Here is a 72089-nt window from a genome sequence, read left to right as displayed (position 1 = left end):
CAGCCAGCGTTTCTCATAATGTACTCTGTGTAGAAGTTAAATAAGCAGGATGACAATATACAGCCTTGACGTACTCCTCTTCCTATGAGGAACCAGTCTGTTGTTTCATGTCCAGTTCTGTTACTTTTTGACCTGCATACATATTTCTCAAGAGGCAGGTCAGGTGGTCTGGTATTCCCATCTCTTGAAGAATTTTCCAGTTTATTGTGATACACACAGTCAGAGGCTTTGGCATAGTCAATAAAGCAGAAACAGATGTTTTTCTGGAACTCTCTTGCTTTTTCCACGATCCAGTGGATGTTGGCAATTTGATCTCTGGTTTCTCTGCCTTTTCTAAAACCAGCTTGAACATCAGGAAGTTCACGGTTCACATATTGCTGAAGCCTGGCTTGGAGAATTTGGAGTATTACTTTACTACTGTGTGAGATGAGTGCAGGTGTGTAGTAGTTTGAGCATTCTTTGGCATTGCCATTCTTTGGGATTGGAATGAAAATTGACCTTCTCCGGTCCTGTGGCCACTGTTGAGTTTTCCAAATTTGCTGGCATATTGAGTACAGCACTTTCACAGCATCATCTTTTAGGGTTTGAAATAGCTCAACTGGAATTCCATCACCACCTCCAGCTTTGTTTGGAGTGATGCTTCCTAAGGCCCACTTGACTTCACATTCCAGGATGTCTAATCTCTAGGTGAGTAATCACACCATCGTGATTATCTGGGTCATGAAGATCTTTTTTTTTTTTTTTTGTACAGTTCTTCTGTGTATTCTTGTCACTTCTTCTTATCTTCTGCTTCTGTTAGGTCCATACCATTTATGTCCTTTATTGAGCCTATCTTTGCATGAAATATTCCCTTGTATCTCTAATTTTCCTGAAGAGAACTCTAGTCTTTCCCATTCTATTATTTTCTTTGCATTGATCACTGAGGAAGGCTTTCCTATCTCTCCTTGTTATTCTTTTGAACTCTGGATTTAAATGGGTATATCTTTCCTTTTTTCCTTTGCTTTTGGCCTCTCTTGTTTTCACAGTTATGTGTAAGGCCTCCTCACACAGCCATTTTGTTTTTTTGCATTTCTTTTTCTTAGGGATGGTCTTGCTCCCTGTCTCCCACACAGTATCATGAACCTTCATCCATAGTTCATGAGGCACTCTGTCTATCAGATCTACTACCTTAAATCTGTTTCTCACTTCTACTGCATAATCATAAGTGATGTGAATTAGGTCATACCTGAATGCTTTAGTGGTTTTCCTCACTTTCTTCAATTTATGTCTGAATTTGGCAATAAGGGTTTCATGATCTGAGCCACAGTCAGCTCCCAGTCTTGTTTTTGCTGACTGTATACAGCTTTTCCATCTTTGGCTGCAAAGAATATAATCAATCTGGTTTTGGTGTTGACCATCTGGTGATGTCCATGTGTAGAGTCTTCTCTTGAGTTGTTGGAAGAAGGTGTTTGCTATGACCAGTGCATTCTTTTGACAAAACTCTATTAGCCTTTACCTTGCTTCATTCCATATTCCAAGGCCAAATTTGCCTGTTACTCCAGGTGTTTCTTGACTTCCTACTTTTGAATTCCAGTCCCCTATAATGAAAAGGACATCTTTTTTGGGTGTTAGTTCTAAAAGGTCTTGTAGGTCTTCAGAGGACTGTTCACGTTCACATTCTTCAACATTACTGATCGGGGCATAGACTTGGGTTACTGTGATATTGAATGGTTTGCCTTGGAAACGAAGAGAGATCATTCTATCGTTTTTGAGATTGCATCCAAGTACTGCATTTTGGACTCTTTTGTTGACTATAATGGGTACTCCATTTCTTCTATCACTTCTTGCCCACAGTGGTAGATATAATGGTTATCTGAATTAAATTCACCCATTCCAGTCCATTTTTGTTCACTGATTCCTAGAATGTTGACATTCACTCTTGCCATCTCCTGTTTGACCACTTCCAGTTTGCCTTGATTCATGGACCTAATATTCCAGGTTCCTATGCAATATTGCTCTTCACAGCATCAGATGTTGCTTATATCACCAGTCACATCCACAACTGGGTATTGTTTTTTCTTTGGCTCTGTCCCTTCATTCTTTCTAGAGTTATTTCTTCATTGATCTCCAGTAGCATATTGGGCACCTACCAACCTGAGGAGTTCATCTTTCAGTGTCCTATCTTTTTGCCTTTTCATAGTGTTCATGGATTTCTCAAGGCAAGAATGCTGAAGTGGTTTGCCATTCCTTTCTCCAGTGGACCAAATTTTGTCAGAACTCTCCATCATGACCTGGCTGTCTTGGGTGGCCCTACATGGCATGGGTTAGTTTCACTGAGTTAGACAAGGCTGTGGTCCATGTGATCAGATTGGCTATTTTTCTGTGATCATGGTTTCAGCCATTCTACCCTCTGATGCCCTCTCTCAGCGCCTACTGTCTTACTGGGGTTTCTCTTACCTTCATGTGTGGTATCTCTTCATGGCTGCTCCAGCAAAGGGCAGCTGCTCTTCCTTACTTTGTACGTGGGGTATCTCTTCACAGCCTCTGCTCCTGACCTTGTACGTGGGGTATCTTCTCATGGCTTCTACCCCTGACCTTGGACATAGGGTATCTTGTGCCAGTTGACACATATTAATCAAATAACAAAGATCAAACACAATGCAAATGTTAAAAGCAGCAAGGGAAAAACAACAAATAACACACAAGGGTTCCCCATAAGGATAACAGCTGATCTTTCAATAGAAACTCTTCAAGCCAGAAGGGAAGGACAGGACACACTTAAAGTGATGAAAGAGAAAAACCTACAACCTAGATTACTATACCCAGCAAGGATCTCATTCAAATATGAAGGAGAAATCAGAAGCTTTACAGACAAACAAAAGCTAAGAGAATTCAGCACCACCAAACCAGCTTTTCAACAAATGCTAAAGGATCTTCTCTAGAAAGGAAACACAGTAAAGGTTTATAAACTTGAACCCAAAGCAACAAAGTCAATGGCAATGGGATCATACTTATCAATAATTACCTTAAATGTAAATGGGTTGAATGCCCCAATCAAAAGACAAAGACTGGCTGAATGAATATAAAAAAAGACCCCTATATATGCTGTCTACAAGAGAACCACCTCAAACCAAGGACACATACAGACTGAAAGTGAAGGGCTGGAAAATGATATTTCATGCAAATTGAAACCAAAATAAAGCAGAAGTAGCAATACTCATATAAAATAGACTTTGAAATAAAGGCTGTGAAAAGAGACAAAGAAGGACACTACATAATGATTAAAGGCTCAATCCAAGAAGAAGATATGACAATTATAAATATATATGCACCCAACATAGGAGCACATCAATATGTAAGGCAAATGCTAATAAGTATGAAAGGCAAAATTAATAGTAACATAATAATAGTGGGAGACTTTAATACCCCACTCACAACTATGAATAGATCAACCAAACAGAAAATTAACAAGGAAACACAAACTTTAAATGATAAAATGGACCTATTAGACCTAATTGATATCTATAGAACATTTCACCCCAAAACAATGAATTTCACCTTTTTCTCATGTGCACATGGAATATTCTCCAGGATAGACCACATTCTGGGCCATAAATCTAGCCTTAGTAAATTCAAAAAAATTGAAATCATTTCAAGCATCTTTTCTGATTATGGTGTGGTAAGATTACATGTCAACTACAGGGGGAAAAAAAACTGTTAAAAATACAAACATATGGAGGCTACCAACACATTTATGAATAACCAACAAATCTTGAAATAAATCAAAAGGAAAATCAAATCATGCAGAGAAATGAATGAAAATGAAAACATGACAACCTAAAACCTATGGGATTCAGTAAAAGCAGTGCTACGGGAAAGGGTCATAGCATTACAAGCTTACCTCAAGTAACAAGAAAAAAATCAAATAAATAACCTAACTTTACACCAAAAGCAACTAGAAAAAGAAGAAATGAAAAACCCCAAGGTTAATAAAAGGAAAGAAATCATAAAAATTTGGGCAGAAATAATGAAAAAGAAACAAAGGAGACTATAGCAAAAATCAACAAAACTAAAAGCTGGTTTCTTTGAGAAGATAAATAAAGTAGACAAAGCATTAGCCATACTCATCAAGAAAAAAAAAGGCAAAGAATCAAACCAACAAAATTAGAAATGAAAATTGAGAAATCACAACAGACAACACAGAAATGCAAAGGATCATAAGAGACTATTATCAGCAACTATATGCCAATAAAATGGACAACTTGGGAGAAATGGATGAATTCTTACAAAAGTACAACTTTCCAAAACTGAATCAGAAAGAAATAGAAAGTCTTAATAGACCCATCACAGGCAACGAAATAGAAACTGTAATAAAAATCTCCCAACAAAAAAAAAAGCACAGGACTAGAAGGTGTCACAGGTGAATTCTACCAAAAATTTAGAGAAGAGCTAACACCTATCCTACTCAAGCTCTTCCAGAAAATTGCAGAGATAGGTAAACTGCTAAACTCATTCTATGAGACCACCATAACCCTAATACCAAAATCTGACAAAGATGCCACAAAAGAAGAAAACTATAGGCCAATATGACTGATAAACATAGATGCAAAAATCCTCAACCAAATTCTAGCAAACAGAATCCAACAACATATTAAAAAGATCATACCCCATGACCAAGTGGGCTTTATCCCAGGGATGTAAGGATTCTTCAGTATTCACAAATCAATCAATGTGTTACACCACATTAACAAATTGAAGCATAAAAGCCATATGATTATCTCAATAGAGCAAAAAAAGCCTTTGACAAAATCCAACATTCATTTATGATAAAAAAAAAAAAAAAAAAAAAACCCCTCCAGAAAGCAGGAATAGAAGGAACGTACCTCAATATAATAAAAGCCATATATGATAAACCCACAGCAAACATTATCCTCAAAGGTGAAAAATTGAAAGCATTTCCCCTAAGTCAGGGACAAGACAAGGGTGCCCACTCTCACCCCTATTATTCAACATAGTTTTGGAAATTTTAGCCACAGCAAACAGAGAAGAAAAAGAAACAAATGGAATCCAGATTGGAAAAGAAGAATTAAAACTCTCACTGTTTGCAGATGACATGATCCTCTACATAGAAAACCTTAAAGACACCACGAGAAAATTACTAGAGCTAATCAGTCAATATAGTAAATTTGAAGGATATAAAATTAACACACAGAAATCCCTTGCATTCCTATACACTAACAATGAGAAAACAGAAAGAGAAATTAAGGAAACAATCCCATTCATCATTGCAGTGAAAAGAAGAAAATAGGAATAAATCTACCTAAAGAAACAAAAGACCTATATATAGAAAACTATAAAACACTGATAAAAGACATCAAAGATGATGCAAATAGTTGGAGAAATATACCATGTTCATGTATCAGAAGAATCAATACAGTGAAAATGAGTATACTACCCAAAGCAATCTATAGATTCAATGCAATCCCTATCAAACTCCCAACAGCATTTTTCAGAGAACTAGAACAAATAATTTCATAATTTGTATGGAAATACAGTCCAGTTTCAGTTCAGTCACTCAGTCGTGTCTGACTCTTTGCAACCCCATGAGTCGCAGCATGCCAGGCCTCCCTGTCCATCACCAACCCCTGGAGTTTACTCAAACTCATGTCCATCGAGTCTGTGATGCTTACCAGCTGTCTCATTCTCTGTCGTCCCCTTCTCCTCCTGTTCCCAATCCCTCGCAGCATCAGAGTTTTTTCCAATGAGTCAACTCTTCCCATGAGGTGGCCAAAGTATTGGAGTTTCAGCTTTAGCATCAGTCGTTAGAATGAACACCCAGGACTGATCTCCTTTAAAATGGACTGGTTGGATCTCCTGCAGTCCAAAGGACTCTCAAGAATCTTCTCCAACACCAAAGTTCAAAAGCATCAATTCTTCAGTGCTCCGCTTTCTTCACAGTCCAACTCTCACATCCATACATGACCACTGGAAAAACCATAGCCTTGACTAGAAGGACCTTTGCGGCAAAGAAATGTCTCTGCTTTTGAATATGCTCTCTAGGTTGGTCATAACTTTCTTTCCAAGGAGTAGGCGTCTTTTAATTTCATGGCTGAAGTCACCATCTGCAGTGATTTTGGAGCCCCCAAAAATAAAGTCTGACACTGTTTCCACTGTTTCTCCATCTATTTCCCATGAAGTGATGGGACCAGATGCCATGATCTTAGTTTTCTGAATGTTGAGCTATAAGCCAACTTTTTCACTCTCCTCTTTCACTTTCATCAAGAGGTTTTTTAGTTCCTCTTCACTTTCTGCCTTAAGGGTGGTGTCCTCTGCATATCTGAGGTGGTTGATATTTCTCCCTGCAATCTTGACTCCAGTTTGTGCTTCTTCCAGCCCAGCATTTCTCATGATGTATTCTGCATATAAGTTAAATAAGTAGGTTGACAATATACAGCCTTGATGTACTCCTTTTCCTATTTGGAACCAGTCTGTTGTTCCATGTCCAGTTCTAACTGTTGCTTCCTGACCTGCATATAGGTTTCTCAAGAGACAAGTCAGGTGGTCTGGTATTTCCATCTCTTTTAGAATTTTCAATAGTTTATTGTGATCCACACAGTCAGAGGTTTTGTCATAGTCAATAAAGCAGAAATAGATGTTTTTCTGGAACTCTCTTGCTTTTTCCATGATCCAGTGGATGTTGGCAATTTGATCTCCGGTTCCTCTGCCTTTTCTAAAACCAGCTTGAACATCAGGAAGTTCACGGTTCACATATTGCTGAAGCCTGGCTTGGAGAATTTTGAGCATTACTTTGCTAGCATGTAAGATGAGTGCACTGTGTGGCAGTTTGAGCATTCTTTGGCATTGCCTTTCTTTGGGATTGGAATGAAAACTGATCTTTTCCAGTCCTGTGGCCACTGTTGAGTTTTCCAAATTTGCTGGCATATTGAGTGAAGCACTTCCACAGCATCATCTTTCAGAATTTGAAATAGCTCAGCTGGAATTCCATCACCTCCATTAGCTTTGTTCATAGTGATGCTTTCTAAGGCCCGCTTGACTTCACATTCCAGGATGTCTGGCTCTAGGTCAGTGATCACACCATCACGATTATCTGAGTCATGAAGATCTGTTTTGTACAATTCTTCTTTGTATTCTTGCCATCTCTTCTTAATATCTTCTGTTTCTGTTAGGTCCCTAACATTTCTGTCCTTTATCAAGCCCATCTTTGCATGAAATGTTCCCTTGGTATCTAAATTTTCTTGAAGAGATCTCTAGTCTTTCCCATTCTGTTGTTTTCCTCTATTTCTTTGCATTGATCACTGAAGAAGGCTTTCTTATCTCTTCTTGCTATTCTTTGGAACTCTTCATTCAGATGCTTATATCTTTCCTTTTCTCCTTTGCTTTTGGCTTCTCTTCTTTTCATAGCTATTTGTAAGGCCTTCCCAAACAGCCATTTTTCTTTTTTGCATTTCTTTTCCATGGGGATGGTCTTGATCCCTGTCTCTTGTACAATGTTACAGACCTCCATCCATAGTTCATCAGGCACTCTATCAGATCTAGTCCCTTAAATCTCTTTCTCACTTCCACTGTATAATCATAAGGGATTTGATTTAGGTCATATCTGAATGGTCTAGTGGTTTTCCCTACTTTCTTCAATTTAAGATTGAGTTTGGCAAAAGGAGTTCATGATCTGAGCCACAGTCAACTCCCAGTCTTGTTTTTGTTGACTGTATAGAGCTTCTCCATCTTTGGCTGCAAAGAATATAATCAATCTGGTTTTGCTGTTGACCATCTGGTGATGTCCATGTATAGAGTCTTCTCTTGAGTTGTTGGAAGAGGGTGTTTGCTATTACCAGTGTATTTTCTTGGCAAAACTCTATTAGCCTTTGCCCTGCTTCATTCTGTATTCCAAGGTCAAATTTGCCTGTTACTCCAGGTGTTTCTTGACTTCCTACTTTTGAATTCCAGTCCCCTATAATGAAAAGGACATCTTTTTTGGGTGTTAGTTCTAAAAGGCCTTGTAGGTCTTTCTAGAAATACAAAAATCCTCAAATAGACAAAGCAATCTTGAGAAAAAAGAATGAAACTGGAGGAATCAGCCTGCCTGACTTCAGATTATACTACAAAGCTATAGTCATTAAGACATTATGGTACTGGCACAAAGATCAATGGAACAAAATAGAAAGCCCAGAGATAAATCCACATACTTATGGACACCTTATCTTTGACAAAAGAGGCAAAAATATACAGTGAAGAAAAGACAATCTCTTTAACAAGTGGTGCTGGGAAAACTGGTCAACCACGTTTAAAAGAATGAAACTAGAACACCTTCTCACACTATACGCTACGCTACACTAAGTCACTTCAGTCGTGTCCAACTCTGTGTGACCTCATAGACTGTAGCCTACCAGGCTCCCCCATCCCTGGGATTCTCCAGGCAAGAACACTGGAGTGGGTTGCCATTTCCTTCTCCAATGCATGAAAGTGAAAAGTGAAAGTGAAGTCGCTCAGTCAGGTCCGACTCTTAGTGACTCCATGGACTGTAGCCTACCAGGCTCCTCTGTCCATGGGATTTTCCAGGCAAGAGTACTGGAGTGGGTAAACTCAAAATGGGTTAAAGATCTAAATGTAAGACCAGAAACTATAAAACTCCTAGAGGAAAACAGGCAAAACACTCTCTGACATAAATCACAGCAAGATCCTCTATGATCCACCTCCCAGAGTAATGGAAATAAAAGCAGTAATAAACAAATGGGATCTAATTAACTTTAAAATCTTTTGTATAACAAAAGAAACTATAAGCAAGGTGAAAAGACAGTTTTCAGAGTGGGAGAAATTAATAGCAAATGAAGCAACTGACCAATAATTAATCTCAAAAATATACATATATTTCATGCAGCTCAATACCAGAAAAATAAATGACCCAATCAAAAAAATGGGCCAAAGAACTAAACAGACTGTTTTCCAAAAAAGACATACAGATGACTAACAAACACATGAAAAAATGCTCAACATCACTCATTATCAGAGAAATGCAAATCAAAACCACACTGAGGCACCATCTCATGCGGGTCAGAATAGCAGCTATCAAAAGGTCTACAAACAATAAATGCTAGAGAGGTTGTGGAGAAAAGGGAACCCTCTTATATTGTTGGTGGAAATGTAAAGTAGTACAGCCACTATGGAGAACAGTATGGAGATTCCTTGAAAAAACTGAAAATAAATCTGCCATATGACCCAGCAATCTCACTGCTGGGCATACACACTGAGGAAACCAGAATTGAAAGAGACATGTGTACCCCAATGTTCATCGTAGGACTGTTTACAATAGCTAGGACATCAAAGCAACCTAGATGTTCATTGGGAAGACGAGTGGATAAGGAAATTGTGGTACATACACACAATGGAATATTACTCAGCTATTAAAAAGAACACATTTGAATCAGTTCTAATGAAGTGATTGAAACTGGAGCCTATTATACAGAATGAAGTAAGTCAGAAAGAAAAACACCAATGCAGTATATTAACACATATATATGGAATTTAGAAAGATGGTAATGATGACCCTATATGTGAGACAGCAAAAGAGACACAGATATAAAGAACAGACTTCTGGACTCTGTGGGAGAAGGCAAAGGTGGGATGATTTGAAAGAATAACACTGAAACATGTATATTACTATAAATGAAATAGGTCACTAGTCCAAGTTCAATGCATGAAACAGGGCACTCAAAGTCGTGCACTGGGACAACCCAGAGGGATGGGATGGGGAGGGTGTTGGGAGGGGGGACATATGTACACCCGTGGCTGATTCATGTCAAGGTATGGCAAAAACCACCACAATATTGTAAAGTAATTAGCCTCCTATTAAAATAAATAAGTAATTTTAAAAAACTCAAAAATAAGATAAAATGTAAATATGATCATGCCAGCCCTTCTGGCTATTGTCTGTTGGTCTTCACCGTTTTTCACACTTATTCTGAGACTGGAAATGCTCGGATGCCCTTGCCAGCAAGGTTCCAGATATTGTTCAGGTTCTATCAGTATGATGCAGTTTTTCAGGGATGAGTGAAGCAAAGGAAGAGTGGACACACATTTTATGGCAGAGGCAATAGATAAATCTGTTGGTTTCTGCTTGCAGGAGCTTTCGTGGTGATCGGCTAGACTTTCTTTTCCTGTCTCAGGGTCAGAGGGCAGATGTGACATTCACGCCAGCTTTCTAAACTTTACTGACCTCTACATTATGGTGCAATTTTATCTTTGTAGAACAGCTGGAGAAGAACAACTGAAAACTAGTGGTTTGGGAATTTTACCCTTTCAGATTTTCTAACAGGTTTATCGGTGTCCATTCCCCTCTATGAAATCTCTTCTGCTTGAAATACATAATCTGTTTTGTATTTTCCTGCTTAACTCTGGCTAATAGGCCTACTTCTTAGATTTCTCAGTGGCTTTCTCTGGCTATAGGAACGGAGGACAAAATCCTCTACATGGTGCTGGCCCAGCCTTGACTTGTGCCAGCCACCCAAGTTTGAGGATTTTATAGCTGCTTAAGTCTTCAGAAAGGCCATGAACTCAGTTTTAGTTTTCTGACATCTGGTAATGATCAGCATGCCTAACCCTTTCAAGTGCTGAAATAAATCACTGCTTTTTAACATCCTCATTTCCAGCTTACTCTTTACAAACGACTCTAATGATGCGGCCAGATTTTCTTCTTAATAGCCATCTGCTCAGAACATCTTAATGATTTCCTAATCTCTATGTACAAACTTGGTCTTCAAAGCCAAATAGCTGCTCTCCATTTTCTCCTACATATACTTTGGATATTGTTTTAGTACGCTTGCTGCTTTCATAAAACTCTTACAAACTGCGATACATCTAAGATATTTCTTTCCTTCTAAAACCTCCTCTAAACTTTGTCACAATCTTATTTGTTTCTCAAGAGACTTCTCAAAGGTGATTAAAACTTTTCTGATCAGATCGGTTTTCTTCTTCATTTAATTACTTTTAAAATTTGACTTATGAGTACTATAACCCTTGTACTGAGGTTCATAGGTGGACTCTTCTGGTTAAAGAAGCCAATAAAAGGGAAGCTATTATAGCGTGTCCTGAGAACATATTCTGATGCAATTAAAAAAAAAAAAACATAAAATCTAAAAAGCAAATATGTAGAATAACTTCACTAATCAGAAATATTCAAGACTGCCAAAGATGAAAATTAGTGGAGAAAATATACACCAATCATTGCAAATGTACCAGAACCCTCTCCATAATATATTGGGATCCATGTCTCTCATTTATAAATATCCTAATATCTTATCAAGGAAAATCATATGAACACAATAATTAGCTGAAAGTACAGCACAGTACCAGTCTCAAGTAAAATCCATTGGTATTTTCATGTACTTAGGGGAGGCTGGTGGGCTGCCGTCTATGGGGTTGCACAGAGTCAGACACAACTGGTGACTTAGCAGCACTTCATGTAATGTTTGTATAAGACTTTAACAGTTTTAAATTATTTAAATTATTAAAGTTTTCAAGTTATATGATATTGTTCTGGGCTTTCCAGGTAAAGAATCTGCTTGCCAATGCAAGAGACTTAAGAGATGCTGGTTCGATCCCTGGGTTAGGTAGATCCCCTGGAGGAGGATATGCCAACCCAGTCCAGTATTCTTGCCTGAAAAATCCCATAGACAGAGGAGTTTGTCAGGCTACAGTCCATAGGTTGGACAGAGACCGACTTAGCTGAAGAGACTTGGCATGCATGCATACATGCAAACTATATGTATAATATACAGATGAATATAGTATTAATATACTGTGCATAGTGTTATTATAGCACATATAGCATTATTATATACAATATACATATTATATAAGACAAATACCTGAATTCTAGAATATTTAAATGAGCTAAAGTGGCAACACTTTGGGAGATTAAGCCAAGTTCTCCTCATTCATATTTGGTCCACAAAGTCTTACAAATTGGTTGACTGATCAAATGTAACACCACTGAATAAAGTATTGTAAAATCTGACATTTTAAAAAATTCCCTTTATGCCTTTTCTATGATGTGAGGATGGTCCAAATGGCCCATTTCCTAATAAGACACACTTTGCTACCACAGGGGAATGTAGTCATTGTGACTCAAATGTATAAGTTGAAGCTCTATCAACAATCATCGTCTGCTCCTCATTGATAAAATGAAATATTTGAGGTCCAAATAGCTTCAAGCATAATAGATTTTAGGAGTAAAAAAAAAGTCTGTTTCTTTGACTACCAAGAAAATAATGAAGCTAAGCTCACTAAAATTTCAGTAATGGAACGAAATTCTAATTGTTCCACATAATCAAACCCATAAACCAAAGGAAATAATATTACAAAATTAATAAGTGAATAAACTATGTAATGAATAAGCAACATGTTCTTCAAATTTTCCTACAGTTTGACAATGACACTTTAATTGAACATTTTCAGTTTTGTAATTTACCAGTGAGGTGGCTACCCTATTATGCTCCGATTCTGGCTGAGTGTGAAAGGGAAGGAGGTTTGTGGGGGAGGCAGCCTTTATTTCCATAGAGACATTGGCAGAAATAGAAAGCGGGGGATAGGAAATTACTAGTTAGGTACTGTACATCCTGTTTGTGGAAAAGTTCTCTTTTTGAAATGTCAATGAGACTTCTCTTTTTTCCATAAATTTTCTAGAACACAGTTTTAATATATTCTGACATTCATTTTAACAAATGTCAAAAATATGACATATTTAAAATCCTTCTATGCATTAATCCCTGTAAATATTATGTTTATCTGCTTTGCTTAAATTATACTTCATGTTGGCTACCAGCACTGCTCTAGTTTGCATTATTTCCCTTGTTTGGGGCCACTAGAGTTATTTAAACAGATGTTGGCTTGTCTTTTTTTCTGATATTCTTCATTCTCTTAGGTGACAAACTCCATTTTATGCAGCATAAATTCCTTAATAAAACATCCTTTGTTTTACCACTTGTTATATTTCACAGTGCTCTAGGAAGACTGGGCTGATACAGTATACAGATGTACAAGATGTCTAACAGATTAAATGATAAAAAATAAAATATTTCCCTTTATGACTTATCTGATATACTTTAAAAAGCCAGCCATATTGATCTTGGGTGATTGCATAGAGTAAGCCTGTATTCTCAGTTAACTGAGAATAATTGTCTGAAAAGACTATACAGTGATTTAAAAAATCATGGCAGAAAATATATAGCTGTTTCATGCATAAGAGGATACATGCATTTAATTAAAATGTAAGATGTACTTTTGTACTTCTGTAGGAGGCAGTTAAAACATAAAACAATGCAAAATATCTATAAAATCTAACACATTGTTAAAATTATCAATCATTGCATTTTATTATGTTTTATCTCCCTGTAAACATGAAGTAAATTTTAAGGATGATCTTCAAAATAAATATTAGTCTCATGCTAAATACATAGAATTCTTAAACAACACACACACTAAATCAAGTGATATAGAATTCCTTTCAAGGAAAAAGCCATTTATTCTCTGTAAGTCCTCATTGGCACAATCAAAAATAATATAGCACAGACATTTTTTATAAACATTGGCTATTAGAAAAAAGTCTTATTTAGAAATGTGGAAACATACATTCCCAGAAGCGTTTTCCTGAATATTCAGATTAAAATGTCAAGTACTAAAATAAGAGGAGTAAAAGTTGTCATGTAACCAATTTCAGGGAGTAGACACTGAAACCGAACAGGACTCTGCTGGGTCTTCCGAAGGACGAATATCCCTCTCATGGCTCCCGTGTCTGTGTCTCCACTTCTTTTTTATAGAAAAGCTTTAGTCTCCTAGGCCTTCCCAAGTTCAAAAAGGCAAACTTAGCCAGAGAAGTGGGGAAATGCAGAAACAGGAAAACAGTCAAGCCAGACACAATAAAGGTTTAACCATAACACAAAGTCAAGGATGTTTAGTTCTGCCTTAAGAGCTGTAGATAACATCCTGAGCCATATCCTTGAGTTGTTCTGCAGATACTAAAACCCCCACCATATGGAAGAAGCTAACTGCATGCACTTAGATCCCAGACTGGTTAGAACCAGAAGGTTGAGAATGCTCACTTCTAAAATACCAGCCATCTATCTCAGTACCAGCCAATCAGAGAATGTGCATGAGATGAACCTGTCCCTCATACCGTCTTTAAAACCCCCTCTCTGAAAGCTATCCAGGAGTTCAGGTCTTTTGAGTATGAACTGCCTGTTCTCCCTGCTTGGCCCCACATTTTCCTTTGCCTATGTGCTTATTCCATGCAATAAGATCTATTTTCTTTTTGTTTATGTAACAAAAAGTAAACAGAACAGGAGAGAGTAGGGCAGAGAGATCCACTGGCAGTATGAGGCATTCTGCCTGCCCACCGCCTGGTCTGGTGACAACTGATGGTTCCCCATGGGTTCAGTGGTCATGAACAGCAGCTGAGCATGAGAAACCTGGCTGGACCCAACCGAAGAGCACCAAGCAGCAGGAGATGGTATGGTTGGCTGACAATGACAGGGCTGAGGAAGGGGGAGGAATGTCCACTGGAGTGAATTTCCACATTAAAGAGCTGTGCCGTGTGGAGCCTTCCTACAGTTCACCCTGCAATAACTCATATTTGGCCCTATGGGCTGCCATGTAGGTGACTGCTGTACACAGGGCAATGAGAGGTCAGTGCGGTCAGGAGCACATGAAACATTATATCAGCTACATGTGAAGTGTCACCTTTAGGTCTTCTGGCCTTCCTGCTTCTTCTCAACCACTGCAGAGAAGAATATCTTCCTTTTACATAATGGATTTCAATGTACATTTCTGTTTTGAGAAAGAGTGCCGTAAATACATTTTTTAGATATGTTAAAAATCACAGAATTTATTTTCTATGAGCAACCAAGTCCAAAATTATATAGTTTTATACAATTATAGGGGCTTCCCAAGTGACTCTAGTGGTACAGAACCCGCCTGCCAATGCAGGAGAAGTAAGAGACATGGGTTCAATCACTGGGTCAGGAATATCCCCTGGAGGAGGGCATGGCAAACCATTCCATTATTCTTGCCTGGAGAATCCCATGGACAGAGGAGCCTGGTGGGCTACAGTCCATAGGGTTGCACAGAGTTGGACATTACTGAAGCAACTTAGCATGCCTGCATGTTATAGTTAGAAATCATGGAGAGTTGGGAGAGATGTGTAAGAATTCAACAATTTATATGGAGAAAGGTATGGTTGCTGAGGAACAGACTCACCTCCAGGTTCTTTGCCCTGTCATAGCCACGCTATGTGTGTTGGTGTGTATATATATACATACATACAGACATACATATGCAGCATATATCTGCAATATTATATAAACATACAATCTACTTTAGATTATGATTCAGAAAAGGGATGAAAGTTTAATGAAACTACTAGTTTTGTTTTCTTTGCAATTTTTTTTCTTTAAATTAAGGTATTGCTTTAATTGGTGGTATCAGCTGCAAGGCTTCCCTGATAGGCAGTTGGTAAAGAATCTGCCTGCAATGCAGGATACCCTGGTTCTACTCCTGGGTCGGGAAGATCCACTGGAGAAGGGATAGGCTATCCACTCCAGTATTCTTGGGCTTCCCTTGTGGCTGATAAAGAATCTGACTGAGACACAGATGTATAGAACAGTCTTTTGGACTCTGTGGGAGAGGGAGGGGGGGATGATTTGGGAGAATGGCATTAAAACATGTATAATATCATATAAGAAACAAATTGCCAGTCCAGGTTCGATGCAGGATACAGGAAGCTTGGGGCTGGTGCACTGGGATGACCCAGAGGGATGGTATGGGGAGGGAGGTGGGGGGGGTTCAGGATGGGGAACACGTGTATACCCATGGCGGATGCCTGTTGATGTATGGCAAAACCAATACAATATTGTAAAGTAAAAAAAAAATAAAAAGAATCTGACTGCAATGTGGGAAAACTGGGATCAATCCCTGGGTTTCCCAGGTGGCTCTGGCAGTAAATATCCACCTGCCAATGCAAGTAGACATAAGAGACAAGGGTTTGATCAAGAAGATAGAGGAGGGCATGGCAACCCACTCTGGTATTCTTCCCTGGAGAATCCCATGGACAGAGGAGCCTAGTGGGCTACAGTCCATGGGGTCACACGGAATCAGACATGACTGAAGTGACTTAGCACACATGCATGCGTAGCAATCTTTGTTTTTTATACAATTTTAAATGTTACTTTTCATTTATAGTTATTACAAAGTATTGGCCATATTCTCCATGCAATACATCCTTGAGTTTATCTAACATCCAATAGTTTGTACCTCCTGCTGCCCAACTCCAAATTGCCTCTCCCCCACCTCCCTACTGGTAACCAGTAGTTTGCTTTCTATTTCTGTGAGTCTGCTTCTATTTTGTTTTATTCACTAATTTGTTGTATTTTTTAGATTGCACATATAAGTGATATCATAAAGTATTTATCTTTTTCTTTCTGACTTATTTTACTTAGCACACTGCTGCTGCTGCTGCTAAGTCATTTCAGTCATGTCCAACTCTGTGCGACCCCATAGACGGCAGCCCCCCAGGCTCCCCTGTCCCTGGAATTCTCCAGGCAAGAACACTGGGGTGGGTTGCCATTTCCTTCTCCAATGCATGAAAGTGAAAAGTCAAAGTGAAGTCGCTCAGTCGTGTCCGACTCTTAGCGACCCCATGGACTGTAGCCCACCAGGCTCCTCCATCCATGGGATTTTCCAGGCAAGAGTACTGGAGTGGGATGCCATTGCCTTCTCCATTACTTAGCTCAGGCCCTCCAAATCCATCCATGTTGTGACAAATTGCAAAATTTTGTTCTCTTTATGGCTGAGTTCCTTATCTATTCATCTGTTGAAGGACATTTAGGTTATACCAATGTTCATTAATAACTAATTATGAAAGATTTTTTTCTATGAAATCTGAGGATACAAATTTCCATCAACTGTTAATTTATCTGAAACACAAAATATTAGATATGTTGTATATTCCTTATTATTGGTAGTTATAAATATTTTAAACTTTCATATTACTGTGTTTTGAATCATACATTATTATGTTTTTTAAAGACATTGAAAGCTTAGGTTTGTTACTGTTATTGTTATTTATATGGAACCTTTGTTTGTAATCCAAGTTCATGGTTCTCTTGTACTACTTAGAATTTTCTCTATATTTTATTTCATGTAACCTTGAACAAATATTTTATGTGTGTTGGAAAAAATATATTATATGAAAAATATTTATATACTTATGTCTAGTGAATCAAGCTTATTAGGTTTATTAAATTGTATCTAAATTTTAATCATTTATTTTTTGTATGCTGGACTTACTAAACTAATTGTCTTGGAATCTTCTTTTTTTTAATTTTTATTATTATAAATTTTTTTACTTTACAATATTGTATTGGTTTTGCCTTACATCAAATGCATAATAGAAAATGTGCTGATTTATCCTTTTATTTATACAACTTCTTAGTTCACATATTTAAATTTATTTTTAAGGTATATGGAAATCAAGCTAATTATTTTATACTATATTTAAATATCATCACCAGATGGTCAACACCGAAATCAGATTGATTATATTCTTTGCAGCCAAAGATGGAGAAGCTCTATACAGTCAGCAAAAACAAGACCAGTAGCTGACTGTGGCTCAGACCATGAACTCCTTATTGCCAAATTCAGACTCAAATTGAAGAAAGTAGGGAAAACCAGTAGACCATTCAGGTATGACCTAAATCAAATCCCTTATGATTATACAGAGGAAGTGAGAAATAGATTTAAGGGCCTAGATCTGATAGGTAGAGTGCCTGATGAACTATGGAATGAGGTTCGTGACATTGTACAGGAGACAGGGATCAAGACCATCCCCGTGGAAAAGAAATGCAAAAAAGCAAAATGGCTGTCTGGGGAGGCCTTACAAATAGCTGTGAAAAGAAGAGAAGTGAAAAACAAAGGAGAAAAGGAAAGATATAAACATCTGAATGCAGAGTTCCAAAGAATAGCAAGAAGAGATAAGAAAGCCTTCTTCAGTGATCAATGCAAAGAAATAGACGAAAACAACAGAATGGGAAAGACTAGGGATCTCTTCAAGAAAATTAGAGATACCAAAGGAATATTTCATGCAAAGATGGGCTCGATAAAGGACAGAAATGGTATGGACCTAAGAGAAGCAGAAGATATTAAGAAGAGATGGCAAGAATACACAGAAAAACTGTACAAAAAAGATCTTCATGACCCAGATAATCACAATGGTGTGATCACTGACCTAGAGCCAGACATCCTGGAATGTGAAGTCAAGTGGGCCTTAGAAAACATCACTACGAACAAAGCTAGTGGAGGTGATGGAATTCCAGTTGAGCTATTCCAAATCCTGAAAGATGATGCTGTGAAAGTGCTTCACTCAATATGCCAGCAAATTTAGAAAACTCAGCAGTGGCCACAGGACTGGAAAAGGTCAGTTTTCATTCCAATCCCAAAGAAAGGCAATGCCAAAGAGTGCTCAAACTACTGCACAATTGCACTCATCTCACACCCTAGTAAAGTAATGCTCAAAATTCTCCAAGCCAGGCTTCAGCAATATGTGAACCGTGAACTTCCTGATGTTCAAGCTGGTTTTAGAAAAGGCAGAGGAACCAGAGATCAAACTGCCAACATCCACTGGATCATGGAAAAAGCAAGAGAGTTCCAGAAAAACATCTATTTCTGCTTTATTGACTATGCCAAAGCCTCTGACTGTGTGGATCACAAGAAACTGTGGGAAATTCTGAAAGAGATGGGAATACCAGACCACCTGATCTGCCTCTTGAGAAATTTGTATGCAGGTCAGGAAGCAACAGTTAGAACTGGACATGGAACAACAGACTGGTTCCAAATAGGAAAAGGAGTTCGTCAAGGCTGTATATTGTCACCCTGTTTATTTAACATATGCAGAGTACATCATGAGAAACGCTGGACTGGAAGAAGCACAAGCTGGAATCAAGATTTCTGGGGGAAATATCAATAACCTCAGATATGCAGATGACACCACCCTTATGGCAGAAAGTGAAGAAAAACTAAAAAGCCTCTTGATGAAAGTGAAAGAGGAGAGTGAAAAAGTTGGCTTAAAGCTCAACATTCAGAAAACGAAGATCTTGGCATCCGGTTCCATCACTTCATGGGAAATAGATGGGGAAACAGTGGAAACAGTGTCAGACTTTATTTTGGGGGGCTCCAAAATCACTGCAGATGGTGACTGCAGCCATGAAATTAAAAGACGCTTACTCCTTGGAAGGAAAGTTATGACCAACCTAGATAGCATATTCAAAAGCAGAGACATTACTTTGCCAACAAAGGTTCGTCTAGTGAAGGCTATGGTTTTTCCTGTGGTCATGTATGGATGTGAGAGTTGGACTGTGAAGAAGGCTTAGCACCGAAGAATTGGTGCTTTTGAACTGTGGTGTTGGAGAAGACTCTTGAGAGTCCCTTGGACTGCAAGGAAATCCAACCAGTCCATTCTGAAGGAGATCGGCCCTGGGATTTCTTTGGAAGGAATGATGCTAAAGCTGAAACTCCAGTACTTTGGCCACTTCATGCGAAAAGTTGACTCATTGGAAAAGACTGTGATGCTGGGAGGGATTGGGGGCAAGAGGAGAAGGGGACGACAGAGAATGAGATGGCTGGATGGCATCACTGACTCAATGGACGTGAGTCTCAGTGAACTCCAGGAGTTGGTGATGGACAGGGAAGCCTGGCATGCTGCAATCCATGGGGTCACAAAGAGTCAGACACCACTGAGCAACTGATCTGATCTGATCTGATCTAAGTATACACTAAAGCCAATAAAGTAAACTAAAATATATAATAAAGTTGAGACAATGGTCAAATTTAAGAATTGCACTTTCGTCCCTCAGCCTGAAACAAATTGCTCATTTCAATATGCATATTTATATGCAAAGATATAATACATTTTGTTTCTCCTTAGTATGTTGCTGTTATTGCTGGTCAATCACCATCATGTCCAACTCTTTGTGACCCCATGGACAGGCTCCTCTGTCCTCCACTATCTCCCTGAGTTTGCTCAAATTCATGTATATTGAGTTGATAGTGTTATCTAGCTGTCTCATCCTCTGCCACTCCCTTGTACTTTTGCCTTCAAACTTTCCTAGCATCAAGGTCTTTTCGAATGAATCTGCTCTTTGCATCGTGTGGCCAAAGTATTGAAGCTTTAACTTCAACATCAGTCCTTCCAGTGAATGTTCAGGGTCGCTTTCCTTTAGGATTAACTGTTTTGATCTCCTCAGAAATCTCAAGAGTCTTCTAGTTATGCTCACTCAGTCGTGTCCGATTCTTCTTGACTCCTATGGACTTGAGTCTGTCAGGCTCCTCTCTCCATTGGATTTTTCCAGACATGAATACTGGAGTGGGTTGCCATTTCCTCTCCCAGAGGGTCTTCCCAACCCAGAGATTGAACCCACGTCTCCTGCGTCTTCTGCATTGGCAGACAAATTCTTTATTACTGAGCCACCTGGGAAGCCCCCAAGTCTTCTCCAACACCACATTCGAAAGCACCTATTCTTCCACACTCAGCTTGCTTTATGGTCCAACTCTCATATCAGTAGATGACTACTGGAAAAACCATAGCTTTGACTATATGGACCTTTGTCAGCAAAGTGATGTGTGCTTTTTAATACACTGTCTAGGTTTGTCATAGCTATCCTTCTGAAGAGTAAGTATCTTTCAATTTCATGGCTTTGGTCACCATCCACAGTGGTTTTGGAGTCCAAGAAAATAAAGTCTGCTACTGTTTTCATTTTTTCCCCTTCTATTGGCTGTGAAGTGCTTGGACAAGATGCTATGATTTTAGTTTTTGAATGTTGAGTTTTCAGCCAGCTTTTTTCACTCTCTTGTTTCATCCTCATCAGGAGGCTCTTTAGTTCCTCTTTGCTTTCTGCCACAAAGGTATATCTGCATATCTGAGATTGTGGGTATTTCTCAAAGTAATCTTGATCCCAGCTTGTGATTCATCCAGCCCAGCTTTTCGCATGATGTTTTCTGCATATAAGTTAAATAAGCAGAGTGACAATATACAACCTGGTCATACTCCTTTCCCAATTTTGGAACCAGTCAGTTGTTCCATGTAAGGTTCTAACTGTTACTTCTTGTCCTGCAAACAGGTTTCTCATGAAGTGATCTGGTATTCCCATTTATTTAAGAATTTTCCAGTTTGTTGTGATCCACATAGTCAAAAGCTTTAGCGTAGTCAAGGAAGAAGAAGTAGATGCTTTTCTGGAATTTTCTTGCTTTCTCTATGATCCAACAGATGTTGGCAATTTGATCTCTTGTTCCTCTGCCTTTTCTAAACCCACCTTCTACATCCAGAAGTTCTTGATTCAAGTACTCCTGAAGCCTACCTTGAAGGATTTTGAGCCTTACCTTGTTAGCATGTGAAATGAGTACAGTTGTGTGGTACTTTGAACATTCTTTGACATTGTCTTTCTTTGGCATTGGAATGAACCTGATCTTTTCCAGTTCTGTGGTCACTGATGATTTTTACAAATTTGCTGGTATATTGAGTGTAGCACTTTATCAGGATCATCACTTAGGATTTTAAGTAACTCAGCTGAAATTTCATCACTTCCACTTGCTTTATTCATATTAATGCTTTCTAGGGCCCACTTGACTACACACTCTGGGATGTCTGGCTCTAGATGAGTGACCACACCATTGTGGTTATCTGGGTCATTAAGACTTTTCCTGAATCACAGCCTTGTCTTGGCAAAGGGGCTTGCATAACTCATGTGAAGATGACTCAAGATGGACAGGTCATAGTGAAGAGTTCTGGCAAAGTGTGATCCACTGGAGGAGGAAATGACAATCTACTCCAATATTATTGCCTGTAAAACCCCATGAGCAATATGAAAAAGCAAAAAGATGACACCTAAATATAAGCTCTCCAGTTGGAGGGTGTCCAGTATGCTACTGGAGAGTATTGAAGGTCAATTACAAATAGCCCCAGCAAGAATGAAGGCTGGGTTGAAGCAGAAATGAGTTAGTTGTGGATATGTCTGGTGGTGAAAGTCCAATGCTGTGAAGAACAATATTGCACTGGGATATGGAATGTTAGGTTCTCAATATAAATTACTGAATTTCCAGAGAAGAATTCAGATTTGCAAAAAAAGATTCCTGTGCTTCAATGCTTTCTTACACTATTTTAGATAATACTGTTATTGTAGATTTTACATGCTATGCCTTGATATGTTTTAGACCACAGCCCATCTCTCCCACTGATTTTTGTCACTTTTGTGTGTACTGTCGTGTTAATCTCTAACCCATTATTTTCTGTATTTTTATTCTTAAGAAATTTATTTTATTTTTATGTGTACTATCTATTACACTGGGGTATAAGATTACTTCTAAAATGAATATTATATAGCAAAATAAAAAAAGTTAATAGTGAGAGAGAAACAAATAAATGTAAGAATGGAACCTACAACTTGAAATAGATCTGGAATATCACTGATGAATGTTAACAACTTATTAACGGTAATACTAATATCAATAGCAAACATCTTTTCAGAGCTTACTGTACCTGTTCTATTCTAAGTGCTTTATATATATAAATCAAGATTTTTTTAAATATAAATTTATTTATTTTAATTGGAGGTTAATTACTTTACAATATTGTATTGGTTTTGCCATACATCAACATGAGTCAGATTCTTAATACTTACAAAATCTAAGGGTGGTAACATTTTCCCACCTTTCAAACATAAAATCTAAGAGGTAAAATCAACACATCCAAGATCTTAGATACATTAAATCTCTAAATCACAAAGGGAGAGATGGTTGGATGGCAGTACCAACTCAATGGACTTGAGTTTGAGCAAGCTCTGGGAATTGGTGATGGACAGGGAAGCCTGGCATGCTGCAGTCCATGGAGAGGCAAAGAGTCAGACACGACTGAGCGACTGAACTGAAACCACATTTCACAATTCAATATAGATAGCTTGTTATTCTATATATCCAGGTTATGATTCCTTATATAAATAAAAGCTCTCAAGAACCAATTAACATAAATATGCAAATATATGAAAATATGCATAAAGAAATTAAAAGTGCTTTACAAACAGCATTTTACCTTTACAAACCTTCCTGTTTCAATTTCAAACAGTGGCTTTATATACAGGGCTTTCCAGCTGGCACTGCTGGTAAAGAACCCACTGAACAGTTTCTTTAGTAGAACAACTATGTACAATTAAAGTTTATATTTTTCAATAAGTAAAGAGAAAATCTGATTAATGAGAGACCTGGTTTTATTTTTCCACCATGAAAGGGCATATCATGAATAAATACATAAGTGTTGCTAAAATGGATAAACAATAACAACAAGGAGTTGAAAATCATTTATATACATTTTAAAAGCTAAGGTATCTGATGCAAAAGGCAACATATTTGCAAAAATTCAATATTCTAGTATACATTTGGCCATTAACAAGCTGTGTAGCTTCCTATGGATGAAGTATACTATATGAAACTCAAATGTCCTCATTTGTAACAAAGAAGGATTAGCATGTAATGTCCTTAATAGATTTCAGTGACTTTCTGGAATAACAATCCTGAGACCAACCTGCTTGCACAAAATAAGAGTCTTGTAGGTGTCTTGGGAGGAGAGCAAGTTACATTACAAATGCAGGGGTAGCTTCATCCTTAAGTCATCCGTTTTACAAGTACAGTGGGAAAGTGAACAGTAGATTTCACTCATTCGTTGTATTGCCTTTCTCCTTATGTATTTTCTTTCTCAGAATTTTAAAATAGTTTTAGGTGTATGGCTATATGAACCCCAGTTTGGCCAGTTGTAAGTATTCTATCCAGACCTCATGGAGCTGGTAACTGAGCTAGCAGAGTACATGCATTACTGGAAACTCAAGTACGGCTATTCACTGCTTGAAAACCAATACTCAAGAGGCAACTCTTGGTAGAGGGGAAAATTGCTTTATTCCAGAGGCCAGCAACTGAGACAGAGAGTGGGTTCATGTTCAAAGGCCAGTTTCCACAGTGCTGATCAAGAAGAAAGAGCTTTAAAGAGGAGTTTCAGGAGTCTGCAAGCAGAGGGAAGGGACTCCGTGCAGAAACAGCAAAGTCAGTTATGACAGTCATCTTGAAATTGGTCATTGTGGGGCTGATCAACACCATCTTGTTTGTCTTAAGTACAGTTAACCTTCAGTTCCAGCATCGGTTTTGGAGCCAGTTCTCAGAACTGTGGTGGCTCATGTCAGGGTCTCAAATAGAAAAAAGGTCTTAATGATTTGTATAAACATGATGGTGTAGTCACTCTCCTAGAGCCAGTTCTCAGAATTTAAAATTAGAAGCAATGAAATTAAAAGATGCTTGCTCATTGGAAGAAAGGCTATGACAAACCTAGGCAGTGTATTAAAAAGCAGAGACATCATTTTACCAACAAAGGACAATATAGTCAAAGCTACGGTTTTTCAAGTAGTCAGGTAGAGATGTAAGAGCTGGACCATAAAGAAGGCTGAGTGACAAAGAATTGATGTTTTCTAATCGTGGTGTTGGAGAAGACTCTTGAGAGTCCCTTGGAGAGCAAAAAATCAAACCAGTCAGTCCTAAAGGAAATCAACCCTGAATATTCATTGGAAGTACTGGTGCTGAAGCTGAAGCTCCTATACTTTGGCCACCTGATGTGAAAAGCTGACTCACTGGAAAATATCCTGATGCTGGGAAAGACTGAAGGCAGGAGGAGAAGGGGGAGACAGAGGATGAGATGGTTGGATGGCATTGCTAACTCAATGGACCTGAATTTGAGCAAACTGCAGGAGATAGTGAAGGACAGGGAAGCCTGGTGTGCTGCAGTTCATGAGGTCAGAATGAGTTGGACGTGATTTAGCAAATGAACCACAACAAATGTCAGAGCTACAGTCTGATTATCATGTAGTTAGCTTCTTCCATATGGTGGGGATTTCAGTATTGTCAAGACAGCTCACAGGACATGAGCTCATAATATTATCTTGAGGAGGAACTAAAGATCTCAGACTTTGTTTAGTGATTAAACTATTATTATTTTGTTTTGCTTGACTATTTCCCTTTGTTCCTGCATTTTCTCAGTTCTCTGATTAAACTCATCCTTTGACTAATGCTTTTCTATGGGGAAGAGGCATGTGGAAGACATGAGAGTATCTGTACTGGGAAGGCCCCATAGGATCTTGCTCAGTTTCAAAACAGGATTGTTGGATTTCTCCCTGTTCCTTCCTCTCCACCTTGTCATTTGATATGACCTCTAATAGTAAGCCACCTGATATTCTAAATATGGTTATCTTCCACTTTTCAAAAGTTTCTTCACACCATTGCACTTTTATGAAAATCCTGTGTTAGTTCCTGTTTTTCTAACTGAAAGAGTTCCAAAGAGGATTTTTGATTTAAAAAAAAAAAAAAATGGTGGAAAGCAAAACTACAGCATTTGTTTTGTGGCCAGCTGAGCTGTTACAGAGGCAGCACATTCCCGGCTGTGACAGTCGCAATCCCAAGTACCTTTCCTAAGGACTACATTCAGCATCTCAACATCTAGCCACCTTAGCCTCAAACTCTGTGTGTGTGAGCACCTGAGCTTTCTCTCCATTTATTTTGTTGCTCTGTTACCAACAGTTCAGTTCAGTTCAGTTCAGTTCATTCGCTCAGTCATGCCCAACTCTTTGTGACCCCATGGACATGGACCAACCCTTCTCCTAAGGTAATCTCTGCTTTGCTTTGCTTTATACCATTTTGGTTTATAAAAGGTTTCCTAGAAATGCTCTACTTTCAGATGGGATGGGGGCTGTACAAAGTGACACAAGAAGAAAATGTCTACTTCTGGAAGCAAATACGTGAAAGCCTGGTTTCTGGCAACTGTGATCGCCTCTAAGATGATGCCTGTTTCTGTCTCACCAAATAACAAATACACTTTCATTGGCAGGCTTTTTATTCCCAGAAAACATTCTTCTAGGTTATTTGTTATTTTTGAACCACATTATTGCCTAGAAAATTCCTCTTTCTCCTGGCTCTTTTCCCTTCCTAGGAAGAGAAATTTCTACACATCAATAGAGATACTTCATCACAGTTTTTCAGGTGATCTCAATCTAAACAACTTTCCTTTCTCTTTCATCTCCCTCATTTCCATTCAAGTTATCTTTAATTTTGGCCCAAAAGATGTATAGATATAGAAAGATCTAGATACGTGTTTTTAGACAATTTGAACTGAAGTCAAATCTGAATTTTCAAGTTGCAATTACAGATAGACATCAAGTATATTTTATCTGAAAAAGAAAGAAAGAGAATGACAGAAAGGAATGAAGGAAGAAAGGCAGACAGGCAGAGAGGCAGGCAGGAAGAAAGAAAGAAAGAAAGAAGAGCTATCTGGCTTTTGGACCTAATTTTGAGTGTCCCAATATGCAAAGAATGACTTTATGTTCTTCCCTTACATCTGTGTTAATTTCAACTATTGTCTGGAATTATTAGGAGGCAAACCATGGTTGCAGGTACTTTGAAAGGTAAATCTTGCTTTGGTAACTTTCTTAATATAATGTAGCATTTTATTTTTCTCTCTGTGTGCTTATTCAGGGAGTCTGTTTAGTCACTGGCTCCAAGCTGTAAGCATTAGCAATTAGCATCCTTTTTCCAGAACGAACAGGAAGTATGGTTATCTTTCTCCTGAATGCATTTTCTCTCTAGTAAGCACTTCTTTAATTGGATTTTTATTTGAAATACTTAGGTTTATTCTCATTTGAACTGATCTTTTCTCCTTTAATTGTTCCCATTAGTATTACACATCAGTTGACATCCTCTTGCCTTCATATTCTTTCTGTCACTTTCATTTCCTTTACTGCTAACATTATTACCTGAGTGTGTGCTTTACAAGCCCGCTGAGCAGATACAATGCCAACAGCCTGAGCTACTTTTCTTCAGCACACCCTCAGCTATCTGATCATTTCTACTTTAGTGCTTAGGGTTCTTCAGAGAAGATGACAATAAAAAAATAGAGCATTGAAGTGAGCTTATAACATAATCATCACTGTCCCTGGGCATTGGTTTAATAACATAAGACTTCAGAAATACTATATCTCATTGGACTTGGAGATATTACTAAGAACACAATTTTTTTTTAATTATTGTTGCTGCTATTAGTATCATTGAGATGCTGGACTTGGAACTGCAAAAACAAATGATGTGTGCAACTTGTACATTTAGAAATCTTTCTACTGGAAAATAAACATTAATTAACATCAAATATATATCCGAGTCTCATAACAAATGAAGTATTACACAGAAAGTACTGTTGAGTTGTATGACAGGGAATACACTTTCAGTTTAGAATCGAAGAAGAGGAAACTGTTTCGGAAAGAAAGTAAAAATGACCTCTGATGATTACAGTAAAGAATGATGCCTGTACAGCCAAAGATCCTGCATGTAGTGTCAGATTCTCAGAGAGAAAGATGCTACAGTGGTCACACAAACAGCTAATGTGGTTCTTGGGGTTAACACATCAACCAGGAAGCCACATTCGGTGAAGAGTATAGAGGATAAAAAATAGAAAAAGCAAAAGATTAAAGACTTGGTTTGGTTGTGAATTTTGAAAAATTATTTCAGTGCATAACATGAAAAGTTTCCAAGCGCTAAGAGATGCCAGAAGAAGTTTGCTATAGTGTGTGAAACAAGAATAATGGGATCCAGGGATGAAGATTAGCAACTCCTGAGGAATCCAGAGTAGATGGTTCCTTAGCTGCTCTGGGAATAGAGTCTCATCAATATACAGCTGGCATGAGAACACAAAGAATTGAAATGATAAGGCTTTGTGAAAAATCTTGCCATTATTAAAACTTTATTGGTGAATAAAATATGTACAGTGAATTTTGGTTCTCAATATATGTTTAAGCATTTTTAACACATAGTTTTATAATCTCCATGAAGTTCTGTATTAAAGATTCCATCTAGTTTTTCTACAGCATGGTTATGTTACAGAATGATGTATTAACTAGGTTTTACTTTTCGGCATGTTTGTGCTGAGATTGAAAGACTATTAACTTTTCCTTACCCACTAAGGACAATTCACCATAAGATATACATTCCCATACTTTCTTGTCATCTAGGGTAATGCTCCCACTTCGAGAAAACATTTACTATGAAATAACACTTTAGTCACAAAAGAACCTCCCTAGGCTATCTTGAAACGCTTATTCCCAGTGTTATCTGAAACATGTGAGCACACACACACACACTTCTGACGTACACCATTTTAAGACACGCTCCCATTCTGTGGCAGAAACAAGTTGTCACAGTATTTCTCTTTATTTTATTCACAAAGTTCCTAGTATCTATGGTACACTCATTGACACTTATTTGTTTAACAAACACATTTCTGCTTTTGAGATAATAAAATATCCCAGAAATCAGTCAAGGTAGGCAAATATCGATTTCATTGTGGCAAGAACTTGCGGTGGTTTTACTTTTCCTCACTGGTTGTGTTCTTCACTTTCCTGCCCATTGCTCACTTAGAAAAAAGTGATAATACCATAAATAATAGTATTAGTAATAGTACTAATAAGCATAAATACGACAGTACAGTGCACTGGAGATGTAATGATTTCTTCAATAAATCAGTTCAGTCGCTTAGTTGTGTCTGACTCTTTGCGACCCCATGGACTGCAGCATGCCAGTCTTCCCTGTCCATCACCAACTCCTGGAGTTTACTCAAAGTCATGTCCATCGAGTCAATGATGCCATCCAATCATCTCATCCTCTGTCATCCCTTTCTTCTCCCACCTTCAATCTTTCCCAGCATCAGGGTCTTTTCTAGTAAGTCAGTTCTTCGAATCAGGTGGCCAAAGTATTGGAGTTTCAGCTTCAGCATCAGTCCTCCCAGTGAATATTCAGGACTGATTTCCTTTAGAATTGATTGGTTGGATCTCCTTGCAGTTCAAGGGACTCTCAAGAGTCTTCTCCAACACCACAGTTCAAAAGCATCAATTCTTTGGCGCTCAGCTTTCTTTACAGTCCAACTCTCACATCCATACATGACTACTGGAAAAACCATAGCTTTGATTAGGTGGACCTTTGTTGGCAAAGTCAACAATAAATGGCACAAGTCAAAGAGGAAATCCATATAAATAAAAATGAAGCATGCACTTACTCTTCCCTCATTAGTGTTAAATGAGTCAGAGATCTAAATGTGATAGGTGAAACAATAAGACTTCCAGAGAAAATAAATACAAAAAGATATCCTTATGACATTGGGCTTCCCTGGTGGCTCTGATGGTAAAGTGTCTGCCTGCAATGCAGGAAACCCAGGTTCGATCCCCGTGTCAGGAAGATCCCTTGGAGAAGGAAATGGCAACCCACTCCAGTACTCTTGCCTGGAAAATTCCATGGATAGAGGAGCCTGGTAAGCTACAGTCCTTGGGGTCACAAAGAGTCAGACATGACTGAGAGACTTCCCTTTCTTTCTTTCATGACATTGGATTGCATTTTCTTTGTAAAAAAAGGACATAGGATAAGAGATTCTGGAACTAATTTTCAGCTCACATTGCCCTGTGTCTGCAGTAGAGAAGAATATTTTAAAAACTATCTATATGAACCCTCTATCTTTCAGAGAGTCCCCTGAGCTAGTAATTCATAATCTAAACTGAGGCTAAGGTGTCCTTCAGATTCATCTTCCTCTGGCATAAGCAGTCTAGGCTTTGTACCGCTAAGTTAGCTATTAAATAGAGTGGTATTGAATACTAGTTAGCTATTGAATACAGGCCATGCCTGAAAAAGTGTCCAAGATTTTACCTAGCTTCAGCCATCAAGGCAGGGAAGCGCCTTGTGATCCTGTGCATTAGAGTCTGGTTTTTCTCTTATTACCCTTTTTCAGCCTCATGCTTCCTTCTGTCTTATGATGCTTACTTTCCAGAGAATAGGGCTTTTTTCTCCTGCATGACTACATCATTCACCTGGCCATACGTATATGGTGAAACAGGGAACTTCTCTCTAAACTTCAAAGTGAAAAATAGATTATTAGATGTCAGAGAAATTCTATAAATCACTGCATGTTCAAAGACAAATACTTTAAGAGACATTCCTATTTAATAGAATGAAGTTCCTTCACAATATAATAGCAATCACACATATTCACAAATATTTTTAGCCCACTGCTGTTGGATATGATGAAATAAATGTTTGCTTGCTCCATTTCTTTCATCTGGCAAGTTTTTATCCTTAAAAAAATACAGAATTTATGCTATTATTCTATATGTGTGTGTGTGCTCAGTCACTAAGTTTTGTCCAACTCTTTGCAACCCCATGGACTATAGCCTACCAGGTTCCTTTGTCCATGAAATTTTCCAAGCAAGGCTACTGGAGTGGGTTGCCATTTCCTCCTCCAGGGGATCATCCTGACCTAGGGATTAAATCTTCATCTCCTGCATTGGCAGGGAGATTCTTTACTATTATACCACCTGCAAAGCCCATATTTATATGTATTTAATAGCTAATATTGATATTGTCAAGATATTAACAATTAATATTGATGTTTTAATATATATTTAACAATTATATTATTAATGTTACTCTTAAGGTTTTGAAATTACTGTTTCTTGTAAATGTAATGCATCTACTCTAAGAAACACACACATACACTCCTCTTTAATTCTACTAAAAAACCCCAAAACTCTGGCCTCAATATTAAATGTAGTTGGAATCTTCAGTAGAAGTTAAAAAATACTTTACACTTCAGTATTATAAGGTTTGTGATAATAAAATAGCATTGCAGTTTCTACACTGGAAGGTTATATGGTGACTGTCACAGTTATCACAATATTTCTCAAAGAGTGATTTGACACAGTGCTGAAAAGGCAGAGTGCTAAAACACTGGGCAAAAATTCATGTCTCAAAAGCCACAGGAGATCCAGACCAGTAGCATATGGTTGGTATCTGGAATATTAATAAAGTTCCTTTTGTGGAGAAAGGAATATATCAGCATTTTATAAGTGTAGGCTCCAATAGACATCAAGATTTCAAAGAATCAATTTCATTTACATACAAAATCTTTTGACTGAATAGATTGTAAAATTTCCTGAGTGCCATTAAACTGTCAAGAGGTCTCATTATTTTTTACTTATATAATGGAAGAAATTTTATTTAATTCAATATTCAATTTAATATTTGATTTAACATTCAATTATGCCTTTGGGAACACAAAAGAAGTATTATTTAAAAAGAAATTATTGGTTTAAAATTATAGTTATTTTTATATGGCTTATTGTTTCAAAAAAGCTATTCAGACACAATTTTATAAATTATAAGTAATTGATATGTTTAAGACATTATTTCAAGTTTATGAAAAGTGCAGGTACAGGAAACTTTATATGAATTCTTTAGTAGGTGTGTTAGTTAGCTCAGGCTGCTACAAAAAATACAATAGACTAGGATTCTTGGGTTAGGAAGATACCTTGTAGTAGGAAATGGCAACCCACTCTAATGGGTTCTTGCCTGAAAAATTCCATGAACAGGGGAGCCTGTTGTGCTAGAGTCTATGAGGTCACACAGAGTTGGACATGACTTAGTGCTCTCTCTCTCTCTCTGTCTCTCACACACACACCCACACACACAGGAGGCTTACACAACAGAATTTTCTTACTGTTCTGCAGGCTGGGAAGTTGAGGTCCAGATGCTAGTATGGTTGAGTTTGTTGATTGTTCTCTACTTGGCTTGCAGATTGTTTTGCCCAAAGTTTTATTTTCATTTTAGGTTTGAAGGATTTGTTAAGAATAGAAACCACTCATTACACACACAATAAAAATTTCAATTATTTGACTTAATTCAATATACAGTCGTTAAAAGAAAAGAAACAACAGAGAAAAGCAACAGCATACACATCAGCAAATTGGGCTGAAAACTTACATCCAGACTTGAACAGCTCTTGGAAGTCCTCACAAGAATTCGGAGTCCTGACAAGAATTGGGAAAGGATCCCGGACAGTGCATCAATCCCACAGGTGAGACTTAAAATTGCAGCTTTGGGGGTTCCTGCTTATAAACCCAGGTTGCATACTGCTATCATCAGCAGTTTGCAGGCAAAAATGCAGCTCTGGTTTAACTTTTACAATGATGTTTGTTTCACCTTTTATAAGTCTTCTTAGATCTCTGGGGCAGGGGATCTGGCCAGGCCTTCAGGGGCTTAAGAGATTCCAAGACCCACTCCCTTTCTTATCTGAAGTGTGTCTTGACTTGCTGGTAACAATTGGTGTGCTTGCAGGCAGGCACATAGTCCAGGAAGGTCAAAAATTAGAGGTCTTCTCTCCTGTTTCTGAAACCTGAATAAGACATCCTCCAATTTAATTTCTCTAGCACAGATATCGGAGAAAGCAATGGCAACCCACTCCAGTACTCTTGCCTGGAAAATCCCATGGACGGAGGAGCCTGGTAGGCTGCAGGCCACGGGGTTGTGAAGATTCAGACATGACTGAGCGACTTCACTTTCACTTTTCACTTCCATGCATTGGAGAAGAAAATGGCAACCCACTCCAATGTTCTTGCCTGGAGAATCCCAGGGAAGGGGGAGCCTGGTGGGCTGCCGTCTATGGGGTCGCACAAAGTTGGAGACGACTGAAGCGACTTAGGAGCAACAGCAGCAGCAGCAGCAGCACAGATACAACCACACAAAGCAGACAGAGAACAAACTCCTTCCTCTTTTCCTGTAAGAGCATGAAATCTAATTATCTCCCTGAGGTCCACCTTCTAATACTACCATATTGAAAGTGAAAGTGAAAGTGAAAATCGCTCAGTCATGTATGACTCTTTGCAAACCCATGGATTATACAGTCCATGAAATTCTCCAGGCCAGAATACCAGAGTGGGTAGCCTTTCCCTTCTCTAGGGGATCTTCCCAACCCAGGGACTGAACCCAGGTCTCCTGTGTAGCAGGCAGATTTTTTATCAGCTGAGTCACCAGGGAAGCTTAGATACAGATAGACACATTTAAGCTTGTTTTTATTTCTTCTTTTTCTTCACATGATATGTAGCCTACTATATATCTTTTGCATTTAATTATCCTTATCTTTATACTTATGATTTCTGCAAATAATTGCCTCAATCTATTTTATGGCTGTGAAGTATTCTATTCTGTGATGTACTGTGACTCAAGTGTGGTAACACTTTAAATTTTTCACCATCAGTGATTGAAAGTCACTATTTCCCCAGGCCTCATCAACAGAGTGAATTATTAAGCTTTTAATTTTGTTGTCAATAGGAGGCCAATAAACAATATGTCAGAGAAGGTTTAATTTGCATTTCTCTTATTTTGCTTGAAGTTGGGACAACTTAATACTTTTATATGAATTGTTCATTCATAATTGGTGCAATTTTTCAAAGGATTTTTAGTATTTTTCTCAATTCTGCATGGTTATAGAGTTTCCTAACACCATTTACAAGGCTAGAACCAGTGAGAAAACATTTGAAAAGAACCAGAATCTCCTCCAACATATCCACTAAGTTCAATGGAAGTGATCAAAAACACTTTACAGTTAAAAACAGACTTTTCCTACAGCTGGCAGAAAATTGGCAGTGGGGAGAGCCAGATAAATCAGGTCAACATCAACAAAAATAAGACATTGATATAGTGAACTTGGGGTTTCCCATGTGGCTCTAGTAATAGAGAACTCACCTACTAATGAAGGAGACATAATCCATGCAGGTTCAATCCCTGGGTCTGAAAGTTCCCCTGGAGGAGGGCATAGCAACTCACTTCAGTATTCTTGCTTGGAGAATCCCACAGACAGAGGAGCTTGGTGGGCCACAGTCCATGGCATCAAAAAGAGTTCAACTGAAGCAACTTAGCGTGCACATAGTGAACATGAAAATACGATACAGTGAGAACACTATACTAATTTTATCTACTCTTGTCAAAAATGTGTAACTTCCATTGATGAGAAAGCATGAGACAAACCCAAACTGAGGCATGTTTAGCAAAATAGCTGATCAGTACTCTTCAAAGTTATCAAAATTGTGAAAGCCAAGAAAGACTTTGGAACCATAATGTATGGAACTGCAGGAGACAAGGGGAAATAAAGACCAAACTCAATGTAGTTGTCTGAATGAGAACTTGGAAATATAGAAGGACATCACTGGAGAATCTGGTGAGATTTGAATAAGATCTTCAGCTGATGATAATGTACCAATGTGAATTTCCTAGTTCTGATCATTGTATCATAGGCTACATATTAACATGCGTAAAGGCTGAGGAAAAGATAAATGTATTACTTTTATAACTTTTATTTTCTGTATCTACTAATCAGTTATTATCCAAAGGCTATTTATCTCTGTGCATTACTTTTATATCTTGCTCTGTTATTAAGTTTTCATTGTTTCTTTTTATGAAGAGATCATTGGTTGTTTAGAGTTTTCCTAGTGATGTCATGAATATCATATCATCCGCAAGTAGATTTTACTTTTCTTCAGATACAGGTAACCACTTTCTCCCCTTCTGTTTGCCATGAAGTGATGGGACCAGATGCCAAGATCTTAGTTTTTTGAATGTTGAGTTTTAAGCCAGCTTTTTCACTCTCCACTTTCACTTTCATCAAGAGTCTCTTTAGTTCCTCTTTGTTTTCTGCCATTAGAGGTATCATCTGCATATCTGAAGCTGTTCATGTTTCTCCTGGCAATCTTGATTCCAGCTTGAGATTCATTCAACCAACGTTTGGCATGATGTACTCTGTGTATAAGTTAAATAAACAGGGTGACAATATACAACTTGAATATAATCCTTTCCCAATTTGAACCAGTTGAAAACAATATGTAACTTTAAATGTCAGAAGACAATAAAGGCTAAAACTCAACGAAGCCAAGCACATAGTTGAATATGTATCCAAGAAAACTGGAATATAGAAATGATTATAATAGTAGACACTAATAAAAATAGAAGACAAAGAATAAGCAGAAATCATTAACCAGAGCCATTAAGATTTTTTTAGTTCTAGTAAATTTTAAAAATTCTATCAAGAATAATCAAGCAAAGATGCAGAATGAACATACTGAAAGGTTGTTGTTGAACTATGAAAGATGCCGGGATTCTAGGGCTCTGGAGGAAAAGAATTCAATCTGGGGCCAGAGACGAGGCTTGATTGCTCAGAGCTTTTGTGTAATAGAGTTTTATTAAAGTATAAAAGAGATAGAGAAAGCTTCTGCCATAGACGTCAGAAGAGGGCAGAAAGAGTGCCCCCTGGCTAGTATTAGCAATGGAGTTATATACTTTTTAATTACTTAGTACAGTGAATCAAAAGAATGTCTGGAGGTTGTAAATACCTTACTAGACCCACTCCCATAATTTACATTTTAAGATAACAGGATTAGCCAGAAGGTTTTTTCCAGAAACTGTCCTCAAGCAGGATACATTATTGTTATATAATCCTAAGGAATGTAAGGGGAGGGGGGGGAACACCTTTGTCCTTTCCTCCTCCTTGAGAATTCCAGACGCCTCTCTCCTTGGGGACCCCCAGACTTATTATCAACCTGCCTAGGAATTGACTTTCTCAATATGAACAAAATGTGAATTAAGAGTGGAATACCATTAAATTAAAAAAACTAAAATCATGGCATCTTGTCCCATCACTTCATGAAAATAGAAGGGGAAAAAGTGGAAACAGGGACACTTAATTTCTTGGGCTCCAAAATCACTGAGGATGGTGACTGCAGCCATGAAATTAAATGACACTTGTTCCTTGGAAGGAAAGCTATGACAAACCTAGTAAATAAGTAAGTGTTAGTCGCTCAGTTGTGCCCAATTCTTTGCAAACCCCATGACACACCTAGACAACATAGTAAAAAACAAAGACATTACTTTGCTAACAAAGGTCTGTGTACTCAAAAATGTAGCTTTTCCAATAGTCATCTATGGATATGAGAGTTGGACCATAAAGAAAGCTGAGCCCCACAGAATTGATGCTTTTGAACTATGGTGCTGGAGAAGACTCTTGAGAGTCCCTTGGACAACCAGGAGATCAAACCAGTCAATCCTAAAGGAAATCAACCCTGAATATTCATTGGAGGGACTAATGTTAAAGCTGAAGCTCCAATGATTTGGCCATCTGATGGGATGAGCCAACTCATTGGAAAAGACCCTGATCCTGGGGAAATTGAAGGCAAATGGAGAAGTGTGTGGTGGAGGATGAGATGGACAGATAGCATTACTGATTCAATGGACATGAATTTGAGAGAGAAATTGTGGGAGAATTCCTCATGAAATTGTGGGAGATAGTGAAGGAGAGGGAAGCCTGGTGTGCTGCAGTTCATGGGGTCACAGAGTCAGACTTGACTAAGTACTGAACAACAAGGCAATAAAATAATGAAAAAATACAAAAGCAATAAGGGGATGCTAGAAAATACTTTGTCACAATAAATTTTAAAATGTATGCAAATAACTAGGCAAATATAATTTTTAAATGACTCCAAGAAAAACCTATAATACATAAAAATCATTTAATCATGCAAAAGGTGAACAATAAATTAAAATTTTTATAGAAGTTAGCACTGGCATCTTTTCAAGTAAACCATCTTTGTAATTTCGTAGAAAACTTCCCAGATACCAGAAAATTTTCCGTCCATTTTATTAGGTTAGTTTTACCTTGATCTTCAAAAGAGAAAGATAAAACAAAAAATTAAAAATACAGTACAGTTTACTTAGGGATATAGGTAAAAAATTGTCAAGCAAATATTAATATAGTGTATCTAGAAATTTATTTAAAATATATTAATAAAATTTAAAATTTATTAAAATATACTGTTAATTAAAGAAATTATTACAAGGCTGCAAGGTTGGATCAGCAATACAGAACATCTTAATAGAGTGTGCTAGACAGTTTTGTTTTTCCTGTCTATTCATCTCCTCAACTTGGAAGATAATTATTCCTTCTTGTTCCATCCTTAGTCATATGGTTTGCCCTATATAATGAAATATAAGTTCACTGACAGGCAGAAACTTCAAGATGACCATTGGGGTTCCTCGTGATTATTTTTCTTTCCTTCATAAAACCAATGATGTTTAAGACAAAAGCTGCTCAACCAGCATAGATCTTGGATTGAAGTCAGTGTGTGCTAGGAGTGCAGCCAATCTGCTGATGAGCAATTAGCATGAAAAAGAATAGGTTTACATTGTTTTAAGGTACTGAGTCTTGGACGTGATTTGTTATTGCAGCTTAATCTAACATATCTTGATTGATTTCGTAATGATATCATTAACAACTTAAACGTGAAAATTTAAATGAGCCACCACCAGTAATTGTTCTGTAAAAGCTAACAATAAAATTCAATGCCTATTAATGATTAAGAAAATAAGAATAAAAGGTAACATTATTACCCCAATTAGGAGAGCCTACCAAAAGCAATAGAAATTAATGAAATAATGGTAAAATGTTAGAAATATTACATTTAACATCAGGAATGAGAAAAGAATGCTTATTATGATGTCATGGTTCAATCACTCAGTCATGTCTGGCTCTTTGTGACCCAATAGACTGCAGCATGCCAGGCTCCCCTGTCCTTTACTATCTCCCAGAGTTTGCCCAAACTAATGTCCTTTGAGTCAATGATGCCATCCAATCATCTCATCTTCTGTCACCCCCTTCTCCTGCTGCTCTAAATCTTTCCCAGCATTGGGATATTTTGCAATGTACTTCACATCAGGCAGCCAAAGTATTGGAGCTTTAGCTTCAGCACCAGTCCTTCCAGTGAATATTGACTGGCTTGATCTCCTGCTGTCCAAGGGACTCTCAAGAGTATTCACCAACACCACAATTCAAAAGCATCGATTCTTCGATGCCCAGCCTTCATCATGGTCCAACTCACATCCATACATGACTACTGGAAAAACCACAGCTTTAACTATACAGACTGCATCAACAAAGGGATGTCTCTCCATTTTAATATGCCATCTGGGTTTGTCTTAGCTTTTCTTCCAAGGAGCAAGTGCCTTTTAATTTCATGGCTGCAGTCACCATCTGCAGTGATTTTGGAGCCCAAGAAATTGTCTGTCACTCTTTCCATTTTCCCTCATCTGTTTCCCAAGAAGTAATGGGACAAGATGTTATGATCTTAGTTTATTGAATGTTGAGTTTTAAGCCAACTTTTCCACTGTCTTTTTTCACCTTCATCAACAGACTCTTTAGTTCCTCTTCACTTTCTGCCATAAGGATGGTGTCATCTGCATTTCTGAGGCTATTGACATTTCTCCTGGGAATCTTAATTATAGCTTGAGCTTCATCTAACCAGGCATTTCCTATGATGTACTCTGCATATAAGTTAAATAAGCAGGATGACAATATACAGCCTTGAAAAATTCCTTTCCCAATTTTGAACCAGTTTCTTGTTCCACATCTGGTTCTAACTGTTGCTTCTTGATCTGTATACACGTTTCTCAGGAGGTTGGTAAGGTGATCTGGTACTCCCATCTCTTTAAGAATTTTCCAGTTTGTTGTGATCCACATGGTCAAAGGCTTTAACATGGTCAATGAAACAGAAGTAGATGTGGCAGATTCATGTTGATGTATTGAAAAACCAATACAATGTTGTAAAGTAATTAGCCTCTAATTAAAATAAATAAATTTAATTTTAAAAAAAAAAGAAGTAGATGTTTGTCTGGAATTGCCTTTCTGTTTCTATGATCCAATGGATGTTTGGAATTTGATCTCTTGTTCCTCTGCCTTTTCTAAATCCAGCTTGTCTATCTGGAAGTTCAAGGTTCACACACTGTTGAAGCCTAGCTTGAAGGATTTTGAGCATTACCTTGCTAATACGTGAAATGAGTGCAGTTGTGTTGTAGTTTGAACATTATTTTGCATTTCCCTTCTTTGGGATTGGAATGAAAACTGACCTTTTCCAATCCTGTAGCCACAGCTGAGTATTCCAAATTTGCTGTCATATTGAGCATAGCACAACAGTTATTATCAAGATGGCAGAGTAGAAGGACATGCGCTCATCTTCTGTGAGAACACCAAAATCACAACCAGCTGCTGAACAACCATCGAAAGAAGAATGTTGGAACTCACAAAAAAAAAGATACCCCAAGCCCAAGGGCGAATGAGAAGCCACAACAAGACGGCAGGAAGGGAACAATCACGTTTAAAATCAAACCTCATACCTGCCAGAGACTCTGGGAGGGCACAAACAAAACCTTGTGTGCCCCAGGACCAGGAAAGGAGCAGTGACCCCCAGAAGAGAATGAGACAGACCTGCCTTTGACTGTTTGAGGGTCTCTTGTGGAGATATGGGTCAGAAGTGGCTTAGAACGGGGACAGGGACTCTGGCAGCAGCAGTCCTGGGAGGCGTGGTGGGTGGCATACGTCCTCTTGGAGGAGGCTGCCGTTAGCCCTGCTATAGTGCTACTGGGTGGTGATCTGCAAACTGGAGAACATATCTACCAGAGAAGTTCTTATACTGTTGCCAAAGTTTTAGGCCCCATAACAGACTTCCCAAGCTGGGGATACATCAAAGGGACTGAGAACGCCCAGGAATCTGACGTTGAAACTCAGCATTGTTTGATTACAGAATGTCCACAGGACCGGGGAAGCAGAGACTCTTGGAGGGGACAAACAAAACCTTGTATGCACCAGGAGCCAGGAGAAAGGAAAGTGACTCCACAAGAGGCTGAGCCAGACTTGTCCATGAGTGTTTGGGAGTGTGTGGCAGAGGTATGGGTTAATGAGGACCTGCCCCGGTGTCAGGGTCACTGACAGCAGCAGTCCTGGGACGTGCAGCCTGCTGGCATAAGTCCTTTTGGAGTCCCACAATGTGGCTTTGGGTCAAACTACAGGGAGGGAACAAAGCCCCACCCATCAGCAGAAAATTGGATTAAATATGTACTGAGCAAGGCCTTACCAACCAGAGCAAGGTCCAGTTTTCCCCACAGCCATTCCCTCCCATCAGAAATTTTGCACAAGTCTCTTACCTTCATCCATCACAGGGTGGATAGAATGAAAACCACAATTACAGAAAACTAACCAAAATGATCACAGCTTTGTGTAATGTAATGAAGCTATGAGCCATATTGCGTAGGGCCACCCAAGATAGATGGCTTATAGTGGAGAGTTCTGACAAAATGTGGTTCACTGGAGAAGGGAATGGCATACCACTCCAGCATTCTTATCTTGAGAACCCCATGAACAGTATGAAAAGGTAAAAAGATATGACACTGAAAGATGAAACCCCCCAAGTCAGTAGGTATCCAATATGCTACCAGAAAAGAATGGAGAAATAGCTCCAGAAGGAATGAAGAGGCTGAGCCAAAGTGGAAAAGACATCCAGTTGTGAATGTGTCTGGTGGTGAAAGTAAGTCCAATGCTGTAAAGAAAAATATTGCATAGGAACCTGGAATGTTAGGTCCATGAATAAAGGTAAATTGGAACTGGTCAAAAAAGAGATAGCAAGAGCGAACATTGACAATTTAGGAAATCAGTGAACTAAAATGGACAAAAATGGGCAAATTTAATTGAGATGACTATTATATCTACTAGTGTGGGCAAGAATCCCTTAGAAGAAATGGAGTAGCCCTCATGGTCAACAAAAGAATCCAAAATGCAGTACTTGGGTGCAGAATCAAAAAAGACAGTTCAGTTCAGTCGCTCAGTCGTGCCCGACTCTTTGCAACCCCATGAATCGCAGCACGCCAGGCCTCCCTGTCCATCACCAACTCCCAGAGTCCACCCAAACCCATGTCCATTGAGTCGGTGATGCCATCCAACCATCTCATCCTCTGTCAGCCCCTTCTCCTCCTGTTCTCAATCTTTCCCAGCTTCAGAGTCTTTTCCAATGATTCAGCTCTTCTTATCAGGTGACCAAAGTATTAGAGTTTCAGCTTCAACATGAACACCCAGGACTCATCTCCTTTAGGATGGACTGGTTGGATCTCCTTGCAGTCCAAGGGACTCTCAAATAATCTCCATTTGTTTCCAAGGCAAACCATTCAACATCACAGTAATCCAAGTCTCTGCTTATTATGTAAATACCCAAATAATGTATATGTGTTGTGCATCCTAAGTCATTTCAATTGAGGGCAACTCTTCATGCCCCTGTGGACTGTAACCCACCAGGCTCCTCTGTCGATCAGATTCTCCAGGTAAGAATACTGGAATGGTTTGTCATTTCCTCCTGCAGAGGATTTTCCCGACCCAGGAATGGAACTCATATGCCTTATGTCTTCTGCATTGGCAGGCAGGTTCTTAACCATTAGTGCCACCTGGAAAGCCTTCAGTTCAGTTCAGTTCAGTTGCTCAATTGTGTCTGACTCTTTGCGACCCCATGAATCGCAGCACGCCAGGCCTCCCTGTCCATCACCAACTCCCGGAGTTCACTCAAACTCACGTCCATTGAGTCGGTGATGCCATCCAGCCATCTCATCCTCTGTCATCCCCTTCTCCTCCTGCCCCCAATCCCTCCCAGCATCAGAATCTTTTCCAATGAGTCAACTCTTCTCATGAGGTGGCCAAAGTACTGGAGTTTCAGCTTTAACATCATTCCAAAGAAATCCCAGGGCTGATCTCCTTCAGAATGGACTGATTGGATCTCCTTGCAGTCCAAGGGACTCTCAAGAGTCTTCTCCAACACCACAGTTCAAAAGCATCAATTCTTCGGGGCTCAGATTTCTTCACAGTCCAACTCTCACATCCATACATGACTACTGGAAAAACCATAGCCTTGACTAGACGAAACTTTGTTGGCAAAGTAATGTCTATGCTTTTGAATATGCTATCTAGGTCAGTCATAATTTTCCTTCCAAGGAGTAAGCGTCTTTTAATTTCATGGCTGCAGTCACCATCTGCAGTGATTTTGGAGCCCCCCCAAAAAATAAAGTCTGACACTGTTTCCCCTGTTTCCCCATCTATTTCCCATGGAGTGATGGGACCGGATGCCATGATCTTCGTTTTCTGAATGTTGAGCTTTAAGCCAGCTTTTTCACTCTCCTCTTTCACTTTCATCAAGAGGCTTTTTAGTTTTTCTTCACTTTCTGCCATAAGGGTGGTGTCATCTGCATATCTGAGGTTATTGATATTTCTCCCGGCAATCTTGATTCCAGCTTGTGCTTCTTCTAGCCCAGCGTTTCTCACGATGTACTCTGCATATAATGTTAATTGTATATAAATTATAAATTGTATATGAATTACCTATTGTTTTGGAGTTCCTAGTCCTCACAGAAAGTCAAAGAAACAAACAAACAAAAATATTGTAAAAGGAGAAAAAGCTAGTTACAGTGATATATTTCTTTACATGTGCTAAAACTATTAAATAATATACAAAGTATCAGAATTAATGTTTAAAAATGAGACAAACTATGTAAAAACAGACTATTTCTAGAGATGAGCAACAAAGAAATAAATCTTTAAATAAAGTATGCAATGTATTGAAACATGTGAAATGTCATGTATGAAACGAGATGCCAGTCCAGGTTCAATGCACGATGCTGGATGCTTGGGGCTGGTGCACTGGGACGACCCAGAAAGATGGTATGGGGAGGGAGGAGGGAGGATGGTTCAGGATGGGGAACACATGAGAAATAAAGGAATAAAAAATTTAAAAAAATAAAAAAATTAAAAAAAATAAAGTATGCAATGTAAACAGCAAAATATTGTGAAATCACTTACAAATAACATTCAAGAGATGGTATATGTCTGATTCATGTTGTTGTACTACAGAAACCAACACAACATTGTAAAACAATTTCGTCCAATTAAAAATAAATTTTAAAAAGTTAAAATACAAAAAAATAAAACAGCAGCATTATATTTATGTATAGACTGTCTTTAGGTTGAAATTATCTTAGATTTTTTAAAGTAGAATTTAAGTAGTTCTCTCACTTCTACCCCAAGCTAAGGTGCACACACACATACTTTGTAACCTAACTAGAGGGCTTTTGTTAAAGTATCCTACAATAGAAATTGTATTCCTACCACTAAGAATTTAAACTTTGCCTTAAATACTTAAGAAGTTTTGGGAAAACAGTATGAATTAAATAGTCTTATTGGTGACTTGGTTTTATATAAAATAATTTGTGTAATGAAGTACACTTACCATTTGAAATTATATTTTAAAATATTTAATAGTATGGGTATATTTCTATTTGAATATATTTAATTCTTAAACACTCCTTATCCAAGATGCTCAAAGGATTCAGGTTTCTAGGAATGGTTTTGAGCTTCTTGATGATATAGAATATTTAATAATATTTTGTTCAGCATAGAGTCATTGAGATTTTTTGGAAAGAAAAAATCTGTCAAACACTCATGCTATCCAGATAGATGTATCTGTTCCCCTTACAATTGTATATTCCTTTGTTTTGCTTGTTCCTTGTACATCTGCCACCTGATTTTTTTTTTTTTTTAGAAAGTTAATTTTCTCTTTCCTGAAAGAGATATCAGGAATAACTCAAATGGCCATTTCATTTTATAGAAACTTTACTGGAAATATCCTCCCAGTAGTGGGAAGATGGGTCAGCAAAGGGTGGTTTCCTTGGGATGAGTAATTTGCCCCATTTTGTGATAATTTTCCGGCTCCATCTTTTGTACTTAGTCATATAAAGGTAATTTAAAAGGTAGACAGGAAATTCCATAGCAAAATGCAGTAAAATTAATTCCATTATCTAATATTAGTTGCTGGCTCCGTAGGAAGCATCTTTGTCAATAGTTTGGGTGAAAATAGCAATGACATCTTAACTAAATTTACAGAGAGCTAGATGCCATATAGAGATCCCTGGTGGCTCAAACAGTAATCTGCCTGCAATGCAGGAAACCTGGGTTTGATCCCTGGGTCAGGAAGATCCCCTAGCGAAGGAAATGTCTACCCACTCCAGTATTCTTGCTTGGAGAATTCCATGGACAGAGGAGACTGGAGGGTTACAGTCTATGGGGTCACAAACAGTTAGACATGACTGAGCAACTAACACTTTCACTTACTTTCAGATACTATATGAGTTGGCAATTATATTGAAAACAGAACCAAGATTCCAAAAGGCTATGGTGGGCAAGAGAAATGGTTTATAATCCTAATTATCCAATGTCCTCCTCTTCATGTCAAATACTACCTGACTGTCCTGAAATGAAATTCATAGATAATCCATCCACACACATAATTATGTGTGTATATGTTCTTAGTATCCTAGTGATTATTGTTGTTGTTCAGACTCTCAGTCATGTCCAACTCTTTGCAACACCATGGACTGCACCATGCCAGGCTCCATGTCTTTCGCCATCTCCCGGAGTTTGCTCAAACTTATGTTCATTGAGTCAATGATGCCATCAACCATCTTATCCTCTGTCACTCCTTTCTCCTCCTGTCCTCAGTATTTTCAAGCATCAGGTTTTTTCCAGTGAGTCGGCTGTTCACATTAGGTGGGCAAAGTATTGGAGGTTCAGCTTCAGCATCAATCCTTACAATGAATATTCAGGATTGATTTCCTTTAGGATGGACTGGTTTGATTTTCTTGCTGTCCAAGGGACTCTCAAGAGTCTTCTCCAGCACCACAATTTGAGAGTATCAATTCTTCAGTGCTCAGCTTCTTTAAGGTCCAATTCTCACATCTGTACATGGCTACTGGGAAAAACCATAGCTTTGACTTTATAGACCTATTCCAATGATAATATTTTTCAAAAGAGAGAAAGTAATGCATAATCAGATAATGTGTGGCCTAGTAAGCTCTTGGATTGACCAAGTTGGAGATGACGACAGGAGAGGACTACAGTAAGTTGAACTAATGATGTGAAGTGCTTATACTTTTTTCTTAGAATCATTTCATATAACAACTGAAAACATATAATTGGTACTTGTCACTCCAGTGTTACTAATGGTGTTTCTGTCAAGTGACCCAATTTTCCAAAATGGTAAACAACTCTCTGTAAAGTTTCTTACAAAATAAAGTATCTACTTCTCTTAAAAAAGAAAAATAAGAAACGGCTTAAGATATTTTTAAAGATAACGGTAGAAGTAAACTGAAAATCAGTTGTAAAGCCCTAACCCAAACAGAGAGAAATACTCTATTTTCCAAACTGTCACTAAGTAGGTCATTTGCTTCAAAGGGCTTCATAAATAAAATGCAATTTTGATTGAAATTATTTGTGTGGGATTTGATAAAACTGATCTAAATTTTATAAAATTATAGGGCTCAGACTCTACAAAATATTCATGGAGAATAGCATATTGGAGAGACGTGCTTAATGGGTATGAATACTTATTATAATGCTGTAATAATTCAGAGTAAATGCTATTGACATAAGGATAAAAAAGACATAAACTGAACAGAGGAGTGAACATAGAAATATTTCTACATATGCATGAATACATCATTTGTTACAGTAATGGCACTGCAGTTCAGTGCAGTCCAGTGAAAAGTTTTCTTGAAACAGTTTTCTTTTGTTTCTCATTGCTGATTATCCTTATCAAAAATAAACAAAATGGATTCATATTTCACACCATAAACAAAATTGAATATCAGGCAGATTGAACATTTACATAGCAAAAAAAAGAAAAACATTCAGGTGCATAATTGATGACCAATAATTTATTTGAATAAATATACATACAACTATAAAAAATCAGATTAATGAATGATTCCATAAAACACTTGTGTTTATCATAAAACATAAAGGAAATGACTGATAAATTCCAAAAAGTTAAAGCAAAGATTTCTGTTCATCAAAGGACACTGTTAAAAAGTATCAAAACATGAAGCACAAGGTATTTGCAGAGAAGAGAGAAGATATTTGCATCAAATACACATTTACATGTTAATATTTAGAATATATAAAACAGAAATCAATAAGAAAATGACAGACAACTCAGTTTTTGAAAAACTGAAATGTCATGAATAGGTTTTTGATGAAAAGGCAATAGGAATCACCAGTAAACATGAACAGGAGGGAAGACAGCTCTATAAGTGGTATTTTATTCTTTTAAGCTGGAGGTAGAAACATGGATATTTGACTTACTAATCCGTATATTTCATTTATCTTGCATATAACCACCTACATGTATAAAGCTTGTTGAAGCCTGAGTTATAATGAAAAATATAATAGAACTGTAATATAATAGAAATATAAATGTGTAGGCTGGAACTCTTTTTAAAAGACAGTATAAACTAATAATAATATTAAAAAACAATGATAGCTAAATTTACTGAGTACTTTTTACCTAGTCAACATTGATCTGATAATTTTAAATATGCATACATGCTCAGCTATGTCTGACTCTTTGCAACCACATGGACTGTGGCCCACCAGGATCCTCTGTCTGGGGGATTTTCCAGACAAAAATACTGGAGTGGGTAGCCATTTCCTCCTCCAGTGGATCTTCCCCACCCAGGGATTGAATCTACTTCTTCCGCATCCCCTGTATTGGCAGGCAGCTTCTTAACCACTTTAGCCACCTGGAAAGCCCTAATTTTGCATTTATTTTAACATAATTACTACATATATGTTGAATAAGACATTATCCCTGTCTAATAAAATGAAATTTAAATAGACTGTATCAAGCCATGAACATAATTTAACAATTAAGAAATATACCTTGCTCCAACTTTTTGGACTCAAGATAGAGAAATGCAAATAAAAATGGATAGTAGTAGAAATTACCTTGGTGGATTTCAAATAACATGTGGATTTCCACATGTAATTATTCAGTGCAAATCAAATATCCATCCATGGGCACATTCATGACCTGAGTGCATAATTACGGTGATTCTTCTTCATAATCATTACTCCCCTCCAACCAGTTGTTTGGTGTTCATTTATTAATAAGAAAATGAATTCTTCAAATTCTGCAAAGTGGAAAAACTAACCACAATTATTCATCAGTCCATTCATTATTGAATGTTTACAAAGGACCAGAATCTATTCAAAAAGATAACAAACTCTCCCAGAGCTTACATTTTATTATACTGAGCAATTATTCATTTTTCACATGTTGAGTCTGTGCGTGTATTAAGTCACTTCAGTTGTGTCTGACTCTGTGAGACCCTGTGGACAGTAGCCTGCCAGGCTCCTCAGTCCATGGGATTCTCCAGGCAAGAATACTGGGGTGGTTTGCCATGCCCTCCTCCAGAGTATCTTCCCCACCCAGGGATCAAATGGGTGTGGGCTTCCCTTGTAGCTCAGTCAGTAAAGAATCTGCCTACAGTGAAGGACACCCGGATTCGATCCCTGGGTTGGGACGATCCCTTGGAGAAGGAAATGGCAACTCACTCCAGTATCCTTGCCTGGAAAATCTAATGGACAGAGGAGCCTGGTGGACTGCAGTCCATGGGGTCGTAAAGAGTCAGGCACGACTGAGCGACTAACACTATGTCTCGGCAGGCAGGTTCCTTCCCACTGGTGCCACCTGGGAAGCCCGTTTTACGTGTTACCAAGATATTATTCTCCAGCCAATATTTCTTTCCACAGTGAATTTTGTTGTGGCCAATTTTAGACATTGTATGATCATTCCATTGGAGAAGGCAATGGCACCCCACTCCAGTACTCTTGCCTGGAGAGTCCCATGGACAGAGGAGCCTGGTGGGCTGCAGTCCATTGGGTCGAGAAGAGTCGGACACGACTGGGCTACTTCACTTTCACTTTTCACTTTCACGCATTGGAGAAGGAAATGGCAACCCACTCCAGTGTTCTTGCCTGGAGAATCCCAGGGACGGGGGAGCCTGGTGGGCTGCCGTCTATGGGGTCGCACAGAGTCGGACGCGACTGAAGCGACTTAGCAGCAGCAGCAGCATGATCATTCCAAGAACTGCAGGGACAAACTAATTAGGTCAAAAGATTTGCATTTCCACAGTTCGTCTGCCTCACCAGAGCTTCAGGTTTCACAGTGGTTGTTCACCTCCATGGATCTGGGAAACCACTGTTCTCGGAGTTCTTTCCTGGGTCATCTCATGTCTGGCAGTAGTTCAGCCCATCACTTCCTTGACCCTTCTGTAGAAACATCTGCCTATGTCACACAGCCATGTTTTTTGTTTACATCACATTTCAGTCGAGATTGTTGATCATTTTTTGGTTCTCACTTAACTTTTTCCTCTGCCAAATGCTGTTAAGTATGTAATATTGACAATAAAATGCTGCTAGATAGGGAACCCATCCATCAACCAGCAAGGTGAATGAGGTGAGTGCCAAAGTCTGTTGCTATACATGGAGGATTCATACTTCCCACCTAAAAACTCCACTTGCAGTCCCTCTGAGTTACCGTCCCAGTTTCTGACACTGTGCAAACCAGACATGCTGAACAGTTTATGTGCACTCTGTGTTTTTCACAACAGATGGCTGTCTTGTTGTTTCTACATATGAGAAGTAAGTGGAAGTAGCACATTGAATGTTCTATAAATAAACAGCACATTAAGCATGCTTTTGCCAAGTACTGTACAGAGACTTTCATTTCTAATATGGAAGGAGATCCTGTCCCAGGTTTTCTGTGATGAATGCAAATGCAAGGCCTAATTATATTCACGGTAAAAATAGGATGATTAGGACAAGAGCTCACGCCTGCTCTTTCATCTTCTGCACAAAGCTGCCTCTGCATCCTTTGTTGGAGGAATGAGACTTGTTCAGCTGAGAGAAATGAACCTCACAAGGTCGTTTTGTTAATTTCTCCAACTGGAACCATCAGATCCATAAAAATAAATACCAGGTGTCATTCTCACAAGGTGACAAACATCGATGATCATCTGTTACAGTGACTTGGTGGCCTTAGTCAATGTCCAAACTTCCCAGATTGATTGAAGACTTTCCTATGAAGTGCTGTGGTGGGAGGGAGCACAAAGGTCAGAAGTGCAGACAGTAAATTATTACCATAAATGCCTCCTTGAAATAAGCATTTTGTTTGGTCTATTGAGAAATTGTAACAGAAGCTAAACTATTCATTGCATTGATTTAAGGCTTACAACAAACCTTCCCCCGTCAATAATTTTTGTTTGTTACAAATCTGATACTGGTGATAAGTGTTGCAAAAACTTTTCATAAGCATGTGGTATTCACGTTTTCCACAGGCTTGTGCTATTTATAAGATAGCACATATTTAGAATGGCTTCCTAAGAAGAGCTTAACACTCAGGCTATAGGCAGTGTCTGTGTATACAAATAGATCTTAGCATCAGTATGCTTGAGTGTGTATGTTCTCTGAATTCTCACTGGCTTGTTCAGTCACCTTCTAAGATGTTTAAAATGGAAACTTCTAAAATTGAAAGCTAATAAATAACAAGTGAAAATGAGAAAGTTGATGGCACTAGTAATGTATTTGTAAAGAAGGCAAGTACTTTTGAAATAATGTGAAATATCACATTAAAGTTGATTTGGAGGGTAGCGAACTGTGCCATTGTTAATTATGTCAGTCTGTGATATAGCTGATGAGGAAATCTGCCACTAGTTATTCTGTTAATAGAATATACTATAAATTAATATTTTGGAGAAAAAAGAAAATACAACAGATGCAAGAAATACTGTGATTACTCCTCAGTGATTTTTTTTTTTTTTTCATCCACAAAGTTCATCTCTGTTTCATGTATTTTCTTTTTGACATAAATTATGGGAGGTGGAGGAAAGTTTGTTGATGAAGAATGATTCTAGTAAATCAAGTGCAGGACAATCAAGATTTGCATCCCTTATCTATGTGCCAGTGTAAGTAGTAACTATCAAGAGCCTTCATCAGTCAAGATGGTGAATGCTTTCTGAGAACTAGGGACATGTGTATAAAATTTTCCACAATCTGAGCGAAAAAAGGGAGCATTGAAGCTTTCCAAACCATATCATGGACAAAAAACTCCAGGAGTGGGACAGCTATATCTGACAGTGTATTTAGTTTAGGCGCTTGTATTGGTGCCTAATCTCCTCCTTGTACCTCCTCATGTCCCTCACCCCAGGGCATTTGCCAAACCTTTTCTCTCTGCCTCTAGTATTCTTCTTTGCCTGCATCACTTACCCATCTCAGAGACTTCACCAGGCTCTGTTGTTGCAAATCCTTGTATTCTCACTGCCAATTGCATGCTAAAATCTTTGTACAGATATTTTTAGAGTAATAAATACACTTTCATTACTGGGGATCTAAAATATTCAAATTAGGATATCTGCCTTGAAGTGTAGACAATGAGACACTTGAAACGAACTTCCAGTAAGTGTTGCTTTTTCAGGCTGTTGAAACAATCTTATCTCTTAAGCAGATTTCTGGTTTATCGGTTTGATAAAAGCAGCCCTTAAGTGCAGCACTGAAAATGATTCTTCATTGTGCACGGCACCCTCCCAGACACAGAGGAAAGTGAGCTTAGTCTGTGTGCCAAGCCAGTGCTGTTACATCATCTCCACTGGAAGCATCTCTGGAGGAAGAGAGAGAATCCATCTCCATTGGAAGCAGCCATGGCATCCTGTGCAGTCTCCCTGGGATGGAGTGGGCAACAGCACAAGGATTTGGTGCCTCCCCCTGCCCTGCCCAGACCTCACCATTGGGGGTTATAGGATACTTTTAGTGACAACCCAGACCCATTGTATTAATTCTTCATGTTTAATAAAATGAAAGTTAAAAGACAACCTTTAGACTGGGAGAAAATATTTGCAAAGCATACTATTGACAAGGGATTAGTTCCCTTAATAGCAAAATACACTAATAGCTCATACAGCTTAATATCTAAAAAACAAACAACCTAATCCCAAAACGGTAGAAAGCCTAAGTAGGCATTTCTCCAAAGAAAACATACAAATGATCAACAAGCACATGAAAATATGCTCAACATTACTAATTATCACAGAAATGCAAATCAAAACTACACACAATGATGTCTCACCTCATACTAGTCAGAATGGCCATCATTAAAAAGTCTACAGATAACAAAGGCTGGAGAGGGTGTGGAGAGAAGGGAACCCTCCAACAGTGTTAGTGGGATTGTACATTGGTGCAGCCTTTGTGGAGATCCCTTAAAAACTAAAAGTAGAGCTACCAAATGACCCCAAAATCCCATATCCTGAGTGTGTATCCAGAGAAAATTCTTAACTCAAGCATACATGCATCCTAGTGTTCACAGAAGCATTATTTAAAATAGCCAAAACGTGGAAGCAACCTAAATGTTCATCAATAGATGAATGGATAAAGAAGATTTGATATATTTTTATGGAATATTAACCACAAAAAAGAATTAAATACTATAATGCCATTTGAAACTACATGGATGGACCTAGAGATTATCATAGTAAGTAAAGTCAGAGAAAGACAAATACCATATGATATCACTTATATGTGAACTCTTAAAAAAGATACAAATGAAATTATTAACAAGCAGACACAGACTCATAGACAAAGAAAACAATCTTATGGTTACCAAAGGGGAAAGGAAGGAAGGATAAATTAGGAGTTTTGGATTGACAAATATACATTCATATATATAAAATAGAAAAGAGCAAGGACCTACTTATAGCACAGGGAACTATATTCAACATATTATAATACTCTACAAGGGAAAAGGGTATACACATATACAAGAAGAAAGGTCCAACAAAGGCCCATCTACTGGGAGAAATCTCAATAACATCAGATATGCAGATGACACCACCCTTATGGAAGAAAGTGAAGAAGAACTAAAGAGCCTCTTGATGAAAGTGAAAGAGGAGGGTGAAAAAGTTGGCTTAAAGCTCAACATTCAGAAAACGAAGATCATGGCATCCGGCCCCATCACTTCATGGCAAATAGATGGGGAAAGAGTGGAAACAGTGATTGACTTTATTTTGGGGGGCTCCAAAATCACTGCAGATGGTGATTGCAGCCATGAAATTAAAAGACACTTACTCCTTGAAAGGAAAGTTATGACCAACATAGACAGCATATTAAAAAGCAGAGACTTTACTTTTCCAACAAAGCTCCATCTACTCAAGGCTATGGTTTTTCCAGTGGTCATGTATGGATGTGAGAGTTGGACTATAAAGAAAGCTGAGCACCAAAGGATTGATGCTTTTGAAGTGTGGTGTTGGAGAAGACTCTTGAGAGTCCCTTGGACTGCAAGGAGATCCAACCAATCCGTCCTAGAGGAGATCAGTCTTTGGTGTTCATTGTAAGGACCGATGTTGAAGCTGAAACTCCAATACTTTGGCCTCCTGATGCAAAGAGCTGACTTATTTGAAAAGACCCTGATGCTGGGAAAGATTGAGGGCAGGAGAAGAAGGGGATGACAGAGGATGAGATGGTTGGATGGCATCACGGACTCAATGGACATAGGTTTGGGTAAACTCTGGGAGTTGGTGATGGACAGAGAGGCCTGGCATGCTGCGGTTCATGGGGTGGCAAGAGTCGTACACGACTGAGTGACTGAACTGAACTGAGTCAAGGCTATGGTTTTTCCAGTCATGTATGGATGTGAGAGTTGGGCTATAAAGAAAGCAGGGTGCCAAAGAATTGATGCTTTTGAACAGTGGTGTTGGAGAAGACTCTTGAGAGTCCCTCAGACTGCAAGGAGATCCAGCCAGTCAATCCTAAAGGAAATCAGTCCTGAATATTCATTGGAAGGACTGATGCTGAAGCTGAAACTCCAATACTGTGGATACCTGGTGTGAAGAACTGACTCATTGGAAAAGACGATATGCTGGGAAAGACTGAAGATGGGAGTAGAAGGGATGACAGAAGATGGGATGGTTGGATGGCATCACCGACTCAGTGGACATAGATTGAATAAACTCTGGGAGTTGGTGATGGACAGGGAGGCTTGGCATGTTGCAGTCCATGGGATTGCAAAGAGTTGTACATGACTGAGCAACTGAACTGAACTGATATATAAAAAATATATATATACACACACACACAGTGGTGATGGTTTTGTCGCTAAGCAGTGTCCAGCTCTTTGCAACCCCATGGATTGTAGCCCATCAGGCTCCGCTGTCCATGGGATTCTCCCAGCAAGAATACTGGAGTGGGTTGCCATTCATTTATCCAAGGGATCTTTGCGACCCAGGGATTGAACTCAGGACTCTTGCATTTCAGGTGGATTCTTTACCAAATGAACCACCAGGGAAGCCCGTATATATGCGTATGTATATCTGAACCACTAAATCACTTTGCTGTGTAACTAAAAATAACACACTATAAATTAACTAGACTTCAATTTAGAGTTAAATAAAATTGACCCATGGTAAAGAATGAATGAAATGAAATGAAACATGAAAGAGGAAAAAGCAAAATTTTGAAAAGTCTACTACCCATTTCTCCAGGAAAAGATTGTAATGTTAAGACGGTTTTGTATACTAAAAAAACCTATTTCTACTGTTCACTGTGATAAGGGAAATTTTAAATGGTGAAAACAAATAAATTTGAAATAAATGTTTCAAAGAATTCAAAATAACATAACATAATTTAATTTAAAATTTAAAATCCTCTTTCCTAATATAGAAAGAAATTGCAGACAATAGTTGATATTGTGTATATCAATAAATAAAATTATAATAAAAGGGTTTTGTAAAATAAATCACAAAATGGAAAATTTTTTACATGTATCAATGCTATTCTCTCAAATCATCGCACCCTCTACTTCTCCCACATAGTCCAAAAGTCTGTTCTTTACATCTGTGTTTCTTTTGCTACATTAAATGGAACTTCTTAAATGTGAGTCATTATTAGCACAGTAATTAATTCAGACTCCGAAGTCAGATTTCTGATTTGAATCCTGGCTCTGACACATACTCTGTGAACTTTGAGTGGTTACTTAATTTCTCTGTGTCTCTATTTCTTCATCTGTAAAATGGGAAAATGCTAAATGACCTAATTCATGAAAATTGTTTTGAAGAATATCTGCACTCCTTACAGGCAATCTATCATTGCTATTAAAAGCATGTGAATGACCACTCTTCTTATTTGTTGTTGCTGTCTGACTCTTTGTGACCCCATGGGCTGCAGCATGCCAGGCTCCTCTGTTCTCCATCATCTCTCAAAGTTTGCTCAAATTCATGCCCATTGTGTCAGTGATGCTCTCTAACCATCTCATCCTCTGTCATCCCCTTCTCCTCTGCCCTTAATCTTTCCCAGCATGAGAGTATTTTCTAATGAGTCAGCTCTTCATATCAGGTGGCCAAAGTATTGGACCTTCAGCTTCAACATCAGTCCTTCCAATGAACATTCAAGGTTGATTTCCTTTAGAATTGACTGCTTTGATCTTGCTGTCCTAGTGACTTTCAAGGGTCTTCTCTAGCACCACAACTTGAAGCATCAATTCTTTGGTGATTAGTCTTCCTTATGATCCTATTTTCACGTCTGTGCATGAATAACAGAAAAAACATAGCCTTGACTATATGGACCTTTAAAAAGAGGTCTCTGCTTTTAAATACGCTGTCTAGGATTGTTGTAGCTTTACTTCCAAGGAGCAAGCGTCTTTTAATTTCATGGCTAGAGTCATCATCTGCAGTGATTTTGGAGACCCAGAAAAGAAAATCTCTCACTGCTTCTGCTCTTTCCCCTTCTATTTTCCATGAAGTTATGGGACTAAATGCTATGATCTTAGTTTTTAATGTTAAGTTTCAGGCCGACTTTTTTACTCTCTACTTTCATCCTCATCAAAAGGCTATTTAATTAAAAAAAAAAAAAAAGGCTATTTACTTCCTTTTCCCTTTCTGCCATTAGTATGGTATCCTCTGCATATCTGAGGTTGCTGATATTTCTCTTACAAATCTTGATTCCAGCTTGCAATTCATCCAGCCTAGAATTTCACCTGAGGTACACTGCATAGAAGTTAAATAAGCAGGGGGACAATATACAGACTTGATGTACTCCTTTCCCAATTTGGAACCAGTCAGTTGTTCCATGTGAGGTTCTAACTGTTGTTTCTTGACCTGCATACAAGTTTCTTAAGAGACAGGTAAGATGGTCTAGATTTCCCATTTCTTTAAGAATTTCCCATCATTTCTTGTGATGCACAGAGTCAAAGAATTTAACATAGTCAATGAGGCAGAAGTAGATGTTTTCTTGGAATTCCCTTGATTTCTTTAGGATCCAGCAAATGTTGGCGATTTGATCTCTGGTTCCTCTGCCTCTTCTAAATCTAGTTTGTATATCTGGAAGTTCTCGGGTTTACATACTGATGAAGTCTAGCTTGAAGGATTTTGAGTATAACCTTGCTAGCATGTGAAATGAGCACAATTGGATGGTAGATGAAACATTCTTTGGCATTGGAAATTTGGAATTGGAATGAAAACACATTTTCCAGTCTGTGGCCTCTGCTGAGTTTTCCAAATTTGCTGATATATTGAGTGCAGGACTTGAACAGCATCGTTTTTTTATGATTGTTAAAAGTCTCAGGTGGAATTCTGTCATCTCCACTAGCTTTGTTCATAGTAAGGCTTCCTAGGTCCCACTTAACTTCATACTCCAGGATGTCTGACTCTAGCTGAGCGGCCACATCATTGTGGTTATCCAAGTCATTAAGACTATATATATATATATATATATATATATATATATTTCTTCTGTGTATTCTTGCCAGTTCTTAATCTCTTCTGCTTCTGTTTGGTCCTTACCGTTTCTGTCCTTTATGGTGCTTATCCTTTCATGAAAGGATATCCTTGATAGCTTCAATTTTCTTGAGAAGATCTCTAGGGTTTCCCATTCTATTGTTTTCCTCTATCTCTTTGCTTTGTTTATTTAAGAAGGCCTTCTTTTTTCTCCTTGCTATTCTCTGGAACAATGCATTCATTTGGGACTTTAAGTCCCAAATAGTAAGATAGCAGTCTGGATAACACGCTTGATTTTTCACTGTATTTCATTCCTTACTGTTAAGATTACTTAATGGTACCTACTGTTTCCTGGTTAATGTTGATACTCTTGAATGTCCCTGAAAAAAATCTCATGGTTTAGCTTCACTTTGCAGTTCTCACATGACCTCTCATGACCTTTCTTGCTCCAAGTTTTTGATCACTTGCTTTAGGTCCTGGATGTCCTCATTTCCAGCATCCTCACCCCTCTGTTTCCCTCGTTCTAGGGCCCCATGAAAGTGAAAGTCGCTCAGTCATGTCCGACTCTTTGTAACCCCATGGACTATAAATACATGGAATTCTCCAGGCCAGAATACTGGAGTGGATAGCCACTCCCTTCTCCAAGGGATTTTCCCAACCCAGGGATCAAACCCAGGTCTCCGACATTACAGGCAGATTCTTTACCAACTCAGACAGTAAAGCATCTACCTGCACTGTGGTAGACCCAGATTTGATCCCTGGGTCAGGAAGTTCCCCTGGAGAAGGAAATGGCAACCCACTCCAGTACTCTTGCTTGGAAAATTCCATGGATGGAGGAGTCTGGTGGGCTACAGTCCATGGGGCCACAAAGAGTCAGACATGACTGAGTAATTTCACATTCTTTTCTTTCTTTACCAACTGAACAACCAAGGAAACCCAAGAATACTGGAGTGGGTAGCCTATCACTTCTCCAGCAGATCATCCCAACCCAGGACTTGAACTGGGGTCTCCTGCATTGCAGGTGGATTCTTTACCAGCTGAGCTTCAAGGGAAATCCCCCAGGTGTTAGGGAATTTACATAAATAGTCTTGTTTAGATTTCAGGGACAAAGCAGAGCAGGACTCTGATCTTGCTTCTAACCTGCCTGGGACACTGTCCTGACTGGGAGTAACTGGGAGTGACTGCCTGGTGTAAGTTCAAGACTTGCAGCACCATAGATAAGATGGAAGAGAAATCTTGAGATTGTTGAGACCCTGGAAGTGTCCTGGCCAACCAAACCCCATTTCAAGTTTTATACAACAAAACAAACAGCATTAACATGAAACCAGAGCTTCAATTTGGTCACAGATTGATGATGATATCAGTTTGCAACCATCTTGGGATTATAAGTGGGAACACCAAACTGCAATCTTTGAAGTCTCACCCACAGAGCAGATGCGTTCCCTGGGACCCTTTCCCAATTGGGACTCCAGATGTGCTGTGGCACGGGACTTCCCAGTGCTGTTTAAGTCTGGGTGTTAGTTAAAATCCAATTTGACTATGTATTTTCTGCTCTAATTCTCTTTTCTCTTTATGTTAGTATATTGAAGTATCCAGAGAAAACAATGGCAGCCCACTCCAGTACTCTTGCCTGGAGAATCCCATGGATGGAGGAGCATGGTAGGCTGCAGTCCGTGGGGTCGCTAAGAGTCGGACATGACTGAGCAACTTCACTTTCATGCATTGGAGAAGTAAATGGCAACCACTCCAGTGTTCTTGCCTGGAAAATCCCAGGGACAGGGGAGGCTGTTGGGTACCGTCTATGGGGTCACACGGAGTCGGACATAGATAATTCTCTAATAAATATCTGTATTATTTATTTGTATATAGTGAATGGCTTATTTTGTTAACAAATCCTTTGAACCTGAGATGAAAGAGTTAAGTTTCTGCAAAGCACCAGGTCCCCTGGGGCACTTTCTTAACACTATAGTGTCACTACAGTTGGCATCCTGTGTCTGCAAGTTTCCACAGCTGCTGATTCAACCAACCACTGGTGGTAAATATTCAGGAAGAAAAAAAAAAAAGACATTTCCCCAAGATTCAAGCAAAATTTGAATTTGCCACACTGGCAACTATGACTATTTGCATAACATTTACATTGTATTAGATGTTATAAGTAATCTACACATGGTTTAGAGTATATGGAGGATGAGTGTAGGTTGGATGCAAATATGCCATTTTACATATGAGACTTGAGCAGCTGGGGATTTTGGTGTCCACAGGAATCATGGAACCAATCCCCCACTGATACTAAGGGACTGCATATTGAAATCAGATCTTTGTCAGGCTGGCGCTTCCACTAGGTCTTAAAAAGCTTTGGGGCAGGAGCTATGTTTCATTTTTTTACACTTTTGCCCTCTGAACCTAGCTCAATAACTTCAATAATATTTTAGATGTTCAACAAATGCTAAATAAATGAATAATCAGAGTTATCAACTGATACAAAAAGTTCTGCTGCTTCTTTTTCTGAGAGATACTCTCTTCTACATCTAGACCAGTCGTTCTCAAGTGTGACTGTACATCAGGCCCTCTAGGTTTAAAATACCAATGCTTAGAACCACCATTTTAATGACCAGACTCCCTGAGAGGTGGCTCCCAGACATCAATTGTGGTTCAGTCACTCAGTCATGTCTGACTCTGTGACTCCATGGGTTGCATCACCCAGGCTTCCCTGTCCTTCATTATCTCCCGGAGTTTGATCAAACTCATGTCCACTGAGTCGATGATGTTATCCAACCATCTCATCCTCTGTCTCCCCCTTCTCCTCCTGCCCTCAGTCTTTCCCAGAATTAGGGTCTTTTTAAAATTTATATATATATATTTAGACATACATATTTTTGACTCCATTGAAACACCTTAATTGAGAATCCTGGTCTAGAATAGTTTATTTACCATTCAGTTCATAAGAATATTTGCAAAGAAAAATCTAAAAACCTCTAAATCTAAATTCCTACATGTGGTGGTATACTTTTAAGAGATTCTAACTAATGATAAGCCTTTAAAAGCCTATGGAGTTTTAGATGCTATTAATCAACTTTCCAATAATTCTAGGTAGTTTTATTACCCTACCAACTTGGAGGTTATTTTTGCTTCCATCAGGTAACCTAGATGAGTTGAGCACATCTGTGCCTGCAGGATTTTATTTAGCTGCAGAATTAGGTTGTAAAGATGTCAGTCCTTAAATGTCCTAACTTCCATTTGGATCATGACAAAAAAAAAAAATTCTGGGTAAATAATAAATTTTAAAAAATAAGTAAAAATTTCTTCTCTTGAATCTCTTATATGCATCAAAGTTTCCAATTAAGACTGCAGTCACTGAAACATGTTAATGGTATTTCAAAGTTCAAATACGTGCTCATTTTTTAGCACTGCTTGTTATTTAAATTTTAGTCTGCATTTGAAGAGTCACTGAAAATGTTACAGATGGTTGTATTATCTCCACTGATTAGAGTTAGGACAAAACAAGGAAAGTTGGAGTTTCTTATGCATAGGTTCTAGATCATTCATTTTGTTAATGTTATAACAATATTTTAGGTTATACATATATTTAATTCAACATAACAGAGTTCAATTTCAATCCTTGACATTTGAAAAACATTAAAGCTCTAGATCTTGGTTTTAATTTAATATACTGTATCCATTTTAAGGGATAATTTCCATGTCATTATTTTGATAGAAAATATAGCTATTATTTATAGCAATTTATTAGTATAATTCTGATGATTTTTTAATCTTCATGTCATTGCTATTTATAAAAACTTGCAAATTCTAAGAAATTTAAAAAACGAAGCTATTTTAGTATCTCAAATTTCCTTTGTATTTTGAATTTCTTCGTTTACTGATCAGTATCCAATTTTCCTATGTTCTCCACACTCAGTTGAAGATTTGAAACAGAATTAATTTTTACATGTCACAAAACTTGGATGCATAATGTATAATTAGAAAATGGGTTGTGATAAACTAGTTCATATTGTCCAAATGAAATTTTCTAAAGGTAGACCAGAGAAATCTAAAATTGAAAGACAGAGTGTGACTGGGACCAAACATCCTGAGAAAATTGGAAAAGTGAAAAGAAGTGCTAAATGATTTACACAAGTTTCAAGGCTAAAACTTGACACTTATTTCCAACTTTCATGCAACATTTTGCTTACATATGCTTAAAGCATTAAAGAGCTTTCCAGGTGGCTCAGCGATTAAGAATCTGCCTGCCAATGCAGAAGACGTGGGTTCAATACCTGGATCGGGACAATCCCTTGGAAAAGGAAATGGCAACCTACTCCAGTATTCTTGCCTGGGAAATCCCATGGACAGAGGAGTCTGGCAGGCTACAGTCCATAGGGTCACAAAAGAGTTGGGTACAACTTAGCAACTAAACAACAGCAACAGAGCATTAAAGAAAAGGAAGGAAAGATTTGGGGATTTCAGTCAGCCAATCTGTCAGCTGTATAAGCTATTTCTTTCTTTCTTTTTTTTTAAAATGTTATCTTCTTGATTTTAGGTACTACTGTTACTGTTGGAAGTTAAAAAATAAAAATAAAAACAACAACAACAAAAATACTTAGGTTTCAAATTGTGTTCGGGTTCCAAGGATGTGAACACTGAAAATCCTACACATATGTTTATTTAATTCACACTATATGGTCTCTGAATGAAGTGCTGCTGTTGCTGCTAAGTCACTTCAGTTGTGTTCGACTCTGCGACCCTATAGATGGCAGCCCATCAGGCTCCCCCGTCCCTGGGATTCTCCAGGCAAGAACACTGGAGTGGGTTGCCATTTCCTTCTCCAATTCATGAAAGTGAAAAGTGAAAGTGAAGTTGCTCAGTCGTGTCTGACTCTTCGCAACCCCATGGACTGCAGCCTACCAGGCTCCTCCATCCATGGGATTTTCCAAGCAAGAGTACTGGAGTGGGGTGCCATTTCCTTCTCCGGAATGAAGTGCTAGGAAAGGCTTATTGACCACATAACAATTTGAACATAATGTTGACATTGCTGAAAACTCACTTTACTTTCTTTCACCTTCTGTAGTAGAACTCTTTTCTCTATGCAATTTAAACATCTGACAGTGGGTGAAGCCCAGCCTACACACATTTGGCTCAGAGGCTCCAGAATCCATCCTTGGCAAGCTGTATTCCAGGACTGCATAACTGAACTCAGAAAAACTTGAGCACAAATAAAGGAAGGACTTTGCATTATCCTCCACATGCAATATGCATTCCAACCACCTGGATATATTGTGAAAATGCAGATTCTGATTCAGTCAGTCTGGAGTGTAGATAAGACTCTGCAATTCTAACAAGTTCAAGTAACATCATTACTGTAGGTCCATGGACCATCCTTTCAGTAACAATGAGTAAATTATTATGAGATTTGCAATTTCCTGGGTCTTTTAGTTCCAATCCTTTATTACACAGATGAACAGGTCTTTTTATTTAAGATGACAAATTTGGGGGATAGGCAGATGACACTCAAACTCTGTAGTTTTCTAAAGACATCCATACTTAAGAAGGCATATTGAGAAAAATCTTTGAAGTAATGGAGAACTAAGAAGACCATTACTATATGTATATATAACTGATGAGCTTGTGGCTCATCCTGATGCCTATTTCTGTTAAATCAAAACATAATATAATTACATACCTCTTAACAAAGACTGTAGCTCCAGCTTTACCATCAAATCAGCAAGACCTTTGGCAATCAATAGTGAATTCCAAGCTGTAGTTTATTTTTTTTATTTATTTATTTTTTTCCTTCCTCAAAAGGTTTTTATTTATTTTTTTTAAATTTTATTTTATTTTTAAAATTTACATAATTGTATTAGTTTTGCCAAATATCAAAATGAATCCATCACAGGTATACATGTGCTCCCCATCCTGAACCCTTCTCCCTCCTCCCTCCCCATACCATCCCTCTGGGTCGTCCCAGTGCACTAGCCCCAAGCATCCAGTATCATGCATTGAACCTGGACTGGCATCTCGTTTCATACATGATATTTTACATGTTTCAATGCCATTCTCCCAAATCTTCCCACCCTCTCCCTCTCCCACAGAGTCCATAAGACTGTTCCATACATCAGCATCACTTTTGCTGTCTCGTACACAGGGTTATTGTTATCATCTTTCTAAATTCCATATATATGCGTTAGTATACTGTATTGGTGTTTTTCCTTCTGGCTTACTTCACTCTGTATAATAGGCTCCAGTTTCATCCACCTCATTAGAACTGATTCAAATGTATTCTTTTTAATGGCTGAGTAATACTCCATTGTGTATATGTACCACAGCTTTCTTATCCTTTCATCTGCTGATGGACATCTAGGTTGCTTCCATGTCCATGCAAGCTGTAGTTTAAAAAAGCAAGAGGATGCACCCAGAAGATACTGGAGATGTGGCTAAACCTTTTTACTTTTTTTTTCTTTTAATCATTGTACATTTGAGAATAAAGATATTTCAAATTCAGAAATACATCTGGAGATTTTGGAATATGACAGAAATGGAAATAAGTGAAAAAAAGAACCAAATTATTTTTAATGTTTTGGAAAAGAGTCAAAACTCTAATATTTTGAAGGTAGATGTGTTCCCCATAGTAACAATTAGTAATTCTCTTATTACTTATAACTGAATATTCACTGGAAGGACTGATGCTGAAGCTGAAACTCCAATATGCTGGCCACCTGATGTGAAAGGCCAACTCATTGGAAAAGACCTGATGCTGGAAAGATTGAAGACAGGAGAAGGGGACAACAGAGGATGAAATTGTTGGATAGAATCACAAACTCCAATGGGCCTGAATTTGAACAATCTCTGGGAGGTGGTGAAGGACAGGGAAGCCTGGCATGCCGCAGTTGCAAAAATTCAGACATGAGTTAACTACTGACCAGCAACAGCCTCGGATGACTTGCCCGAGGATTCATAGTTCAAATGTAAAAATAAGGACTAAATCTGTTCTCAGTGTCTCCAATATCCACTGCCATAATTCTTTCCCCATAAATCAAAAAAGAGGAATTTATTGATTAAAAAAAGAAAAACGGAGCAGCAATAGCATTCCTTGAGTACCTGCTGTGGAGCAGAAACCATTTTCAAAATTATTTCTGTTATTGTAGCTTCATGTATTATTAAATATCTATGGAGGCAATTATCTGGTGAAAATTATATAACATTTTTACTGTTTTGGGGGTCTAAACTTCTTAACCTATAAAATAGGTTTTAAAATATCAACACATAAATTTCTTGACAATTCAACGAGACCCTATATTTTAAATGTTTATCAAAGAATCTGGCACATCATATCCTTTAATAAATTTTGACTATAAAATTACAATTCTGTTATTATTATTACTATCTAATTTTCACAGCAGTAAATCTGGGTTGTTATAATGTTTATTTTGTTAACAAGAAACTAAAGTTTATATTTTAAGCAGACTTTTCAGGGGTCCCCTGAAGACTTTTCAGAGTATAAAGGGAAAACCAGGTCCAAACTGACATTCACCTGATGTCAGGTCCCTGTCATGTGTTGGACATAAAGTTTAATGAAAGGAGTCGCCAGTCCAGGTTTGATGCACGATACTGGATGCTTGGGGCTGGTGCACTGGGACGACCCAGAAGGATGGTACAGGGAGGGAGGAGGGAGGAGGGAGGAGGGAGGGAGGATGGGGAACACGTGTACACCCATGGTGGATTCATGTTGATATTTGGCAAAACCAATACAATATTGTAAAGTTAAAAAATAAAATTAAATTAAATTAAAAAAAAGTTTAATGGAATGAAACCCTACAACTTGTAAGTCCTTTATTTAGACATTTCTTCTTCTTCTTTCCCCAAAATCTTTACATAAAACATATGTTTCCTTTTTTATTTATTTTTAGGACCTAAATATTTACACAGGTATATGTATTAGATTAGAAAAGCCAAGTGCATCCAGAGGTAGAGTATAAGTGAATATCGTCTCAGCCTTCTGTGTGGTAGAGAATATGCGTGGTCATTTTGAGGGGCTTGTAGATCTTCTAAAAATGCATTGTGAGTCAATCTCAAATTTTTAAAGGTAAATATCTTTAAAGGTTTTGTTTTAATTTAGGAAACAATTTAGAAATGATTTTGGATATGTCCAGATTCATTTTTGAAAAGTCAATAATTTTTTAAAAGTACTTGCGGCCTCCTTGAAAATAGGAGGTACTGGACATTATATGATAATAAAGTTTCATTGATTTTTTATGCTTATTTTCTACATCAATGATATTAAAGTTGATGAGAACATTTTTGAGTTATTCATTCATCTTTCCTTTGGCTTTCTGTAACTTTTAGTTAGGTGGCTCAGTCGATAAAGAATTTGTTTGCAATGCAGGAGACCCAGATTCAATCTCTGGGTTGGGACGATCCCCTGGAGAAGGAAATTGCAACCCACTCCCGCATCCTTGCCCAGGACACCCTATGGACAGAGGAGACTGGCGGGCTACAGTTCATGGGGTTGCAAGAGTCAGACATGACTTAGTGACTGAACCGCTGCCACCTCCAAACAAATAGATACATTTCTGACAGTGTAATTGAATCCTTTGCAAATTTACCAGTGAATATTAAGACAAAGTAACACTAACATAGAGAGAAGTTGATGGATAATAGGATGAATATGAATTAAATTTTTATTTGTAAGCCATAATTATATGACTGACTTTATTATCCAGAGAGACTGAGAAATTCACATAACAATCTCAACAATTCAAAGCAAAAGAAAATTTTAAATCATTAAGCTCTGTTTCCTTTTTTCTATGAATACTTGGCCAGGAAGTGCTGAAATATATTTAATCCTGCATAATGCCACAGAGAATGGAAGAATTCTACATCGCCAGGGCTAAATGTACATTTTATGATCTTTCCACATATTTTATTTTCTGTGCTCAATTTCAGTTCTTTGTTTTGTTTTATGGTGTTTTGCTTTACCCTTATTTCTTACATACTCTTATTTAACAAGAGAAACCTTCTCCTACTGAAATGTGGCAGGACTGGCCTTGGATTTATATTTGTACTAAAATTATAACTGCTTTTAATTGCCAAGGAAAGAAACATAAAACAGGAAGTATTTCCCACTGGACAGTATTCCCATAATTTGAGTAAAGTCTGTAACTCTGAAGAGTTATGATAAATCTTTATTGAAATTTTCATCACCTCAAGAGGCATCGGGTCTGCTTTCATTAGCTGAGTGCCTACCACAGACAGAGCAGCAGCAGGAACCAGCCAGAGAACACTGCACTGTTCCTACTGGAGGTGTTTTTCATGATAAATACAAACTGGGGGTCTTGTATCTGATAAATGCTTCCTGAATTATTGTCCTTTTACAAAGCTTTTTCCTTAAGCACCCACATGGGGAAAACACTTCTTGGTAGGATTGTTTTACGATGATACTAATGTTGGACTATGCACAAACAATATACTAAATCTATTTAGGGTAATTGTTCCTCAGAGGAAGAGAACTGATGATAGAGTCAGATCTGAATATCTGAAGGAAGTGGCACTGGCCAATAGCAAGCAGGCAGAAGATGTGAAGGGCTTTTAGGTGGGTTTCCAGGTGAACAGCAACAGAGAAAAGGGAACTGGGATGAGTTACCCCCCTACTTTCCCATTTACCTGCCTCCCCATGGCCCCACATTATGTGAGCAATAGCCATTAGAAGAGTGAAATAACTTTCTTTTGAAAACTAATTCTGGACCAGATCATGTGATCATGTGCTAAGTGCTTTATATTGATTATACCATTCGATTTTTAATGGAATTTATTTTGAGGGAGAGGGAGGCTTTTCTCATTGTTGATCAGGACAGAATAATTAATTTGTAGAAAGGAAACTGGAAGACACGGATCAGTTAACCTGAGGGAGGGCACAGTTTGTGATTCCATCCAAGTAGAATCACAAGGTTCATGAGATAACTTGTCCCACCAGATGTGTTTCAACTTGGTAGTTCTGAACTTCAGGAGCTGGCCCTGTAGATGAGAGCAGGTATCAGGTAATTTTATTCTTGCCTTTTTTCCACCTTCTATGACTCATTCTGTCTCCCTCATCTGTATTGCATTTCTCCTGCCCTGACCTGCTGCCCTTAGAAACCACCCTTGATGGACAGATTGAGTACTTTACTTTCACCCTAACAATTGTCTCTAGGGTTAAGCATTAGCTATCATGTACTAAAGTATTAACTAAAAGCTGTCAGAATTTATTTTGATTACTTATAAAATATTCAAGTACCTATCAGGTCCTCTCAGAAGAAAAAGCAAAGCAAAACAGTTGGTTCGAGAATCTTAATAAAATATTAGCTTCAGTGTTCAAATATATCAAATCAGTTCAGTTCAGTTCAGTCGCTCAGTCGTGTCTGACTCTTTGCAACCCCATGAATTGCAGCACGCCAGGCCTCCCTGTCTATCACCAACTCCTGGAGTTCACCCAGAATCACGTCCATTGAGTCAGTGATGCCATCCAGCCATCTCATCCTCTGTCGTCCCCTTCTCCTCTTGCCCCCAATCCCTCCCAGCATCAGAGTCTTTTCCAATGAGTCAACTCTTCGCATGAGGTGGCCAAAGTACTGGAGTTTCAGCTTTAGCATCATTCCTTCCAAAGAAATCCCAGGGCTGATCTCCTTCAGAATGGACTGGTTGGATCTCCTTGCAGTCCAAGGGACTCACAAGAGTCTTCTCCAACACCACAGTTCAAAAGCATCAATTCTTCAGTGCTCAGCCTTCTTCACAGTCCAACTCTCACATCCATACATGACTACTGGAAAAACCATAGCCTTGACTAGATGGACCTTTGTTGGCAAAGTAATGTCTCTGCTTTGGAATATGCTATCTAGGTTGGTCATAACTTTCCTTCCAAGGAGTAAGCGTCTTTTAATTTCATGCTTAATGTCAGTTAATTATTTGGCTTAGTAAAGATTTTTTAGATTAAAAATATAAGTTTAATGCTTTCTAAAAGCACATGTATTAAAAGAAAAAACTTGAAAGGGACTTAAATCCTTGGGAAATATTGACAGTGTTTCTGTCACAGAAGCTTAGTCATTAACATTATTGACATGGCAAAATGAATGTAATGGATTCTGACATCTGGTGCATTCTAGTGAAAAAAATTACTAAGCAGAATGTCTAAACAATCATTCTTGACAATGACTTTTATAATATTATAAAAGTAGCACATAAGATATTAGACAAAATTATTATATTTTTCTTCTAAACATATAAACAATTAAATTCTCAGAGTTTTTTTCCATTTCATTTCTTAGGCACTCAGCAACCTTTATTGAATGACAAACATTTAGTATTCACAGCTGACAAAACAAGGACTTCAGAATTCTTAGGGTTTTATTTCAATCATTAGCAAAATGTAAGGTTTTGAGGTGCTTGTTTTTATCTGATAGCATTTGTGAAATTGGTACTCAAATGTACAAAAGGTTTTAAGAATGTCTGCTCTGAATACATAGGATTCCATTGTCAGCAATGACAGTCACTATAATGTTGCCAAGCAAATCAAAACTGGTTTCAAGGAGTCATAATTAAATTTGATTATGATGGTAAATTATTCCTTCATCATTTTGTGTATCCGAAATACAGTTATTTTAAGTCAAATCTACAACATCACTGAAAAGTGAAACATTTGGAAAACTGACATTTAATGTCTCCTGGAAATCAGCTCTTAATGCTACAGATTACCTGCAGAAGTTGTGTGGTTTCTTAAAAATGATTGCATTAAATAAATATTTATACAAAAGTACCCTGAAAGCTAGGGTAAGGAGCTTCCCTGATGGTCCAGTGCTTAAGAATCTGCCTGCCAATGCAGGAGACATGGGTTTGATCTCTGGCCCAGGAAGATCCCAGGTGCTGTGGAGCAACTGAGCTCATGCACTGCAATTACTGAGCCTGTGCTCTAGAGCCCAAGTGCCACAACCGTTGGGCCTGCATGCTGCAACCATGGAAGCCTGCCCCAAGAGCCTGTGTTCCACAGTAGGAGAAGTCATTGCAAAGAGAAGCCTATGCACTGCAACTAGAGAATAGTCCCGCTCTCTGCAACTGGAGAAAGAGCCTGTGGAGCAACAAAGACCCAGTGCAGCCAAAAATACATAAACCATTTTTTTTAAAGGTAGGGTGAAATACTTTCTTAACTTATTTAATAGTCTTGTGATAACATTTAATTCTTCAAATGATTTTGTCCAAGCAGAAAAAATGTAAGTATAGTTGTATGTATACATTCATATGGCTACCAGAGTCTTTCTCTCCATATATATACACACAAAAATGTGCACACTCACACACTCACATACGGTGTCAAATGCATGCCAGGTACTAAGTTAGTCAGAGGGAACATAAAGTGTGTACAAATATGAACCTGTATTTTTTATATAAGTTCAAAACTAAGAAAAAATCAGATTAATTAAAATGCGTGACAAAGATCTTTGGAGACAACTGTCACAGAGTAGCTGGATCAGCTTTTCCTTCCTATTTTTAGGAGCTATTTAAAAGCTGAACATGGTTTTAAAATAATGTTAGTAATTTTTGGATAGCAGCCAATATTGACCTATAATACTCAAGAAAAGAAGTGCAAGTGTTAGTCACTGAATCGTGTCTGGCTGTTTGTGACCCCGTGGACTGTAGCTCTCCAGGCTCCTCTGTCCATGGAATTCTCCAGGTAAGAATACTGGAGTGGGTAGCCATTCACTTCTCCACTGGATCTTCCCAACCTAGGGATCAAACCTGGGTCTCCCACATTGCAAGCAGATTCTTTACCCTCTGAGCCACCAGGAAAGCCTAAACACTCAAGAAAAGAACACATAAAATGAACCCTGCATTTACACAGAATATATCCCTGATGGCATTTTTCAAAATCATGGCCCAAGGAATGAGACTGACAGTGGCTAAGTGAAAGAGTGACCAGAAGGTAAGGATTCCAAGGCAGCTGGGATATGGACAGCACGATGCCAGTGAGGAAGGAATACCCCCCTGCCCCACCCCAATGGTACCCCACTCCGGTACCCTTGCCTGGAAAATCCCATGGACGGAGGAGTCTGGTAGGCTGCAGTCCATGGGGTCGCAAAGAGTCGGAAACAACTGAGCGACTTCACTTTCACTTTTCACTTTCATGCATTGGAGAAGGAAATGGCAACCCACTCCAGTGTTCTTGCCTGGAGAATCCCAGGGACGGGGGAGCCTGGTAGGCTGCCGTCTATGGGGTCGCACAGAGTCGGACATGACTGAAGTGACTTACCTTACCTTACCTTATGCAAAAATGCTCCAAGAATCTTTGGTCAACTTCTACATTATACTGACACATACTGAGATTCTAAAAGATCTAGCTAAAAAATCTTAGAAGCAGAGGTTTCAAGAAAGTTTTAGATTTTAGGTATAGCCAGGATATACCTAAATGAGATGAGACTTCTAAAAGACTAAAGCTGAGAATTACAGCTTTGCTCTAGAAGAAAAGATGATTTCATGAAGAATGGGGAAAACTAAAAGACACATGATTTAATGAGGCCTAAAACCAAGATTCAGTAGTTCTAACAATTTAACTACTGGTCTTCTGTAGAAGACACCATGACCAATGGCCTCTAGAGCCTTTCATCTGCAATGTTGGACATAAACAACACCCTCCAGAGACTTTTATCTGTAATGTTAGACAAAACAGAAAAACTTTATTTAGCAGCATAAGAAGAAATGTTTACTGATAATTAAAGAGAGGAATAAATCAATACAGAGGACCTAAAGATGTAGTAATCAAGTAGCAATCAAGGACTTCAAAGTAGCTAAAGAAATAGTTAAAATTTAGTTAAAACACAAAGTATTTCAAAAGAAAAGTTATTTCAACAAAAATAACAAAATCAACATTCTGGGACTGATAATATAGTATCTGAAAATAAGAACTGAGTGTGTTTAATAGCTCAGTTCAGTTCAGTTCAGTCACTCAGTCGTGTTGGACTCTTTGTGACCCCATGGACTGCAGCATGCCAGGCTTCCCTGTTCATCATCAACTCCCAGAGCTTGCTCGAATTCATGTCCATCGAGTCGGTGATACCATCCAAACATCGCATCCTCTGTCATCTCTTTCTCCTCCCGCCTTCAATCTTTGCCAGCATCAAGGTATTTTTCACTGAGTCAGTTCTTCCTAACAGGTGACCAAAGTATTGGAGTTTCAGCTTCAGGATCATTCCTTCCAATGAATATTCAGGACTGATTTTCTTTAGGATGGACTGGTTGGATTTCCTTGCAGTCCAAGAGACTCTCAAGTGTCTTCCCCAACACCATAGTTCAAAAGCATCGATTCTTCAGCACTCAGCTTTCTTTATGGTCCAACTCTCACATCCATACATGACTCCTGGGAAAACAATAGCTTTGACTAGATGGACCTCCATCGACAAAGTAATGTCTCTGCTTTTTAAGATGCTGGTTAGATTGGTCATAGATTTTCTTCCAAGGAGCAAGCATATTTTAATTTCATGGGTGCTGCCGCCATCTGCAGTGATTTTGAAACCCAAGAAAATAAAGTCTGTCACTGTTTCCATTGTTTCCCCATCTATTTGCCCTGAAGTGATGGGATTGAATGCCATGATCTTCATTTTTTTGAATGTTGAGTTTTAAGCCAGCCTTTTCACTCTCCTCTTTCACTTTCCTCAAGAAGCTCTTTAGTTCCTCTTTGCTTTCTGCCATAAGTGCAAATAAGATATCATCTGCATATTTGAGGCTATTGATATTTCCTCCAGCAATCTTGAATTCAGCTTGGGCTTCATCCAGCCTGGCATTTTGCATGATGCACTCTGCATAAAAGTTAAATAAGCAGGCTGACGATATACAGCCTTGACATACTCCTTTCCTGATTTGGAACCAGTCTGTTGTTCCATGTCTGGTTCTAACTGTTGCTTCCTGACCTAACTACAGATTTCTCAGGAGGCAGATAAGATGGTTTGGTGTGCCCATCTCTTTAAGAATTTTCCAGTTTGTTGTGATCCACATAGTCAAAGGCTTTGGTGTAGTCAATAAAGCAGAAGTTAGATACTTTTCTGGAACTCTCTTGCTTCTTCAGTGATCCAGCGGATGTTGGCATTTCATCTCTGGTTCCTCTGCCTTTTCTAAATCCAGTTTGAACATCTAGAAGTTCACGGTTCACGTACTGTTGAAGCCTCACTTGGAGAATTTTGAGCATTACTTTGCTAACGTGTGATATGAATGCAATTGTGCAGTAGTGCGAACAGTCTTTGGGATTAACTTTCTTTGAGATTGGAATGAAAAAGGACCTTTTCCAGTCCTGTGGCCACTGCTGAGTTTTCCAAATTTGCTGACATATTGAGTGCAGCACTTTCACAGCATCATCTCTCAGGATTTGAAATAGCTCGACGGAATTCCATCACTTCCACTAGCTTTGTTCGTAGTGATGCTTCCTAAGGCCCACTTGACTTCACCTTCCAGGATGTCAGGCTCTAGGAGAGTAATCACACCATCGTGGTTATCTGGGTCATGAATATCTTTTTTGTTTAGTTCTTCTGTGTATTCTTGCAACCTCTTCTTAATATTTTCTGCTTCTGTTAGGTCCATACTGTTTTTGCCTTTATTGTGCCCATCTTTGCATGAAATATTCCCTTGGTATCTCTAATTTTCCTGAAGAGATCTCCAGTCTTTCCCATTCTGTTGTTTTCCTCTATTTCTTTGCATTGACTGAGGAAGTCTCTGGGTGTTGGTGATAGGGAATACTGGCATGCTGTAGTTTATGGGGTTGCAAAGAGTTGAAAATGACTGAGTGACTGAACTGATCATCTGGCAGTTCAGGGTTGCCACAAACTTCAACTTGTAAAAAAAGAAAATAATACCTTTGAAATGAAATATAGCAAACCACAGTAACACCTGGGGATAGATGGTATAAAAAGCACCTACTTTTAAAACACTACAAATATAATCATGATCTTTACCATCTTTAGTTAATAAGGATATATATTTCCCAATGCCATTTAAAAATTACAGTAAAAGAGTTAAGAAACCCAGTTAACACAGAAAATTAAAATGAAGTATGAAGAGTCACATGTGAATTGTGCAGAATCAACAATGTCTAATATGGTGGCCATAAGCTACATGTGGCTATAGAGACTTTTGAAATCAGTATTTTTAACATTTATATCTGACTGAAAAGAATGCATCACCTACAGTTTATATCTACAGTGATATAACAAAATATTTATGTTTGTTGTATCAAATATTATACAAATATTGTGGATTTTTAATTTTCTGTTATAAATGTGACATTTTTGTCATATATTTTGACACCACCTTATTAACTGTGTAATTAATATAATTGGCACTCATGTATTCTTGCTAAATGATAACTTTTTGCTGATAGAAAATGACCCTTTTATAACTACTAACATTTCATAGCAACTATAAGATCATGGCATCCGGTCCCATCACTTCATGGCAGATAGATGGGGAAATAGTGGAAACAGTGGCTGACTTTACTTTTCTGGGCTCCAAAATCACTGCAGATGGCGACTGCATCCATGAAATTAAAAGACGCTTTCTCCTTGGAAGGAAAGTTATGACCAACCTAGATAGCATATTAAAAGCAGAGACATTACTTTGCCAACAAAGGTCCGTCTAGTCAAGGCTATGGTTTTTCCAGT

The sequence above is a fragment of the Bos indicus x Bos taurus genome, chromosome 17 (genome assembly GCF_003369695.1).
Source record: "Bos indicus x Bos taurus breed Angus x Brahman F1 hybrid chromosome 17, Bos_hybrid_MaternalHap_v2.0, whole genome shotgun sequence".
NCBI lineage: Eukaryota > Metazoa > Chordata > Mammalia > Artiodactyla > Bovidae > Bos > Bos indicus x Bos taurus.
This window is presented reverse-complemented; position numbering follows the sequence as displayed.